This window comes from Panulirus ornatus, unplaced genomic scaffold (genome assembly GCF_036320965.1).
Source record: "Panulirus ornatus isolate Po-2019 unplaced genomic scaffold, ASM3632096v1 CTG_1146_pilon, whole genome shotgun sequence".
Taxonomy (NCBI): domain Eukaryota; kingdom Metazoa; phylum Arthropoda; class Malacostraca; order Decapoda; family Palinuridae; genus Panulirus; species Panulirus ornatus.
The window spans coordinates 1-72089 of record NW_027264075.1 but is presented as its reverse complement, the minus strand read 5'-3'; the positions used below and the strand labels follow the sequence as shown (position 1 = coordinate 72089).

General features: G+C 40.5%; 1 protein-coding gene and 7 non-coding genes across 8 annotated transcripts; 3 read left to right on the top strand and 5 right to left on the bottom strand.

Annotated features, from left to right (window-relative positions):
- Positions 1-1841: 1841 nt before the first annotated feature.
- TRNAV-AAC (transfer RNA valine (anticodon AAC)) lies at positions 1842-1914 on the bottom strand. Its single transcript has one exon. It is a non-coding gene; the product is annotated as a tRNA-Val (tRNA).
- An 8737-nt stretch (positions 1915-10651) lies between these two features.
- Positions 10652-10724, bottom strand: TRNAV-AAC (transfer RNA valine (anticodon AAC)). The gene has a single exon. It is a non-coding gene; the product is annotated as a tRNA-Val (tRNA).
- Positions 10725-14102: 3378 nt separating this feature from the next.
- TRNAV-AAC (transfer RNA valine (anticodon AAC)) lies at positions 14103-14175 on the bottom strand. The gene has a single exon. It is a non-coding gene; the product is annotated as a tRNA-Val (tRNA).
- Positions 14176-17518: 3343 nt separating this feature from the next.
- Positions 17519-17591, bottom strand: TRNAV-AAC (transfer RNA valine (anticodon AAC)). Its single transcript has one exon. It is a non-coding gene; the product is annotated as a tRNA-Val (tRNA).
- A 22182-nt stretch (positions 17592-39773) lies between these two features.
- TRNAV-AAC (transfer RNA valine (anticodon AAC)) lies at positions 39774-39846 on the bottom strand. The gene has a single exon. It is a non-coding gene; the product is annotated as a tRNA-Val (tRNA).
- A 1662-nt stretch (positions 39847-41508) lies between these two features.
- TRNAN-GUU (transfer RNA asparagine (anticodon GUU)) lies at positions 41509-41582 on the top strand. Its single transcript has one exon. It is a non-coding gene; the product is annotated as a tRNA-Asn (tRNA).
- An 11782-nt stretch (positions 41583-53364) lies between these two features.
- Positions 53365-55094, top strand: LOC139748389 (serine/threonine-protein kinase B-raf-like). The gene has a single exon (XM_071661501.1). The coding sequence runs from the start codon at positions 54326-54328 to the stop codon at positions 55091-55093; it is 768 nt and encodes a 255-aa protein (XP_071517602.1). The 5' UTR covers positions 53365-54325; the 3' UTR covers position 55094.
- Positions 55095-63117: 8023 nt separating this feature from the next.
- On the top strand, positions 63118-63191 carry TRNAN-GUU (transfer RNA asparagine (anticodon GUU)). Its single transcript has one exon. It is a non-coding gene; the product is annotated as a tRNA-Asn (tRNA).
- Positions 63192-72089: the final 8898 nt, after the last annotated feature.

Genomic DNA, 72089 nt, shown 5'->3' with positions numbered 1-72089 from the left:
ACATCTGTTTCGATTCTGACATGTGCTTCATTAATAACATTGAAACAAATGTTTCAGTAATGACACTGTAAGATCTTTTCTAGTGATGGCAGTGAAACATATGCGTCATTGAAGTTAATACAGTTTCCGTAGTAATAGTAATCATCCCGGTTGTCTATTTGGAATCCCATCCCCATATTTTGTGACTATTTCCTCAGGGTGAAACCTTCAGGGACCACTCATGCCATCGCTCAAAACTGGCTGCATCCCATCTTCTGTTCCACATCAATCTTATATGTTAACTAGCACTTCAACACCATAAGGATCTATGTGGCAAAATTAGTTAACGTGTTCGTCTTTCATCTGAAATGTACGAAACTCAACCATAGAAAATTTCTCCATAAACATTCTCCAGATTTTCACTTTAACGTTCACCATTTATGAAAGTCACACCTAAGTTACCCTCACCAGCTTTCATGAAGTCTACTGGATGCCTCAACAAAAAGCTGGATCCTCATGATCACATCATCCGACAACTGATGTTCACTATATCCAAACTGAATAATGACCACTACCAGATTTTCATTATGTACAAGCAGGTACAGGATACACAAAAGTGATGGCAGAAGTACTCCAGAGGATCATTCTAAACCTCAACATACATACGTTAAAACAGCCCCGCATACGGCCCTGATAGACCTAAATCTATAGCAGTTTCCGAAACATTTTTGATTGCGACCCTGAATACAATATTTCTCCGGCCTGGTAACGCAAGGGAAAGATATATAATACACAATGTACACTACACCATACCGGGTGATAATCACAAGAATGGGAAAACAAGCGACTTTCATGGGTTATGAGTATTATATGGACTTGAACTTGGAAAAGGCATCATATCCCCGAACAATGTCATAAATAATCCTGACAATGACCATAACTTTCCGTTCAAGGCCAGACAAGCATACATCATCTAAACAAGTACTACTCCAAATCAATAAGTCACTATCACGTCTATTACGGGTAAGATGTAGGCAAACTTATCTTGTTTCTTATGAATAAGATCTCAACCTTTCCAGTACGCCACTGAATCCTGGGACGTGGCATCATGGGTACTGAGGGACGAGCATCAGGCTTCATGTTCACGCTGGGTCACTTGGCGTACCAGTACCAGTATTACAAGTGACCGACTCAGACGTGTCTCAAGTACATATTGATGTATTATTAGCACCCATTTTACTTTTGTCAGTATTTCGGCAATTCCTCTTACTTCCCCAGTGTCATTATTTAAGTATAATGGAAATATTTTTAAATTCTATTAACGCTTCTCCAGTCAGTGATTGTATTACCTTGGGTCACAGCTCTGTTTCATATAACCAGGTAAAGCAGCAGAATGGCGCTGTTTATGTGTGCTGCACCCATAAGGCAGAGGCCCTTTGATCGGAAACACGATCTGCTGCGAGTGTTTATGATAATGGGTGGTTCAGGCTTTGACACTGTTACCTTCCTGTGATCAGAAAACGCTAGTAGCAGAGCGTGGTTTCGATCCACGGACCTCTGGGTTATGGGCCCAGCACGCTTCCACTGCGCCACTCTGCTGCAGTACTTGGCAGAATGGATCAGTGGTATAATGCATGGCAATGCAAGCAATGACTAGAGAAGTGTTGGCCCACCTCTAGTGTCTGTTAAACTTTACTGATAAGAAAGTGGACTGGTAGTGTACACCTCATAAGGCTGTTCTCTTATCTTAAATAGATTCAGTTGAATGATTCCAAAAGAAGCAAATGATCAATTGATGAAAGAACTCTTTCCATCAGCAACTTCCCACTCAAGTAAATGTGATGAAATCCCTAAAAGTTTACTGTTTCCGCCCGAGATCGAACCGGGGACCTTGTGCGTGTTAAGCACACGTGATAACCACTACATTACGGAAACTGTATTAACTTTAATGACGGAGATGTTTCACCGCCATCACTAGAAAAGATGTTACATTGTCAGTACTTAAAACATATGTTTCAATGTCATTACTGAAGCACAAGTCTGAACCGATGCAGATGTTTCAATGGCATTTCTTTCTCAAATGTTTCAGTGTCTTTAAAGAAAGAAATTTCTAAATATCTTTATAAGATCATGTTTCAGTCTCACTACTGAAGCAGATGTTATAGTGTCATTTTTGTAACTGATATCTGAGGGTCAGTAATGAAGATGTTTTCACGGTTATTACATTTGAGGATGTTTCAGTCTCATTACTGAGTCAGATGTTTCAGTTTCATTACTGAATCGGAAGTTCCAGCTTCATTAGTGAACGCATGTTTATCATTTTTTCATAGATGATTTAGTGTTATTGTTGAAGTGTAATCTTAGACTTCATTATTGATGTATTTCTGAAGCATGTGTTTTTCATTCATGACTGAAGTAAAAGTTTCAGAGTAATACCTCAGGCAGGCGCCTCACAGACATTACTGAAGTGTATATTGCAGTAACATTACAATGAAGATAATTAATTCATTTGACAAAGGTTATGTTCCTATCAACAGGAGGTCTTGTGTGTCCGGCCGAGACCAAACAAGAACCCTTGTGTATGTGTGACTTAGCGATGAAGGGAAAGATGAGGATATATCAATGGCTGATGCTCTTGTTACCAAAAGGCATTTTAGATTAATGTAATATAGTTGGTTGCTGAGCTCTGCATGGCTTACCAGTGGTAGAGCTTCGACGATAGACAGCCGCCAGGAGTAGAAATCGATTGAATGTTGATAAACGGGAGAAAGAAATATATTGGTTTAGCAAAGCAAGGAGAATCAGTTTCAGAACCAGATTGAGATTTCGTAAGCTGCATTCCTATAGACTGACTTCCTTTAGACTTCCTCAGAATGACACTTGTGATACTCTTCTTGTATAGATCCATTTGTATGTAGTGAACCTATGGCATGATCAAGAGTTAATATAGTTGCAGAACTCTTGTCCCTTTCTTTATGTCAAATGTGGTATTATGGAGTGGTCATACATCTATCTTCATTTTTAGGATTCTAACAATTTTATGAATAAATTAAGTTTGCCTCTTGTACAAGCTTGAGTTTACAGACTGCTGAGGATTGATATGATTAATCAGTTTACTTCCTTACACTAGGGCGTAGGGCAATAGGATCAAGTTTAGAAATTATACTGGGACATTTTATCGTTCGGATTACTTTCGATTCAGCTCTCTTAAGTAAGAATGCAGAGATAGAACCGCCCTGGATGTGAGAGCAATACTCCATACAAGGACGAATCCATCCCTTGTATAAACGGAAGAAATTTTCAGAAGAAAAGAAGTTGCGACATTTGAACGAATTACACAATATACATTGTTTAACCGATTATTGAGTGCTGTGGCTCGTAGTGTGACTCCCGTGTGTGGATATTATGGTTTCTGGTAAATGTTCTTACAATCATGGGTCGTCAGGTGGTGAGCTCAAATCACCAATACTTAGGTTAACAACAGAATGCGTAATACATTGTGCTATGGAGTCCTGGAAACATTCCAGCTTTAGTTGGACCTGTAGCGGGAACTGTGGATATAGAGGTAATTGTTGTCTGCATTATTGAATAAGTGCCATATATATTTAATGTATTAATAATCATCCCCGTTCTCTAGTTGGAATCCCATCCCAAGATAATGTGACTCTTCATGGTGAAACACTCAAGGACCACTTATGTCATTGTTCAAAAGTGGCTGAGAACCCAAGAACTGCATCCCCTCTTCTTACATATCAATGTTATATGTTATCTAACATTTCAACATCATAAGAATCTGTCACAAAAGAGATCTGAAGCTGATGTATTACCTGGTCTATGTGGCAAAATTGGCTAACGCGTTCGGCTTTCATCTAAAATGTACGAAAGTAAGCCATAAAATGTTTCTCCATACTCTACAGAGTTTGACTTTAACTTTCAACATTTATGGGAGTCACACCTAACTTACCCTCACCTGCTTCCCTGACGTCTACTGGAAGCCTGAACAAAAAGCTGGAGCCTCATAACAATATCAAACGACAACTGTTTCTTACTACATCCTTTAATAGGTACACACTAGTCATATATCCAAACTGAATATATTTTCATTATGTACAAGCAGGTGGAGGATGGACAAAAGTGATGGGAAAAGTATTCCAGACGTTCATTCTAAATCTCAACATATATGCGGTAAAACAGCCCCTCATACCTCCCTAAGAGACCTAAGTCTTTAGCAGTGCTTCCAAAACTTTTTTTACTGCGACCCTGAAAACAATGTTTTCCCAGCCTGGTGAATCAAAGGAAAGATATATAATACACAATGTACGCTTCACCATCCCGGGTGCTAATTACAAAAATGGGAAAACAAGAAACTTTTATGGGATATGTGTATCATATGAACTATAGCTGAGAAAGGGCATCATATCACAAACAAAGTCATATATGTTCTTGACAAGAACCATAACTTCCCGCTCAAGGCCATGCAAGCATACAGCATCTGAAGAAGTACTACTCCAAATCACTACATCATCCTCACATCTATAACGGGTAAGATGTAGGCAAATTCATTTGGTTTCTAGTAAATAAGATCACAATCTTCTCCAGTACGTCACTGAATCCTGGGACGTGGCGTCATGGGTAATGACGGGCGATCGTCAGGCTTCATGCTCACGCTCGGTCACTTGACGCACCAATACCAGTATTACACGTGACTCACTCAAACGTTTCTCAAGTACATGTGGACGTTTTATTAGCACCCATTTGACGTTCTATTAGCACTCATTCTTTTATCAGTATTTCAGTAATTCCTCTTACTTCCCGATTGTCATTATGAAATTATAATTGTAATATTTCCTAATTTTTGCTAACACTTCTCCAGTCAATGATTGTATTACCTTGGGTTATAGCTCTGTTTCATGTAACCAGAATATGCAGCAGAATAGCGCTGTGTATGTGTACCGGACCCATAAGCAAGAGGTCCGTCGATCGGAAACACGATCTGCTGCGAGTGTTTGTAATAATGGGTGGGTCAGGCTTAGACACTGGTACCTTCCAGTGATAAAATAACGCGAGTAGCAGAGCGTGGTTTCGATCCACGGACCTCTGGGTTATGGGCCCAGCACGCTTCCACTGCGCCACTCTGCTGCATTGCCTTGATAATATGGACCAATACAAGCAATGACTGGAGAAGTGTTGACCCACGTCTAGTGACTGTCTATCTTTATTGTTAATAAAGTGGACTGGTAGTGTACAGCTCATAAGACTGTTTTATTAACTTTATAGATTCAGTTGAATTATTCGAATAGTAATTATATCAATTGATGAACGACCTTTTTCCATAAGCAACTCGTACACAAGGAAATATGATGAAATCCTTAAAAGTTTCTTGTTTCCGCCTAAGGTTCCCCACAAGGTCCCCGGTTCGGTCTTAGGCGGAAACAAGAAACTTTTAAGGATTTCATCATATTTCCTTGTGTACGAGTTGCTTATGGAAAAAGGTCGTTCATCAATTGATATAATTACTATTCGAATAATTTAACTGAATCTATAAAGATAATAAAACAGTCTTATGAGCTGTACACTACCAGTCCACTTTATTAACAATAAAGATAGACAGTCACTAGAGGTGGGTCAACACTTCTCCAGTCATTGCTTGTATTGGTCCATGTTGCCAGGCACTGCAGCAGAGTGGCGCAGTGGAAGCGTGCTGGGCCCATAACCCAGAGGTCCGTGGATCGAAACCACGCTCTGCTACTCTCGTTTTTTTTTATCACTGGAAGGTACCAGTGTCTAAGCCTGACCCACTCATTATTACAAACACTCGCAGCAGATCGTGTTTCCGATCGACGGACTTTTGGCTTATGGGTCCAGCACACACACACACACACACCGCCATTCTGCTGTATTATCTGGTTACATGAAACAGAGCTATAACCCAAGGTAATACAATCATTGACTGGGGATGTGTTAGCAAAAATTAAGAAATATTCCTACACTAATTTCATAATGACAATGGGTAAGTAAGAGGAATTACGGAAATACTGGTAAAAGTGAAATGGGTGCTAACAAAACCTCCATATGTACTTGACACACGTTTGAGTGAGTCACGTGTAATACTGGTATTGGTACGTCAAGTGACCCAGCGTGAGCATGAAGCCTGACGATCGTCCCTCATTACCTATGACGCCACGTCCCAGGATTCAGTGGCGTACTGGAGAAGGTTGTGATCTTATTTACTAGAAACAAAATAAGATTTGCCTACATCTTACCCGTTATAGATGTGAGGATGACGTATTGATTAAAGTCGTACTTGTTCAGATGATGTATGCCTGTGTGGCCTTGAACGGGAAGATATGGTCATTGTCAGGAACATCTTTGACTTATTTTTCGTGGATATGATGCCCTTTCTCAGCTATAGTCCATATGATACAGAAATCCTATAAAAGTTGCTTGTTTTTCCATTTTTGTAATTAGCACCCGGGATGGTGTAGAGCACATTGAGTATTTTATATCTTTCCTTTGATTCACCAGGCTGGGAAAACATTGCATTCAGAGTCTAAGTGAAAATTGTTTTGGAAACACAGCTATAGATTTAGGACTATGAGGGAGGTATGAGTGGCTCTTTTACCGTATATATGTTGAGATTTAGAATTAACTTCTGGAATATTTTTCCCAAGACTTCTGTCTATCCTGCACCTGCTTGTACATTTTGAGAATCTGGTAGTGGTCATCATTCAGTTTCGATATATGACTAGTGTGTACCTTTTAAAGGATGTAGTGAACATCAGTAGTCGTATGATGTGGGTATGAGGCTCAAGCTTTTTGTTCAGGCTTCCAGTAGACGTCAGTGAAGCAGGTGAGAGTAAGTTAGGTGTGACCACCATAAATGCTGAACGTTAAAGTCAAACTTTGGAGAGTATGGGGAAACTTTTCATGGTTTACTTTCGTACATTTTAGATGAAAGCCGAACGCATTAACTAATTTTGCCACATAGACCAGGTAATACATCAGCTTCAGATCAAATTTGTTACAGATTCTTAGGGTGTTGAAATGTTAGATAACATACAAGATTGATGTATAAGAAGAGGGGATGCAGTGCTTGGGTTCTCAGCCACTTTTGAACAATAACATAAGTGGTCCTTGAGGGTTTCACCATGAGGAAAGAGTCACAGTATCTTGGGATGGGATTCCAACTAGACAACCGGGATGATTATCGATTCATTAAACATATGTGGCACTTATGTAATAATGCAGACAACAATTACCTCTATATCCACAGTTCCAGCTATAGGTCCAGTTGAAGCTGGAATGTTTCCAGGCCTCCATAGTGCAATATATTACGCATTCTGTTGTTAACCTAAGTATTGGTGATTTGAGCTCACCAACTGACGAACCATGATTGTAAGAACATTTACCAGAAACCCCAATATCCACACACGGGAGTCACACTATGTGCCACACCACTCAGTACTCGGTAAAACAATGTGTATTGTGTAATTTGTTTAAATGTCGCAACTTCTTTTCTTCTGAAAAGTTCCTCCGGTTATACAAGGAATGGATTCGTCCTTGTATGGATTACTGCTCTTACATCCAGCGTGGTTCTATCTCTGCACACTTAATTAACAGAGCTGAATTGAAAGTAATCCGACCGATAAAATGTACCAGTATAATTTCTAAGATTGATCCTATTGCCCTACGCCGCAGTGTTAGGAAGTAAACTGATTGATCATATCAAAAGTTCTTCAGGAATCTCAAGCTTGTACAAGAGGCAAACTAAATTTATCCATAAAGATTGGTAGAGACCTGAAAACGAAGGTAGACATATGACCACTTCATAATACCACGTTTGACCACAGACAGTTTAAAGAAAGAGACAAGAGTCATGCAACTATATTAACTCTTGATCATGCCAGAGGTTCACTACATACAAATGGATCTATAGAGGAGGAGTATCCCAAGTGTCTTTGTGAGGTTCATTGTATACCTCATCATCCAGTCTACAGAGCTTTATATCCACCTGAAGAAAGTCAGTCTATAGGAATGCAGCTTGTGAAATCTCAATCAGGTTCTAAAATTCATTCTCCTTTCCTTGCCAAACCAATACATTTCTTTCCCTGTTTATCGACGTGACATCGATTTCTACTCCTGGCAGCAGTCTATCGTCGAAGCTCCACCGCTGGTAAGCCATTCAGTACTCAGCAGCCCACTACATTATAATATTGCAATGTGCCTTTTGTGAACAAGAGAGTCAACCATTGATATGTCCTCATCTTTCCCTCCATCGTTAAGTCACACATACACAACGGTTCTTGTTTGGTCTCGGCCGGACACACAAGACCTCCTGTTGATTGGAACTTAACCTTTGTCACATGAATTAATTATCTTCATTGTAATATCACTGAATCATACATTTCAGTAATACCTGGGAGGCGACTGCCTCAGGTATAACTGCGAAACGTCTATTTCAGTCTTAAATCAAAAACACATGCTTCAGAAATACATCAGTAATGAAGTCTAAGATTACACTTCAATAATAACACTAAATCATTTCTGAAAAAATGACAAACATACGTTCACTAATGAAGCCGAAACTTCTGAATCAGTAATGAAGCTGGAACATATGACTCAGTAATGAGTCTGAAACATCTGCAAATGTAATAACCGTGAAAACATCTGCTTCATTATTAATTCTCAGACAGCAGTTACAAAAATGACATTTAAACATCTGCTTCAGTAGTGAGACTGAAACATGATCTCATAAAGATATTTAGAAATCTCTTTCCTTAAAGACACTGAAACATTTGAGAAAGCTATGTCATTGAAACATCTGTTTCGATTCTGACATGTGCTTCATTAATGATATTGAAACAAATGTTTCAGTAATGACACTGTAAGATCTTTTCTAGTGATGGCAGATATCATTCCGGAGATGTTTTCTAGTGATGGCAGTGAAACATATGCGTCACTGAAGTTAATACAGTTTCCGTAGTAATAGTAATCATCCCGGTTGTCTATTTGGAATCCCATCCCCATATTTTGTGACTATTTCCTCAGGGTGAAACCTTCAGGGACCCCTCATGCCATCGCTCAAAACTGGCTGCATCCCATCTTCTGTTCCACATCAATCTTATATGTTAACTAGCACTTCAACACCATAAGGATATATGTGGCAAAATTAGTTAACGTGTTCGCCTTTCATCTGAAATGTACGAAACTCAACCATAGAAAATTTCTCCATAAACACTCTCCAGAGTTTCACTTTAACGTTCACCATTTATGAAAGTCACACCTAAGTTACCCTCACCAGCTTTCATGAAGTCTACTGGATGCCTCAATAAAAAGCTGGATCGTCATGATCACATCATACGACAACTGATGTTCACTATATTCAAACTGAATAATGACCACTACCAGATTTTCATTACGTACAAGCAGGTACAGGATACACAAAAAGTGATGGCAGAAGTACTCCAGAGGTTCATTCTAAACCTCAAGATACATACGTTAAAACAGCCCCTCATACGGCCCTCATACACCTAAATCTATAGCAGTTTCCGAAACATTTTTGATTGCGACCCTGAATACAATATTTCCCCAGCCTGGTAACGCAAGGAAAGATATATAATACACAATGTACACTACACCATACCGAGTGATAATCACAAGAATGGGAAAACAAGCGACTTTCATGGGATATGAGTATTATATGGACTTGAACTTGGAAAAGGCATCATATCCCCGAACAATGTCATAAATAATCCTGACAATGACCATAACTTTCCGTTCAAGGCATACAAGCATACATCATCTAAACAAGTACTACTCCAAATCAATACGTCATCGTCACGTATATAACGGGTAAGATGTAGGCAAATCTTATTTTGTTTCTTATGAATAAGATTTCAACCTTCTCCAGTACGCCATTGAATCCTCGGACGTGGCATCATGGGTACTGAGGGACGAGCTGACGTCAGGCATCATGTTCACGTTGGGTCACTTGGCGTGCCAATACCAGTATTACACGTGACTGACTCGAACGTGTGTCAAGTATATATGGACGTTTTATTAGCACCGATTTTGATTTTGTCAATATTTCGGTAATTTCTCATAATTTAACAGAGTCATCATACAATCATAATAGTAATGTTTCTTAATTTTTCCTAACACTTCTCCAGTCAATACTAGTATTGCCATTGGCTACACCCATTTTTATGTAAGCAAGTATTGCAGCAGAATGGTGCAGTGGAAGAGATCAGGGCCCATCAGCCAGAGATCCGTCGATCAAAAACACGATCTGCAGCGAGTGTTTATGATAATGGGTGGATCAGGCTTAGACACTGGTACCTTCCTATGATCAGAAAACAGTATTAGTAGAGAGTGGTTTCGATAAACGGACCTCTGGGTTATGGGCCCAGCACGCTTCCACTGCGCCACTCTGCTGCAGTATCTGACTACATGGACCAGTGTTATAACTCATGGCAATACAAGCAATGACTAGAGAAGTGTTGGCCCACCTCTAGTCACGTTTAACTTTACTGATAAGAAAGAAGACTAGTACTGTACAACTCAAAAGGCTGTTGAATGATTCCAAAACAAGCAAATGATCAATTGATGAAAAAAATCTCTCCATTAGCAAATTCCCACACAAGGAAATATGATGAAATCCTTAAAAGTTTCCTGTTTCCGCCCGGGATCGAACCGGGGACCTTGTGCGTGTTAAGCACACGTGATAGCCACTACACTACGGAAACTGTATTAACATGTCAGAACCGAAGCAGATGTTTCAGTAACATAGCTTTCTCAAATGTTTCAGTGTCTTTAAGGAAAGAAATTTCTAAATAAATATCTTTATAAGATCATGTTTCAGTCGCACTACTGAAGCAGATGTCATTTTTGTAACTGATATCTGATGTTTTCATGGTTATTACATTTGCATATGTTTCATTCTCATTACTGAGTCATATGTTTCAGCTTCATTACTGAATCAGAAGTTTCATCTTCATTAGTGAACGTATGTTTATCATTTTTTCAGAAATGATTTAGTGTTGTTATTGAAATGTAATCTTAGACTTCATTCCTGATTTATTTCTGAAGCATACGATTTTGATTCACGACTGAAGTAGAAGTTTCGGAGTTATACCTGAGGTAGGCGTCTCACAGGCATTAATGAAACGTATGTTTCAGTAGCATTACAAAGAAGATAATTAATTCATGTGACAAAAGTTAAGTTCCTATCAGCAGGAGGTCTTGTGTGTCCGGCTTAGACCAAACCAGAACCCTTGTGTATGTGTGACTTAGCAATAGAGGGAAAGATGATGACATATCAATGGCCGACTCTCTTGTTAACAAAAGGCACATTGTAATAATGTAATGTAGTGGGTTGCTGAGTACTGCATGGCTTACCAGGGGTGGAGCTTCGACGATAGACAGCTGCCACGAGTAGAAATCTATATAATGTCGATAAACGGGAAAAACAGATATATTGGTTTGGCAAAGAAAGGAGTATGAATTTCAGAACCAGATTGAGATTTCGTAAGCTGCATTCCTATAGACTGACCTCCGTCAGGTGAATATATAGCATTGTAGACTGGATGATGAGGATTAGAATGAACCTCAGAAAGAACTTGACGTACTCTTCCTTTATAGATCCTGAAGTAAACCTCTGGCATAATCAAAAGTTAATATAGTTGCATGACTCTTGTCTCTTTCTTTAAAGTATCTGTGGTCAAATGTGGTCTTATGACATAGTCATACGTCTACCTTCATTTTGATGTTTCTACCAATCTTTATGGAGAAATTAACTGTACCTCTATGTACAAGCTTGAGTTTCCAGAAGACTTAGGGAAGCTGCTCAGGATTAATATGATCCATCACTTTACTTCCTAACACTGCCGCGTAGGGCAATACGATCAAGTTTGCAAATTAGACTGGGACAGTTTATCGTCGGATTACTTTCGATTCAGCTCTGTTAAGTAAGTGTGCAGAGATAGAACCACCATGGATGTGAGAGCAGTACTCCATACAAGGACGAATCCATCCTTTGTATAAACGGAGCAACATTTCAGAAAACAAGAAGTTGCGACATTTAAACAAATTACACAATACACATTGTTTTACCGAGTACTGAGTGGTGTGGCTCATAGTGTGACTCCCGTATGTGGATATTGGGGTTTCTGGTAAATGTTCTTACCATCATGGGTCGTCAGTTGGTGAGCTCAAATCACCAACACTTAGGTTAACAACAGAATGCTTAATCTATTGTGCTACACTTGCATGGAAACACTCCAGCTTCAGTTTCACCTATAGCTGGAAATGTATATACAGAGGTAAATCTTGCCTGCATTGTTACATAAGTCACACATATGCTTAATGTAATGGTAATAATCCCGGTTGTATACTTGGAATCCCATCCCGATATTTTGAGACTATTTCTAAGTGTGAAACCCTCACGGACCACTTACGTCATTCTTTAAAAGTGGCTGAGAACCCAAGCGTTGTATCCCCTCTTCTTGCATGTCAATCTTATATGTTATCTAACACTGTCAACATCATAAGGGTCTGTCACAAAGTCCATATGAAGCTGATGTATTACCTGGTCTATGTAGCAGAATTAGTTAACGCGTTCGGCTTTCATCTGAAATGTACGAAATTCAACCATAAAAAGTTTCTCCATAAAGACTCTCCAGAGTTTGACTTTAACGTTCAGCATTTATGGGAGTCACACGTAACTTACCCTCACCTGCTTCCCTGACGTCTAATGGAATCCTAAACAAAAAGCTGGAGCCTCATGACCACATCACACGACAGCTGAGGTTCACTACATCCTTCGAATGGTACGTCATATATCCAAACTGAATAATGACGACTACCAGATTTTCACTATGTACAACCAGGTACAGGTTACACAAAAGTGATGGCAAAAGTATTCCAGAGGTTCATTCTAAACCTCAACATACATACGTTAAGAACAGCCCCTCATACGGCCCTGATACACCTAAATCTATAGCAGTGTTTCCGAAACATTTTTGATTGCGACCCTGAATACAATATTTCTCCGGCCTGGTAACGCAAAGGAAAGATATATAATACACAATGTACACTTCACAGTACCGGGTGATAATTACAAGAATGGAAAAACAAGCGACTTTCATGGGATATGAGTATTAATATGGACTTGAACTTGGAAAGGGCATCATATCCCCGAACAATGTCATAAATATTCTGACAATGACCATAACTTTCCGTTCAAGGCCATACAGGCATACATCATCTTGAACAAGTAATTCTCCAAATCAATAAGTCATCTTCACTTATATAACGGGTAAGATGTAGGCAAATCTTATTTTGCTTTCTTATGAATAAGATTTCAACCTTCTCCAGTACTCCACTGAATCCTCGGACGTGGCATCATGGGTACTGAAGGGACGATCTGACAGGCTTCATGTTGATGCTGGGTTACTTGGTGTACCAATACCAGAATCACACGTGACCGACTCAGACGTGTGTCAAGTACATATTAAGGTTTTATTAGCACCCATTTTGCTTTTGTCAGTATGTCCGCAATTCGTCTTACATTCCCAGTGTCATTATGTAATTATGATAGTAATATTTCTAAATTTCTATTAACGCTTCTCCAGTCAGTGATTGTATTACCTTGGGTTACAGCTACTTCATGTAACGAGGTAAGTCAGCAGAATGGCGCTGTTCATGGATGCTGGACCATAAGTCAGAGGTACTTCGATCGCAAACACTATCTGTTGCGACTGTTTATAATAATGGATGGGTCAGGCATTAGACACTGAAACCTTTCCGTGATCAGAAAACGCTAATAGCAGAGCGTGGTTTCGATCCACGGACCTCTGGGTTATGGGCCCAGCACGCTTCCACTGCGCCACTCTGCTGCAGTATCTGTTAATATGGACCAGTGGTATAACTCATGGAAATACAAGCAATGACTAGAGAAGTGTTGGCCCACCTTTAACTTTACTGATAAGAAAGAGGACTAGTACTGTACAATTCAAAAGGCTGTTGAATGATTCTAAAACAAGCAAATGATCAATTGATGAAAAAAATCTCTCCATTAGCAAATTCCCACACAAGGAAATATGATGAAATCCTTAAAAGTTTCCTGTTTCCGCCCGGGATCGAACCGGGGACCTTGTGCGTGTTAAGCACACGTGATAACCACTACACTACGGAAACTGTATTAGCATGGCAGAACCGAAGCAGATGTTTTAGTGACATAGCTTTCTCAAATGTTTCAGTGTCTTTAAGGAAAGAAATTTCTAAATAAATATCTTTATAAGATCATGTTTCAGTCGCACTACTGAAGCAGATGTCATTTTTGTAACTGATATCTGAGGGTCAGTAATGAAGCAGATGTTTTCATGGTTATTACATTTGCATATGTTTCATTCTCATTACTGAGTCATATGTTTCAGCTTCATTACTGAATCAGAAGTTTCAGCTTCATTAGTGAACGTATGTTTATCATTTTTTCAGAAATGATTTAGTGTTGTTATTGAAATGTAATCTTAGACTTCATTACTGATGTATTTCTGAAGCATGCGTTTTTCATTCACGACTGAAGTAGAAGTTTCGGAGTTATACCTGAGGTAGGCGCCTCACAGGCATTAATGAAGCGTATGTTTCAGTAGCATTACAAAGAAGATAATTAATTCATGTGACAAAAGTTAAGTTCCTATCAAGAGGAGGTCTTGTGTGTCCGGCTTAGACCAAACCAGAACCCTTGTGTATGTGTGACTTAGCAATAGAGGGAAAGATGATGACATATCAATGGCCGACTCTCTTGTTAACAAAAGGCACATTGTAATAATGTAATGTAGTGGGTTGCTGAGTACTGCATGGCTTACCAGGGGTGGAGCTTCGACGATAGACAGCTGCCAGGAGTAGAAATCTATGTAATGTCGATAAACGGGAGGAACAAATATATTGGTTTGGCAAAGAAAGGAGTATGACTTTCAGAACCAGATTGAGATTTCGTAAGCTGCATTCCTATAGACTGACCTCCGTCAGGTGAATATATAGCACTGTAGACTGGATGATGAGGTTTAGAATGAACCTCACAAAGACACTTGGCGTACTCTTCCTTTATAGATCCTGAAGTAAACCTCTGGCATAATCAAAAGTTAATATAGTTGCATGACTCTTGTCTCTTTCTTTAAAGTGTCTGTGGTCAAATGTGGTCTTATGACGTGGTCATACGTCTACCTTCATTTTCATGTTTCTACCAATCTTTATGGAGAAATTAACTGTACCTCTATGTACAAGCTTGAGTTTCCAGAAGACTTAGGGAAGCTGCTCAGGATTAATATGATCCATCACTTTACTTCCTAACACTGCCGCGTAGGGCAATACGATCAAGTTTAGAAATTAGACTGGGACATTTTATCGGTCGGATTACTTTCGATTCAGCTCTGTTAAGTAAGTGTGCAGAGATAGAACCATCCTGGATGTCAGAGCAGTGCTCCATACAAGTACCACTCCAAATCCCTTGTATAAACGGAGGAACATTTCAGAAGAAAAGAATTTGCGACATTTAAACAAATTGCACAATACACATTGTTTTTCCGAGTACTGAGTGGTGTGGCACATAGTGTGACTCCCGTGTGTGGATATTGGAGTTTCTTGTAAATGTTCTTACAATCATGGGTCGTCAGTTGGTAAGCTTAAATCACCAATACTTAGGTTAACAACGGCATGCGTAATCTATTGTGCTATGGAGGCCTGGAAACACTCTAGCTTCAGCTGGGCCTGTAGCTGGAACTATGGAGAAAGAGGTAATTGTTGTCTGTATCATTACGTAAGTGCCACAAATGTTTAATGTATTGATAAACATCCCAGTACTTTTTAACACTTTTTTCAGTGTGAAACTCTCTTGGACCACTTACGTCATTCTTTAAAAGTGGCTGAGAACCCAAACGTTGCATCCCCTCTTCTTGCATATCAATATTATATGTTATCTAACACTGTCAACATCATAAGGGTCTGTCACAAAGTCCATATGAAGCTGATGTATTACCTGGTCTATGTAGCAGAATTAGTTAACGCGTTCGGCTTTCATCTGAAATGTACGAAATTCAACCATAAAAAGTTTCTCCATAAAGACTCTCCAGAGTTTGACTTTAACGTTCAGCATTTATGGGAGTCACACCTAACTTACCCTCACCTGCTTCCCTGACGTCTAATGGAATCCTAAACAAAAAGCTGGAGCCTCATGACCACATCACACGACAGCTGAGGTTCACTACATCCTTCGAATGGTACGTCATATATCCAAACTGAATAATGACGACTACCAGATTTTCACTATGTACAACCAGGTACAGGTTACACAAAAGTGATGGCAAAAGTATTCCAGAGGTTCATTCTAAACCTCAACATACATACGGCAGAACAGCCCCTCACACCTCCCTGATAGACCTAAATCTATAGCAGTGTTTCCTAAACATTTTTGATTGCAGCCCTGAGTACAATGTTTTCCCGGCCTGGTAACCCAAAAGGAAAGATATATAACACATTATGTACGCTTCACAGTACCAAGTGCTAATTACAAAAAAAGGAAAACAAGCGACATTTATGAGATATGTTTATGGTAATATGGACTTGAACTGGGAAAGGACATCATATCCACGAACAATGTCATGAATATTCATGACAATGACCACATCTTTCCGCTCAAGACCATACAGGCATACATCCTTTGAACAAGTACTTCTCCAAAACTAAACGTCATTTTCACATCTATAACGGGTAAGATATAGGCAAATCTTACTTTCTTTCTGATAGATAAGATCTCAACCTTCTCCAGTACGCCATTGAATCCTCGGACGTGGCATCATGGGTACTGAGGGACGAGCTGACGTCAGGCATCATGTTCACGTTGGGTCACTTGGCGTACCAATACCAGTATTACACGTGACTGACTCGAACGTGTGTCAAGTATATATGGAGGTTTTATTAGCACCGATTTTAATTTTGTCAATATTTCGGTAATTTCTCATAATTTAAGTGTCATCATATAATCATAATAGGAATGTTTCTTAATTTTTCCTAACACTTCTCCAGTCAATACTAGTATTGCCTTGGCTACACCCATTTTTATGTAAGCAAGTATTGCAGCAGAATGGTGCAGTGGAAGAGATCAGGGCCCATCAGCCAGAGATCCGTCGATCAAAAACACGATCTGCAGCGAGTGTTTATGATAATGGGTGGGTCAGGCTTAGACACTGGTAACCTCCAGTGATCAGAAAACACTATTAGTAGAGAGTGGTTTCGACCCACGGACCTCTGGGTTATGGGCCCAGCACGCTTCCACTGCGCCACTCTGCCGCAGTACCTGGCAACATGGACCAGTGGTATAACTCATGGCAATACAAGCAATGACTGGAGAAGTGTTGGCCCACCTTATCTTAAATAGATCCAGCAAAATGATTCGAATAGTAGTAATATCAAATGATTAAAGAACTCTTTCCATCAGCAACTTCCCACACAAGCAAATGTAATGAAATCCTTAAAAGTTTAATGTTTCCGCCCGGGATCGAACCGGGGACCTTGTGCGTGTTAAGCACACGTGATAACCACTACACTACGGAAACTATATCAACTTGAATGAAGCAGATGTTTCATCGCCATCACTGGAGCAGATCTTGCATATCTCACTACTGAAACATAGGTTTCAATATCAATACTGAAACACATGTCAGAACAGAAGATGTTTCACTGACATTTCCTTCTCAAGTGTTTCAGTGCCTTTAAGGAAGAAAACTTTTATATATTGTTATAAGATCATGTTTCAGTCTCACTACTGAAGCAGATATTTTATTGTCATTTTTGTAGCTGATGTTTTGGGATCAATACTGAAGGCATATGTTTTTACAGTTATTATGTTTGCTGTTATTTCAGTCTCATTACTGCATCAGATGTTTCAGCTTCATTACTGATCATATGTTTGATTATCACTTTCAGAGATGATTTAGTGTTATTGTTGAAGGGCAATTTTAGTTTTCATTACTGATGTATTTCTGAAGCAGATGTTTTGGCTTTACGACTGAAGTCGAAGTTTCTAGGTTATACCTGAGGCAGGCATCTCAAAGTCATAACTGAAGTGTCTTGTATGTCCGGCCGAAACAAACAAGAACTCTTGTGTATGTGTGACTTGGCGATTGAGGAAAAGATGAAGACATGTCAATGGCCGACTCTCTTGTTAACAACAGGCACATTGTAATAATGAAATTTAGTAGGTTCTTGAGTACTGCATAGCCTACCAGTGGCGGAGGTACGAAAATAGATAGCTTCTAGGAGGAGAAATCGATGTAGTGTCGATAAATAGGAGAAAGAAATATATCAATTTGGCAGGAAAATTAGATTGAATTTCAGAATCGGATACAGAATTTGTAATCTGTATTTTGATGGATTGACTTTTCTCTGGTAGATATAAGTTGCTGTAGACTGGATGATGAGGTTTAGAATGAACCTTTGGAATACATTTAGCATACTCATTTTGTATATATTCATTACTTCTTTACTTGTATGTATCAAACCTCTGCCATGATCAAAAATTTGTATTGTTGTTTGACTCTTGTCCCTATCTTTAATGGGTTTTGAACTTCAAATGTGGTCTTATGATGTCGTAGGTCTACCTTCATTTTCAGGTCTCTACCAGTCTTTATGGATAAATCAAGTGTGCCTCTTGTACCTGCTGGTGTTTCTAGAAGACATCAGGGAAGCTGCTGAGGATTAATATGATCAATCAGTTTACTTCCTACACTTTCATGAGGTTTCCAGTACACATGGAAGAGGTCGGTACTACTACTGTGTGAGCTTTTCCTCTCGTTGACAGTAGAGTCACATGGAAACCCCATGATATGGGGGACTGGGGGCCATAGATTTGTTGGACTCTGTTAGGAACATATCTAAAAATTACTGAGCCGACACGAGGTGACAAGATAATTTATGTGAAGGAAATACTTGAGGTTCGAGTAGATGTATCACGCTTGTAAGATTTCTTATGTGTTCAAGGCTCCAGCCACGTACAATAGTCCACAACTAGGCAGGGCCTTAATTAGAATATAGAGAAATTATGAAAGGGGAAAAGTGAAAAGAAGGGAAAGTGATTACGAATTTTGGAGGAAGTGAAAACTCTGTCTTCTAACACGTGCCAGGTCATAGTTATAGGGAAAGACATGAGAAGGTAGAGATTTCCAAACCCTTAGTGTCGTAGGTCAGAGAAGCGGTTGTCGCTCTTCATACATACCTGGCAGACCTAAGTCTATACGACTCGACTTATAAATTCTCGACCAACTTACCTGAAGTCCACTGGAAAACTCAGTAAAAAAAAGTAGAGCCTCATGATCACAACATAAGTCCAAAATTGGTGTTCACTAGAAAACTTAAAACGCATTTCCAAGAGTCATACATCTATAACTTGCAACAACTCGAGATATCATTATATACATGTATATACACACAACTGATGGAAAGGATATTCCTGAGGTCCATTGTTAATCTTATCATACAGACTACAGCTCCTCATACATACCTGGCAGACCTAAGTCTATAGGATTCGACTTATAAATTCTCTTCCTTATTCTGAAAGCCAGTTCAACAATAACACTAAAACAGTTTTTTCAGCTGTACATTCCCAGACCTCTTAATATCAGTAGAATTAAACAATCAGTAGAAGTAAGCTGATATTTTTCTAATCAGTGCTTATGTTACCATGGGTTATATCACTGGTCTATATAACCAGGTATTGTTGTAGAGTAGCACAGTGGAAGCGTGCTGGAACAATAACTCCAGGGTAATAAAAACATTAAAGACTTTCAGAGTAGGGAAGGAGAAGGAAAGAAGAGTCAGTCATTTGCTCCGTGTGTGAAACAAAGGCAAACATTGTGGCCAACTCATGTATCTACAGTGAATCTCTACAGTGCCTTTAAGTTGTAACATATAACGCCAGTCCCTTGATGTTGATGTTTCCAGTAATTTGATTAGAGATGCCAAGTTGGAAGATTTTTGTGGAATGAATCGTAAAATTGCCTCTGGCCAATTTCAAAGATTATTTCTAATGAAAGACGATATTGTATATAGAATGGACAAAGACTGACTTCTTTATATTATTTCTTATAGACAATCAGTAAATGTATCTACACAAAGTCGACATCCAAACGCTGCAGACAGAAATCATCAAGAGCTGATGATTTGATAGTAGGCTGCTGTACAGTACCATGAACATCAGGACGCAGTGGTTGGAGAAAGGTCGTGTTGTGATCCTTCTTATTTTGTCAAGATCTTGGGGGATCTACAGCTCATAAAGTCTACAGAGTCCCTAAGTGGTATATACATTATATATTCAGTTTGAGAGCGCCATATTTAGTGAGTTTGAATGGGATTTGTGAGTAAAAGCTTCCCAAGCTCAAATCGAATGAAGGAGTTTTGCCAACTTGAGTGAATTAAGATCTTTTCTTTATCTTATCTGTGTCTTTTAGAAAAAAAATGCAACACAGTGACTGGACAACATTGTAATGTGCACTGGTGCAATAAATCAGTGAGTAAAAGTGCTTCATTGCCAAAGGGAAAAAATATTTGTTTTCAGTGTAACCAAAAGACAACACCCTGGCAGTTGAATATCTAAATTCTCCTCAGGTTTTAGGATAATTTGCTCTAGTAATCTGCGATATATTCTACTGGTATCACTTTAGAGGATGATTTAAGGACTACTAGCTCTGCCTGAGCTAGAACTAGAGTTAAGTGAATTGAAGAATAACAAAAACACAGTATGATGTACTGAAGGCTGTGCAATCAGACGAAACATATGATGACAATATTGAACAAGAAATTGCAGGAACATTTCCAACAGAATTTAAAGTAGAGGAAAGAAAGAAAGTGCTCACTGTATCTACTGGATTGATATCAAAAGCTGATCAGGTAGAAAAAAGGGACAGAAATTCACGTAGAGACTGACGAAAGTAGAGGGCGGGGAAGATTAGGAGGAAATTTGGAGACAGATCAACAAAGGGTTGAGAGCGAAAGAGAGGAACATAGACCCGGGATGACACAAACAGAAGTAAACAGGAAACTGAACAAAGCGGTTGAAAAAGTAGTATGTTCAGTCAGTCAGAGATGAAGCAATCAAGGAAGTATATCGGCTAGGTGATGGAAGGTTTGAAAATGTACAGAGAATAAGGGACCAAGGCTTGCTGGCCAAGAGAGAAATTATAGAGAAGGTTGGAGACACAGAGGTTGACACTCCCACACTGGGGGATCTAACTAAAAGTGCGTGGCACCGAAATTATAAAGATTAGTAAAGCAAGATGACAGACGTAAATCACTGATTATTTTTGGATTGAGATGACATACGACAGATAAGGAAGAAAGGGAAAAGAAGGAGGAAATGTGTATTTAAAGAGTGCTGGAGGCTATGGGATTGCCAGAAGCTACTTTTGTGCTGGAGGGGTGACCAGTTACTGATAACTTTGATTTGGAGTCATCTAGCCAGGAAGTACTTGGAAAGGCTAAGAACCTAAACGGCATGGTGGAATTCAGTGGGAAATTCATCAAGTGTGATAGATCTAAGAGAGAGAGGGAGAAAAGAAAAGAGTAGAGTCATAAGACAAAAGTTCGAGGCACCATACGTGGCAAGAGGATAGAGCAGCTCCTCAAGAACTACAGATGGAACAGGAGTGTTAGATGATAATGACAAACTGAAAGGAATACATTCAAATATGGATCAGTAAATCATTTGTGGTAAAGTACGGGAATTCAAGGACAGTATAAGGGAAAGTGCACCTGATATCATTAGAGTCTTGGAAAATATGCTTACCAAAGAGATAAGTTCTCACTTGTTCTACCTAGAGGGACTCATAATAGCAAGAACGGAAAGGTAAAGGAGGGAGGATTAGCCCTCTTAATGAGAAAGGCTGATGTTTCAAGAAATTGTTGAAGCTGGCTCATTCAGACAGTATATAATGGGAAGAGTAACTGTAGGGAAGAAGGGCATTGTGGTGTTATTATGGTCTTATTAGTAAGTAATCCTGCAAGGAACTGTAATGAACAGGAGCAAATACACAGTGATAGAAATGAAGGAATAATGAAGATGGTACATGAATCACCAAAATACCCACTTCTTTGAAATGGTAAATTAATAATAATGGGGAATACCTGTTCCAAAACCATATAGACTGTCGTAATTTGGATTCATATGATAGTAAGGGACAGAGTCGTAAACTGCATACAGGAATATATCTTGCACCAGCATATCACGGAGCACACTAGGATGAGAGGTACTGATACGCTATCATTAGTAGACAGATCTTCGCTAATGTTAGCATGGATGTTTAGAACATTGTATACGATACATCAGTTGCAAGAAGTGATCATGGAACTCTCAAGTTGAACATGAGGTAAAAGAGAACATTAAACGAAGAGAGGTGAGACAATTTTTTTGAGATTTAAGCTTGGAAACTACACAAATCTCAATAATCTTTATGGTAAAGTAAATTGAGAAATGGAATTCAATAGCCAGTAGCCAGGACCTGTCGAGCGGTTCTGTGAAACTTACCGTGAGGGAGAAGAGAGTAGATACGTTAAGCCTTAGATATATAGGGAGAATGGTAAGAAAGAGGAAGACGTGGTTTACTAAAATTTTTAACTAGGAAAACGATGTTAGTGATTGAGACGGCACTGTAGCCAGCTAATCGTAGCAAGGTATAATGGAGAACAGAACTAGTAATGTAGAATAAGAAATGAGTAACAAAGAAAATTTGAAACGAATATTTCGGACAAGGCAGCTGAAAATTTAAACTATTCCACAGATTTATCAGAAGCTAGTTGTCACTTAAGGAGCACCTAATCAGGGTGAATTATTGTAATGTTTGATGTAAGGATACTTCAGGAATTGAATAGCTAGTTCAAAAGTGTTTTCACAGTGGAAGACACTATAGCCACAACACCAGTGACATTGAGAGAGGAGGAGGTTTTGGAGATCGTTGACATATATAGAAATGATATCAACAACAGTAAAATTATTTGACCCATGAAAAAGCTTGTGGCCCTAGTGAGATATCATCATATGTTAAATATACGTTTGATGGACCACTTCAATTGCTGTTCAAGGGAATGTAAAAGGTCAAACGTCAAACCTGTATATAAAAAGGAGACCAGGAACAGCCGCTGAACTTACACACCGGTCTCACTAACGTGTGTGGTGTGTAAGGTTCTGGAAAAGATCATTAGAAAGTAAGTGGATCACGTTCTGTGGAGGAGAAATTTCCTAAGCAAGAGACAGCATGGTTTTAGAGATAGGAGATCATATACAACAAACTTCTTAGAGCTTTACTATAGCAAGAGTCACCCCGCTTGAGGAAAGACATAGACAGAATGGAAAGATACAGAGACGAGGTACCAGCATGATTTCCGGACTGAGAAACAAATGCTGAGAGCTGACTAAACGAATAAATCACGTAGTTTAGAAAAGATAAGGTGTAAGGTTGGCTTGGTATAGGCAAAGACTTCGATAATCTCGATCCAACAATCTACATAATGATAGATTCAACTGATTTCACTGGTAGTAATGGATACAAACTCGTGGGCAAACGTTACCTCAAATGAGGCGAAGTAAGTTTTCTTCAAAAGCCCTACTAACATATGGAATTATTTACTAATTAGAGTAGTTGAATGATGTTACAGCTAAGGTATTACCAAGCCTAAGTGGTACGATTGGTTTACGCGTTCGGCTGTTAACCAAAAGGTTGGTTTGAGCCCATCTTGGTGCGACTTTATACGTTAAGACAACCACATAATTTAACAAGATTTTCTCCTAAAGGACTTTTCAAAGATTGACTGTAAACGTTCACCAGTTATCGGAGTTGCATCCAATTAACCCTCACCAGCTTCCCTGAAGTGTACTGTAAGCCTGAACAAGAAGCTGGAGCCTCATGACCACATCATACGACAACTGAGGTTCACTACTTCCTTTAAAATGCGCATAAAAGAGTCATATATCCAAGTAGAATTATAACTACTGCATAATTTCACTGTGTACAAGTATGTACAAAATGCAGAAAAGTGATGGTAAATAGCCTTCCGGAGGTTCATTCTAAACCTCATCATATATAATGTAAAACAGCCCCTCATACATCCCTGATAGACCTAAGCGTATAGCAGTGTTTCCCCAAATATTTTCATCGCGACCCTGAATGCAATGTCCTCCCGGCCTGGTGACCCAAAGGTAAGATATAAAGTACACTATGTACACTACATCATATTGTTCACTCACCGTTCACGCCACAGACAGAACACACATAATTGGGAGCTAACTTAAAAAAAATGGGGGAGGCTGGGGAAGAAGCGACGTTCATGGGAAATGTGTATAGTTACATGGACTTGAACGGTGAAATGGCAGCATTTCCCTGTTGAAGGTCATGCATCTTCCTGACAATGAGCAGATCATTTCGTTCAAGGCCATGAAAAAATACATCCTCTGAACAAACACTACTTCAAATCATTGCGTCATCTTCACATCTATAACGGGTAAGATGTAGGCAAAAAGTTATTATGTTTCTAATAGATAAGATCTCAACCTTCTCCAGTACGCCACTGAATCCTGGGACGTGGCATCATGGGTACTGAGAGACGAGCTGACGTCAGGCATCATGTTCACGTTGGGTCACTTGGCGTACCAATACCAGTATTACACGTGACTAACTCGAACGTGTGTCAAGTACATATGGACGTTTTATTAGCATCCATTTTACATTTGTCAGTATTTCCGTAATCCTTCTTACTTCCCTAGTGTCATTAAGTAATTATGATAGGAATATTTCATGATTTTTGCCAACACTTCTCCAGTTAATGATTAATTGCCTTGAGTTATACCTCTGTTTCATGTAACATGTGATGCAGCAGAATGGTGCACTGGAGGCTGGACCCATAAGCCAGAGATCCGTTGATCGAAAACACGATCTGCTGCGAGTGGTTTCTGAACAGAAGGAAGGGACCAGTACTGGGCTTGACCAGTTCAACTGACAAACGTTAAGTTCCTATCAACAGGAAGTCTCGTGTGTCCGGCCGAAGCCAAACCAGAACCTTAAGTATGTGTGACTTAGAGATGGAGGGAAAGATGAGGACTTATCAATGGTTGACTCTCTTGTTAACAACAGGCACATTGTGGTAATGTAATGTAGTGGGTTGTTGAGTACTGCATGGCCTACCAGTGGTGAAGTTACGAAAATAGGCAGCTCCCAGGAGTAGAAACAGAAGTAGTATCGGTAAAAAGGAGAAGGAAAAATATCAATTTGCCAAGGAAAGTAAACTGAATTTCAGAATCAAATTCAGAATTTGTAAGCTGTATTCCGATAGACTGAGTTCTGTCAGGTAGATATTAGGTGCTGTAGATTGGATGATGGGGTTTAGAATGAACATCTGGAATACACTTAGCATACTCTTGTTGTGTGTGGCCATTACTTCTTTACTTGAATGTAGTAAGCCTTTGGGTGATCAAAAGTTAATATAGATGTTTGACTCTTGTCCCTATCGATAAAGGGTCTGTTGAACTTTAGATGTGGTCTTATGATGTGGTCATATGTGTACCTTCATTTTCAGCTTCCCACCAGCCTTCATCAGTAAGTGTGCCTCTTGAACCTGCTGAAGTATCCAGACTTTATGGAAGCTAATGAGGATTAAAATGATCCATCAGTTTACTCCCTACACCTTCATGAGGTTTCCAGTACACATTAAGGAAAGGCCGTGGGAGAGTCCGGTACTACTACTGTCTGAGCTGTTTCTCTCATAGGCAGTGGTCAGGTGGAAACCCAAAGATTCTTAACTTCCCATAATTCCGAGGACTCGAGGCCAAAGATTTGTTGGACTCTATCATGAATATATCTAAGAATTACAATGCCAACAGGAGGTGACAAGATAACTTATGTGAAGGTTTGAGTAGGTGTATTATCCTTGTATCACTCTCTGTATGGTGAAGGCTCCAACCACGTACAGATGTCCACATCAAGGCCGGGCCTTAATTGTAGCATGGTGAGAAATATGAAAGAGAGAAAGAAAAAAGAGGGGAAAGTAATTACGAAATTGGAGTAAGTAAGAACTCTGTCTTTCAACATGTGCCAGGCCATATTTATTGGGAAAGACATGAGGAGGTAGAGAGTTCCAAACCCTTAGTTGTGTGGGTCAGAGAAGCGATTATCACAACGGCCCAACCTTAACTTGTCGATAGCCACATAGTAATCAAGTGACACAGCAGCGTGACGACTACTGAGTGGTCTGGCTAGTGGTGGGGGTACGAAAGCAACCAGCTCTTGGGAACAGAAACGAAAGTAATTCTCAGAGAAGAGAGAAAGGGAACCAACACTGTGGTGTAGGGCAATAGGATCAAGTTTGGAGGTTACACTGGGACTGCTTTCAACTCAGCTCTGGCAAATAAGTGTGCAGAGAGAGAGCCATCCCAGATGTGAGAGCAGTACTCCATACAAGGACGAATCAATCCCTTGTATAAATGTCGCAACTTTTCATAAGAAAAGAAGTTTTGACATTTAAACAAATTACACAATACACATTCTTCTGCCGAGTACTGAATAGTGTTACTCACAATACCGAGTACTGAATAGTGTTACTCACAATACTGAGTACTGAGTGGTGATGCTCACAATACTGAGTACTGAGTGGTGATGCTCACAATACTGAGTACTGAGTGGTGATGCTCACAATGCTGAGTACTGAATAGTGTTACTCACAATACTGAGTACTGAGTGGTGATGCTCACAATACTGAGTACTGAGTGGTGATGCTCACAATACTGAGTACTGAGTGGTGATGCTCACAATGCTGAGTACTGAGTGGTGATGCTCACAATACTGAGTACTGAGTGGTGATGCTCACAATACTGAGTACTGAGTGGTGATGCTCACAATGCTGAGTACTGAGTGGTGATGCTCACAATACCGAGTACTGAGTGGTGATGCTCACAATACTGAGTACTGAGTGGTGATGCTCACAATACTGAGTACTGAGTGGTGATGCTCACAATGCTGAGTACTGAGTGGTGATGCTCACAATACTGAGTACTGAGTGGTGATGCTCACAATACTGAGTACTGAGTGGTGATGCTCACAATGCTGAGTACTGAGTGGTGATGCTCACAATACTGAGTACTGAGTGGTGATGCTCACAATACTGAGTACTGAGTGGTGATGCTCACAATACTGAGTACTGAATAGTGTTACTCACAATACTGAGTACTGAGTGGTGATGCTCACAATACTGAGTACTGAGTGGTGATGCTCACAATACTGAGTACTGAGTGGTGATGCTCACAATACTGAGTACTGAGTGGTGATGCTCACAATACTGAGTACTGAGTGGTGATGCTCACAATGCTGAGTACTGAGTGGTGATGCTCACAATGCTGAGTACTGAGTGGTGATGCTCACAATACTGAGTACTGAGTGGTGATGCTCACAATACTGAGTACTGAGTGGTGATGCTCACAATACTGAGTACTGAGTGGTGATGCTCACAATACCGAGTACTGAGTGGTGATGCTCACAATACTGAGTACTGAGTGGTGATGCTCACAATACTGAGTACTGAGTGGTGATGCTCACAATACTGAGTACTGAGTGGTGATGCTCACAATACTGAGTACTGAGTGGTGTTGCTCACAATACTGAGTACTGAGTGGTGATGCTCACAATACTGAGTACTGAGTGGTGATGCTCACAATACTGAGTACTGAGTGGTGATGCTCACAATACCTGAGTACTGAGTGGTGATGCTCACAATACTGAGTACTGAGTGGTGATGCTCACAATACTGAGTACTGAGTGGTGATGCTCACAATACTGAGTACTGAGTGGTGATGCTCACAATACTGAGTACTGAGTGGTGATGCTCACAATACTGAGTACTGAGTGGTGATGCTCACAATACCGAGTACTGAGTGGTGATGCTCACAATACTGAGTAGTGAGTGGTGATGCTCACAATACTGAGTACTGAGTGGTGATGCTCACAATACTGAGTACTGAGTGGTGATGCTCACAATACTGAGTACTGAGTGGTGATGCTCACAATACTGAGTACTGAGTGGTGATGCTCACAATACTGAGTACTGAGTGGTGATGCTCACAATACTGAGTACTGAGTGGTGATGCTCACAATACTGAGTACTGAGTGGTGATGCTCACAATACTGAGTACTGAGTGGTGATGCTCACAATACTGAGTACTGAGTGGTGATGCTCACAATACTGAGTGGTGTGACTCATAGTGTGACTCCCATTTGTGGATGTTGAAGTTCCTGGTAAATGTTCTTACAATCAAGGGTCGTCAGTTGGTGAGCTCAGATCACCTATACTTAGGTTAACAACGGAATGTGTAATCTATTGTGCTACGGAGGCCTGGAAATACCCGAGCTTCAGTTGGACCTGTAGCTGGAACTGTGGATATAGAGGTAATGTTTAATGCTTAATGTAATAATCATCCCGCTTGTCTAGTTTGAATCCCAATATATTGTGACTATTTCCTCAAAGTGAAACCCTCGAGGACCACTTATGTCATTGTTCAAAACTGCGTGAGAACACAAGAGCTACATCGCCTCTTCTTACACATCAATCTTTTATGGTATATAACACTGTCAACAACATAAGGATCTGTCACAAAGTCCACCTCAAACTGATGTATTACCTGGTCTACGTGGCACACTTAGTTAGCACGCCCGACTTTTAACTGAAAAGTGGTGGTTCGAACCCACCTGGGGGCGACATTTTATGTGAAGAATAATCCAAAACTTAACAAGAAACTTCATGTAGCAAGTACGAAAGTTAACCACAAAAAATTTCTCCTTAAGGACTCTCCAGACTTTGACTGTAAACGTTCAGCATTTACGGGACTCACACCTAACTTACTCACACCTGCTTCCCTGAAGTCTATTGGAAGCCACAGCAAGAAGCTGGAGCCTCATGACCACATCATACGACAACTGAGGTTCACTACATCCTTTAAAATGTACACACAAGAGTCATATATCCATGCTGAATAATGACCACTATCAGGCTTTCATTATGTACAAGCAGGTACAGGATAGACAAAAGTGATGGCAAAAGCATTCCAGAGGTTAATTCTGAACCTCAACATACATAGGGTAAAACAGCCCCTCATACCTCCCTGATAGACCTAAGTCTATAGCAGTGTTTCCCATTCATTATGATCGCGACCCTGAATGCAGTGTTTTCCCGGCCAGGTGACCCAAAGGAAAGATATATGATACACTATGTACGCTACACCATATCGTTCACGCACCGTTCATGCCACAGACACAAAACACATAAGCGGACGCTAATTACAGAAGAGGGAAAACAAGCAACGTTTGTGGTAAATATGTGTGGTTATATGGACTTGAACAAGGAAAGGGCAGCATTTCTCAAAAAAATGTCATAAATATTCGTGACAATGACCACGTCTTCTCGTTCAAGGCCATACAAGCACGCATCCTCTGAACAAGCACTGCTCTACGTCAATACGTCATCTTCACATTGTTACGGATTCTGGCGAGGACGCCAATCAGTTGTTACTATCCTAGCAAGCTGGTTAATTGCTTTGTTATGCACACTGTATGACGCTACCTTAACGTTATTGGATGAAAGAAAACACTAGGGTTAGATCTACATATAATACAAGAAATGACGAGTACAAGATAACAAAAGCACATTAATCGGTTACAAACACTTTCGTTAACACTTAACATTCTATATTCCACATTCTACATTCTCATTCCTTTACGAAAATTTGACTATAGAAACATTAACCAAGAGACATTTATTCGTGGGGTAATTCTATGACAAGTTATGATATATTCATACACTCAGACCTGACGCGACACAGTATAACATCTTATGATCTAGGCCAGCGGTGGTTACGGGGTTTGGCATAAGGAACCTACATTGCCCTTTTCTGAGTTCGTAACTGCTGAAGGAATCCGCTGCTGGACTGTAGTGAAGGCCTTTCATTTGGAGGGGGCCTTGACTTGCCGCCTTTGGCTACAATAGGTAGGAATGCCACCAAATACTCTTGATTAGTCAAAAGACTGATTGTCACGCCCTCATCCCGAGGTGATTGGCTGAGGGCCTAATGTCCGGCCCTCACACTGTCTAAAGGCAAAGCCATGCATCTCTGATGACGCAACTATAATGGGTGGGCGACCTTTCCCAGGCATGACCTCGTGGCTGACCACGGGTCACTTGACAATGAGTCCAGAAGAATAATCTGTGGACGATTGCGACATGCAACGCTAATTTGACCACCTGGCTTGAGATGTGTTAGATCACAGGTAGTCGTGGGACCGGTGGAAGATTCTCTTGGGACCTCTCGGGTCACCTCGTGGCTTACCTGAGCATAAAAAATCATATGAAACAGACACAACGAACACGCAGGTTCGTAACACCCGCTCCTTAAAGGAGAACATTTCTGGAAAACGAATTTTGTTAAGAGAAGGATAAACATTCTGCTAGCACACTATGTGTGCCGACAATATGTTGAATATCTCTAAATTATACTTTTGAAGGAACAAGGCCAACCTACATAACTTCTAACTCCTATCCCGGAACTTGTTAACATTTTGTAAGGGGGATGGTAGTCAGTACACACTAAGATGATTGCCTGAAGGGCACAAATACAAAGGTGTTATAAAATACAAAAGTTTCTTCTCCATGGTGCGGCAATCTGTTTGGGCTTAACCTTCTTACCAAATCTAACATGGCGATCAACCTTCTCTCCGTCCTCCAGTCTACATCACTGGCATCTGCAGCTAGTCTGTTCGGAGCTTGCAGAATAAAACACTTAAAAAGTAGAGCTAATAACTGACGAGAGGCAGTCTCACTCTCCTCTTTCCAAATATACCTGACATCATCTTTCAGTTGATTTGTGAGAGGGGCTGCAATTGCGATAAAGTTACTAATCAACATTCTGTAATACCCAACCATACCCAGGAAACACTTCAGTTCTCTTCTAGATTGGGGGGCACATCTAGGGGCTAAACCCTGAACCTTTACTGTTGGTGGAAGGAGGATATAGGCAGTCCTTGATACCTTGCTGACCTGGTAGTAGTTGATGCAAAACCGGTAGGTCCCGTCGAGCTCGGGTATAAGGGTTACAAGCGAGCTCCTCCTGAAGAATGGTTGCTCTTTGTGGGCTTACCATGCAAAGAACCTGTTCAGTAGGCCGGGCACCTCCCACGTGTACGCCAGAGTTCGTCACAGGTGGGCTTTGCCGGACCTATGGATGTGTCGACATTATGGTAGACCTCTCCTCCCGTCGCTTCTCAGTCAGGTGCGAAAGCTTCTCCTCCTCCGTCCTGTCCACGCCTCCGTCAGGACCCCAGGTCCTTAGGGGACCCGTAGCTAGATCGTTCTCCTCTTCACACACAGCTCCCGCTGGGAGGTGGATCTTACAAGCCAGAACATTCTTCTTCAAAGGAGTAGAATCATGATTAACACGTGGTTTAATCACCAGTTGGCGTAATAAAGGCAACACCTCGTCGCCCGTCTCAAAGCTCCTCAACTGAGACCGTTCGTCATACCAGCTCGTCATCCGTTCCTGGGTCCCTCTTGAATGGGCCCGAGAAAAATCATCAGCCTCACCCACTGATTCTTGTACGGACTCGAAACTTACACAGGAGGTATCACACAGCTTCTCACTAGTTTCATTCTCAGAGGGTGTCTTCAATCTCTATATCTCAACAGAGTCTACACCAGCAAAGTGGGCATCACACAGCCCCAAGTCACCGTCTTCACTCTCAAAAAGTGTACTCAGTCCCTCCGTCTCAACGGAGTCCAGACCTGCACAGAGGGTATCACACAGCTTCTCGCTTGTCTCATTTTCAGGGAGCGTACTCAGTCTCTGCGTTTCAACGGCTCTGTCCTCAGGCACACGGGCTGCCGTGCCAGCTGCCATGGACAAAGCGTCTTCGTACTCGGGGACAGTCTCTGGTACCTCTTCCTCAAGCTGCGCTGCCTCCTGGACTCCACCGGTCCCTTAGGCAACACCGCTAGGTCGTTGCCTAACACAAAATCCACTCCTGAGACAGGCAACCTATTCACAATCTCCACAAGAGCATGGCCCGTGAGGGGATCTGTTTCTACACGCATATCGACTAGTGGAGCTTCCTTGAACCTCCACAGCCAGTTTAACAAGACTCGGTCTCCAGACTCTCCTATCGGCACCAAGCCATCCAACATCAGGGACTGCAGAGCACCAGAATCCCGCAATACGTTGACCTTTCTTCTTACTCCACACCTACTAACATAGTCCTTAGAGAGGAACGCGTTGTGGTTCCAGCGAAACAGTCCTTTACTACAGACTGATTATCACTCTTGCAGCACCCCATTTTCCTAAGAGCAGGGTTAGCCTCTCTTACATTACTGGTGGCCCTAAAGTTGAGAGGAGACTCACTGGCCTACCCTTGGTAGAGTCTCTGGATTCCTTCATCCGAGCCCAGCACTCCCTCACCTGGTGCCCAACCTTACTACAATCAAAACATGCCTTAAGCCTCTGACTCCAGAGAGCCTCCGGCAAGGGAGCAGATTCAGGTGGGGTTATATTATTATTGGATTTTCCATTGCCTTCGAAACCCTTTCAACGTCTCTCCGTAACAAGTTTGCGAGTCAGCGTGTACTAATCCGCAGGTATCTCAGCCTTGTCAACAGACTTCACTTCTCGATCAGCCAAATGATTAAGCACTTCAGGGGGTACACTATTCTTACATTCTTCAAGTATTATTAATTCTCTAAGTTCCGCAAACTCACAGACTCGTTCGAGCGTATCACTGCGTGCATATATCGCCCTTTTCACGAAAATACTTTGCATAGGGCTGATCAGCACTCTTACCCTGAGCTTTAAATTTACTTCTGTAAGCTTATGGAGATAACTCATAAGCTTTCAGCACAACATCCTTCAAAACCTCATAATCAACACACTGGTCACTAGACAACGCGGCGTATGCGGTCTGAGCCTTACCTACGAGGACAGACTGCAGTAAAATCGACTAAGATGACTTTGACCAAGAGAGCTAATTTGCAACATTTTCGAAGGTATGGAAAAATTTAGCGACGTTGTTTTCACAAAATTTTGCCATAAGGCTTGAGTGTCTCGTGAAATCAAATACTGGTACTGACTGTGACGTGCCCTGTCGTATTTTATCTTGTTCCAAGGACAATCTCATCTGTTCAGTCTGTTCCCTCTGTGCCAGTCCATTAATCCTTGCTGATTCAGTCTGTTCCCTCTGTGCCAGTCCATTAATCCTAGCTAATTCAGACTATTCCTTCTGTGCCTGTGCATTAATCCTAGCTAGTTCAGTTTCTTCCTTCTGTATCTGTAGTTGTAGACGGAAGCATTCGGGATTGACATTGACATTACTATAAAGCTGGGGAGGGACTAAAGCTTCGGCTAACCTCGAGGGTGGGACGGTATCGTCAACACTAATTCTAACATCAGGCGCAGCACCTACGATCTGCTCGCCAACTAACTGATATAATAATAAAGTCTCCAACTCTATGACAATTCCGGTAGTACGCCATTCTTAACATATCTGCAACAAACCTTAACTCGTAAGCTGTTAAAGATCCAATGTCACTGGGAGAAGGCTCAGATCGACAGAAACGTTCAACGTCAGTGTCACTGGTCAACGGCATGATTAACGAATCGAGGAAAGAGACTCCGTTAAGGCAAGAAAACTCCTGGGTCAAGGTCGCCAGTTATATGTTACTATCCTCCAGGCAAGGACACCAATGATTTGAAACTATCCTAGCAGGTTCGTCAATTACTTTGTTACTCACACTGGATAACGCTACCTTAATGTTATGGCATAAAAGCAAACACCAGGGTTAAATTTACATATAATACAAGAAATAACGAGTACAAGATAACAAAAGCACATTCATCGGCTACAAACATTTTCGTCAGCAATTAGCATTCATTATTCCACATTCTACATACCAGGTAGGATTTCAGCCCAGGAGATCTCGTTCTTTCATGAAAATTTGACTATAGAAACATGATACAGGACACATTTATTCGTGGGGTAATTGTATGACAAGTCGTAATATATTGTTACACTTAGACCTGACACGACATAGTATATGACACCATACTTTTCAATCTAGGCCAACGGTGGCTACGGAGTTTGATACAAGGAACCTACATTACCTTTTTCTGGGCTCGTGACTGATGAAGGAACCTGCTGCTGGACTGTCGTCAAGGCCTTTTTTTTTTGGAAGGGGCACCCGGCCGGGAGCGACCAGCCCGGCCTTGACTTGCCGCCTTCGGCTGCGATAGGTTAATCTTAATTGGTCAAAAGACTGATTGTCACGCCCTCATCTCGACGTAATTGGCTGGGGGCCTAAGGTCCGGCCCTCATACTGTCTAAAGGTCCAGCCCTGCATCTCTGATGATGCAACTAGGATGGGTAGGCGACCTTTCCTTGCCATGACCTCGTGGCTGACCACCGGTCACTTGACAATGGGCCGTGAAGAATGATTAGTGGGCGATTGCTACATACATCGCTAATCTGACCACCTGGCTTGAGGTGTGTGAGATCCCAGGTAGTTGTGGGACTGGCTGAGGAATCTCTTGGGACCTCCCAGGTCACTAGTACGTGGCTTACCTAAACATAAAAATTCATATAACACAGACACAACGAAAGAGCGGGTTCATAACAACATCTGTAACGGGTAAAATGCAGACAAAAACTTAATTTGTTTCTAAGAGATAAGATCACAACCTTCTCCAATACGCCAGTGAATCCTGGGACGTGGCATCATGGGTACTGAGAGACGATCGTCAGGCTTCATGTTCATGTTGGGTCACTTGACGTTCCAATACCAGTATTACACATGACTGACTCGAACGTGTGTCAATTAAGTATAGAGGTTTTATTTGCACCTATTTTGATTTTGTCCGTATTTTCGCAATCTCTCTTACTTCCCCTGTGTCATTATGTATTTATAATGGGGATAGTTCTTAATTCTTGCTAACATTTCTCAGGTCAATGCTTGTATTGCCTAAGGTTGTACCCATGTTTCATGTAACCAGGTAATGCAGCACAATGGCAGTGCTGGGCCCATAAGCCACAGGTCCTTCGATCGAAAACAAGAGCTTCTGCGAGTGTTTTTTTTTTTTTTATCACAGGAAGGGAGCGGTACTGGGCTTGACCAGTTCAACTCTCCCTTCATTTCACTTCCCTACTCTGACCTGAATGGGTCGGCCATAGACGTTGGTCCCTTCCTGTGATCAAAACACACTTGTAGCAGAGCGTGGTTTCGATCCACGGACCTTTGTGTTATAGGCCAAGCACGTTTCCACTGCGCCACTCTTCTGAATTACCAGATTATATGAACCAGTGGTATAACCGATAGCAACACAAGCAATGACTGGAGAAGTGTTGGCCCACCTCTAGTGACTGTTTAACTTTACTGATAAGAAAGTGGACTGGTAGCGTACAGCTCAGAAGGCTGTTCTCTTATCTTAAATAGATTCGGTTAACTGATTCCTATAGCAGTAATATCAATCGATGAAAGAGCTGTTTGCATCAGCAACTTCCCACACAAAGAAATATGTTGAAATCCTTAAAAGTTACCTGTTTGCGCGGGGGATCGAATCGGGAACTTGTACGTGTTAAGAGCACGTTATAACCGCTACACTAAAAGGAACTATATTTACTTTTATGAAGCAGATCTTTCATTGCCATCACTGAAGCAGATGCTCCAGTGTCATTACTGAAACATGTTTTAATGACATTAAGAAAGCACATGTCATAGCCGAAGCAGATGTTTCACTGTCATTTCTTTCTCAAATGTTTCAATACCATTACAAAATCATGTTCCAGTGTCACTGTCAAATCATATGTTTTAGTGTCATTTTTGAAGCTGATGTTTGAGGATCAAAGTGAAGCAGATATTTTCAGGTATTTTACATCTGCAGATGTTTTAATCTCATTAGTGAATCAGATATTTCAGCTTCAGTGCTGAAAAGACGTTTGGTTATTATTTTTTAGAGACATGATTTAGTGTTATTATTGAAGCGTATTTTCGGCTTTATTACTGATGTATTTCTGAGGCATAAGTTTTGCTTTCACGACTGAAGTAGATGTTTCAGGATTATAGCTGAAGCAGATGTCTCAGAGTAATTATTGAAGTATATATTTCAATAGCGTTACAAGGAAGATGATTAATCCAATTGAAGAATGATAAGTGCCTATTAATAGGAAGTCTCGTGTGTTCGGCCGAAACCAAACCAGAACCCTTGTGTATGTGTGACCCAGCGATGGAGGGGAAGATGAGAACATATTAATGGCCGACTCTTGTTAACAACAGACACATTGTAATAATGCATTGTAGTAGGTTGTTGAGTACTGCATGGCTTAACAGTACTGGAAATACAATAGAGACAGTTCCCCGAATTAGAAACCGAAGTAATGTCAATAAAAGAAAAAGAAAAACATTAGTTTGACAAGGAAAATAGAATAACTTTTAGAATCAGATTGAAAATTTGTAAGCTGTAGTCCTATAGACTGACTTCTGTCAGGTGGATATAAGGCGCTGTAGTCTGGATGATGAGGTTTAGAATGAATCTCTGGAATGAACTTAGGATACTTTTGTTGTGTGTATCCATTACTTATTTACTTGTAAACAGTACACCTCTGGTGCAGCCAAAAGTTAGCATAGTTGTATGACTCTTTTGCCGATCTTTAAAGGTTCTGGTGTACTTCATATATGGTCTTATAATGTGGTCATAGTTCTATCTTCATCTTGAGGATTCTAGCAATCTTCATGAATAAATCAAGTGTGCCTCTTGTACTTGTGGGAGTTTCCAGAAGATCTCGGGAAAGGCCGTGGGAGGGACGACAATACTACTGTTTGAGGCCTTCCTCTCATTGACAGTAGAATCAGACGGAAACCTAAAGATTCTTAGCATCCCATGATACCAGGGACTGACGACCATAGATTTGTTGGATTTTAGCAAGATTATGAAAATGTATGATTGTGCTGTACAAAATACTTGAGGTTTGAGTAAGCATATGATGCTTATACAATTTTTGTTATGTTGAAGGCTCCAGTCAAGGACAAAAGCCCACATCAAGGCTGAGCATTAATTAGAATATAGAGAGAATTTTGAAAGGGAAAAAGAAAGACCAAAGGAAAATAAATACGAATTTTGGAAGAAGAGAAAACCTATCTCTTCAAATGTTCCATGTCATAGATACGGGGAAAGACATGAGGAGGTAGAGAGTTTCAAAGCCTTCCAGGTGTAGGGAAGGAAGCAGTTATCAAAACGCCCCAACCTTGACCTGTCGATGGTCACACAGTAATCATGTGACCCAACGGCTTGACGAGTATTGCGTGGTGTAGCTAGTGGTGGAGATACACAAAAAGTGAGCTCTCGAGGGCAAACACCAAATTGATACTCACAGAAGAGGGAAAGTGAACCAACATTGCGGCGTAAAGCAAAAAGGTCAATTATGGAGGTTAGCCTGGGACAGGTTTTTAGGTCAGAGTGCTTTCGATTCAGGACTGTCAAGTAAATGTGCAGAGATAAAACCACCCTAGATGTGAGAGCAGTACTCCAGACATGGACGAATCAATCCCTTGTATAAAGGGAGAAACTTTTCACAAGAAAAGACGTGTCGACATCTAAACAAGACATTAACAATACACATAGTTTTACCGAGTACTGAGCGGTGTGGCTCATAGTGTCTGGATGTTGAAGTTCCTGGTAAATGTTCTTACAATCAAGGGTCGTCAGTTGGTGAGCTCAAATTACCAATACTTAGGTTAACAACGGAATGTGTAATCTATTGTGCTATTGAAACCTGGAAATACTCCAGCTTCAGTTGGACCTGTAGCTGGAATTGTGGATATAGAAGTAATTGGTGTCGGCATTATTACATAAGTGCCACATATGTTTAATGTAATGATAATCATCGCGGTTGTCTGGTTGGAATCCCAATATTTTGTGACTATTTCCGCAAGGTGAAACCTTCAAGGACCACTTATGTCATTGTCACAAAGTGGCTGAGAACACAAGTGATGCATCCTCTCTTCTTGCACATCAATCCTATATGTTATCTAACACTGTCAACACCATAAGGATCTGTCACAAAGTCCACTTAAAGCTGATGTATTGGCTTGTCTACGTGGTACAACTGGTTAGTGCGTCCGGCTTTTTAACTGAAAAGTTGGTGGTTCAAACACACTCGAGCGACTTTTTATGTTAAGACTAATCTACAACTTAACAAGAAACTTCATCTAGCAAGTACACAGGTCAACGGAAACAAGAATTAATCTTTAAGGACTCTCCAGAGTTTGACTATAAACGTTCAACAGTTATCTGATTCACACATATTTTACCCTCACAGTCTTCCCTGAAGTCACCTGGAAGCCGGAACACGAAGCTGGAGCCTTATGCCCACATCATACGACAACGAAGGTTCACTACATCCTTTAAAAGGTACATACCAGAGTCATATTTGCAAGCTGAATAATGACCACTACCTGATGACAAAAGCAATGCAGATGTTCATTCTAAACCTCAACATAAAGAGAGTAACAGAGCTCCTCATACCTCCCTGATAGACCTTAGTTTATAGCAGTATTTCCCAAACATATTTCATCGCGATCCTAAATAAAATCATTTCTCGGCCGAGTGACCCAAAGGCAAGATATATAATGCGCTATGTACATTGGACCGTATTGTTCACGCAACACAAAGAACACATGTAAGCAGGTGCTAATTACGAGACCGGGAAAACAAGCGACGTTTATGGGAAATATGCATGGTTATACATATTAGTGACAATGACATCTTCCCCTTCAAGGCCATACACGCATACATCATCTGAACGAGCACTGCTTCAAATCAATATATCACCTTCACATCTATAATGGGTAAGATGCAGGCAAAATCTTATTTTGTTTCTGATAAATAAGATCTCAACCTTCTCCAGTACGCCACTGAATCCTGGGACGTGGCATCATGGGTACTGAGGGACGAGCATCAGGCTTCATGTTCACGTTGGGTCATTTGACGTACCAATACCAGTATTACACGTGACTGACTCGAATGTGTGTCAAGTACACATGGAGGTTTTATTATCACCCATTTTACTTTTGTCAGTATTTCCGTAATTCCTCTTACTTCCCCAGTGTCATTATGTAATTATAATAGGCAATATTTCTTAATTTTTGCTAACACTTCTCCAGTCAATGATTGCATTGCCTTGGGTTATACCCCTGTTTCATATAACCAGGTAATGCAGCAGAATGGCGCAATGGAAGTGTGCTGGGCTCATAAGCCAGAGGTCTGTCTATCGAAAATACGATCTACTGGGAGAAGTTATTGCAATTATTTTATTAACCATTCCTGGTTCCTTCCTGTGGTCAGAAAACACTAGTAGCAAAGCGTGGTTTCGATCCACCAACCTCTTGGTTATGGGCCCAGCACGCTTCCACTGCGCCACTCTGATGCAGTACCTGGTTATATGGACCAATGGTATAACCAATGGTAATACAAGTACTGACTGGAGAAGTGTTGGCCCAACTCTAGTGACTGTTTATCTTTACTGATAAGAAAGTGAACTGGTAGTATACAACTCATAATGCTGTTCTCTTATCTAAAATAGATTCAGTTAACTGATTCCAATAGCAGTAATATCAATTGATGAAACAACTCTTTCCATCACCAACTTCCCACACAAGGAAATGTGATGAAACCCTTAAAAGTTTTCTGTTTCCGCCCGGGATCGAACCGGGGACCTTGTGCGTGTTAAGCACACGTGATAACCACTACACTACGGAAACTGTATTAACTTTAACGAAACAGAAGTTTCATTGCCATCACTGAAGCAGATGTCATAGTGTCATTACTGAGACATATGTTTCAATGTCATCATCAAAGCACATGTCATAGCCGAAGCAGATTTTTCACTGTCAGTTCGCTATCAAATGTCTCATCTTCATTAAGGAAAGAAAAGTTTCAGTATCATTACAAAATCATGTTTCAGTGTCATTACTGAAGCAAATGCTTTAATGTCACTTTTGAAGCTCATTTCTGTGGATCAAAACTGAAGCAGCTTTCTTCAGGTCTCATTACTGAACCATATGTTTCAGTTTCATTACTGAACAGATGTTTGATTGTTATTTTTCAGAGAGACGTTTTAGTGTTGTTACTGAAGTGTATTACTCGGCTTTATTACTGATGTATATCTGAAGCATATGTTATACTTGGACGACTAAAGTAGATGTTTCAGGGTTATAGCTAAAGCATGTATCTCAGAGTCATTACTGAAGTATATGTCTCCGTATCATTAAGGTGAAGAAATCAATCCATATGACTAACGTTAAGTTCCTATTAACATGAAGTCTGGTGTGTCGGGACGAAACTAGACCAGAACCCTTGTGTATGTGTGACTTAACGATGGAGGGAAAGATGAGGACATATCAATGGCCGACTTTCTTCTTAGCAATAGGCACATTGTAATAATGTAATGTGGTGGCTTGTTGAGTACTGCATGGCATACAAGTGGAGGAGATACGAAAATAGACAGCTCCCAGGAGTAGAAACCGAAGTGATGTCGATAAAAGGTAGAAAGAATAGCATAAGTTTGGCTAGAAAATTAGCTTGGTATTCAAAATAGCATTTAGAATCTATAAGCTGTATTCCTATAGACTGACTTCTGTTAGGTAGGTATAAGGCGCTGTAGTCTGGATGATGAGGTTTAGAATGAATCTCTGGAATGGACTTAGCATACTCTTATACCATGTATCCATTACTTCTTTACATGTATGTAGTAAACCTCTAGCGTAACCAAAAGTTGATATAGTTGTATGACGCTTGTCTCTGCTTTTAAACGGTCTGGTAAACTACAGATGTGGTCTTCTGATGTGATCATAACCGTACCTTCATTTTGAGGTTTCAAGCAATCTTGAGGGAAAGTGTTGGTGCTTGTTCCTCTTGTACCTGCTGGCGTTTCCAGTGTACCTCAAGGAAGCCGCTGAGAATGAAGGGTTTATGGAGTGATTTCCATGTGTGGATGTAGAGGTTCCTGGCAGATGTTCTTATAATCAAGGTCTTTCCTGGATGAGCTCGATTCACTAACCCTTTGGTGAACAGCCTAACGCGCTAACCTGTTGTGCCAAGGTAACCTGGAAACACCCCAGCCTCAGACGGAACATTAGCATGAACTATGGATAGGAAGATAAGAGATGGTCTGCCTCAATACATGACTTCCACACAGGAATAATGTAATGATAATCATCCTGGTTTTTCAGTTGAAATTCCAATATTTTGTGTGTATTTGCACAGGAGTAATACTCAAGAGCTACATATGCCTTTGTCTGAATTCGGTTCTGAACACAATCACTATATCCTCTCCTGCTACACATGACTCCTATATGTTATTTAAAACAGTCAGTGCCACAAGCACTCGTCATCAATTCTGCCTTAAGATGAGTTATATCCAAGCCTCCGTGGCACAATAGGTTAGCGCGTTCGGCTGTTAACCGAAAGGTTGGTGGTTCGAGCCCACCCGGGGGCGACACTTTATGTAAGACAACTCCAGAACTTACAAGAAACTTCAGATTCATACAGGCACGGGAGTTAATCACAGATTGTATGTAATCTCAAGAAAAAGAATAATAGATAACTAAACCTCTGAAAGGCATCTGTGTTAAATGTAATTCATCCTTATTAGCTTCCCTGAAGTTCACTGGAAACCTCAACAAAGGTAGAGCCTCACACTACATCATAAGACAACACCAGAGGTTAAGGAGAACCCTAGAAATGCAAACACAGGAGTCACACATTCAAGTTACCTTATGACCACTCCAGATGTTCACTATGCACATGCAAATGGGTACATGATGCACACATTATGTGATGTTAAGAACATTCCAGAGGATCATTCTAAACCTCATCAGGCAGACTACAGCTCTTTATACCTACTTGACACCTAAGTCCATAGGAATCAAACCTACAAATTTTTATTCTGATTCTGAAAGCATGTCCACTTGTCTTTCTCTTAACTACGGGTATTGTTTTTTTCACTCTCATTTGGACATTTTTTCAGTTTCTACTCCCGGGAGTTGCTGGTTTCGTACCTCCGCTACTGGTAGGTCACACAATACTCAACAACTCACTACATTTTATCATTACAGTGTGGCATTGGTACGAAAAGATTCAGCCATTGTAATGTTCACTTCTCTCCCTCTACCGCTGGGCCATAAATAAACAAGAGTTCCAGCTGTACATTGGCCGGACACACAAGACTTACTGTTTAAATGAGGATATCATTAATTACATAGATGATCTTTCCTTCAGTAAAATGACATCAATGGCGCAGTGGAAGCGTGATGGGCCCATAAATCAGACGTCAATGGACAAAGACTATGCTCTGTTATGAGTATTTCTTTTTATTATGGGAAGGGACCAATCTCTAGACTAGACCCATCCTGGGTAATAACATAAACAGGTCAGAGTGGAGAAGTGGATTAAAGGAAGAGTCAGTTATTTGCCTCGGTGTCTGAGAGAAAGACAGAACGTTTTCCCTGACTCCTGTGTCTGCTGGTGGAGGCTCCTTTTAATCTCTACATTGATCATAAAGTTTATTAAACTACTGCAGCTTTTGACGACATCGATGCATCCAGGGATCTGATATGAGACAGGAAGTTGGAAGATCCTGAAAGACTTGTGATTTTAGTGGAATGAATCGTGCACCCGCCACCACCAAATACAATGGTTGTTTACAGAATAAGTGAAAACTTACAGAATGAGTGGGATAAGGTCTAATTTTCTTATTGTATCTTGTAGTTGATATGTAGGTATTTACACATAAGTAGAAATGAATAAACAACAGGTAGAAATCATCAAGAAATAAGTGTGTGATAACTTGCTGCAGTACAATACCATGAACGGCAGAACACTATCTCAGGCCACCTAAATAGCCCACATACATTAACTGCAACTCAGATTTGTAAATGTTGTTAGATTCATCCTTAGAATTAACTAGAAATGTTGCTAAGAATAAGAAATTGTACATACTGAATTAAACACTAAAATTCGTTCACGTTAAGTAATTTGTCGTTATATGCATTACGAACACATGGAAGGATACTAATGAATCTTTTAGAAAATGTATTGACGCCAAATGTGTAGGAGTTCGCTTTGTAATTGCTGAAAGATTTACGTCAATCGGCGGGATAGGTACGTCCCTTGGAGGGACGGTGGAAGAACTTAGCTGACTGCGTGACTTTTCCGCCCATTGTTGGAGACTTGGTATGTCTGACTGATGGAAACCTCTTATGATGAAGTTTGTTCCATTACTTCCACATCTACTTCTTGGGACTTCCACGGGGCCTTTGGGATGTTCTCTATATTAGTAATGTAATTCCAGTCTTTGTTGCTAAGGTGAACCTCTGGATGGTTTTGGTGCGACATCTGTTCCTGCTACTGAAACCTCTGGATTACCTCACTTGTCGAGACCTACTGGAACCATCCAGTGAACCTCCAGAATGGTCTACAATAAGGTCATTCTAAGCAACACCTTTCTGCCTGGCGATCTTTCATGAACCTCTTGTAATGTCCGTTGCTTTCCCTTAACCGCTAAGCAAAAATATAAAAAATCTGCCTCAGTTATGAAACTGAAATATTTGCTTGTTTTGAAAAATTTAAATTGTGATTCAGTATTAACACTGAAAGACCTGCTTCAGTAATGACGTTCAAATATCGGCTTCCCTTCCTCAGAAAGACATTACAATATCTGCTTCAGTAATGACCCTCGATATTAATACTGAGACTCAATCGCCTACGTCGATAATCATTCTAAAACATCAACTTTAGCAATGATTCTAAAACTTCTACTTCAATGATGATAATGAAACATCTGCATCATTAAAGACACTGAAAGATCTGTTTCAGAAATGAAAGTGAAACATATGCTTCAGCAATATATTCAAGCATTTCTTCAGTAACCATATAAAAACAAGTACGTCATTAATGGCACTGAAAGATATGTTTCACTTAACAAACCCAAGCATCTGCTTCAGTTATGACACTGAAGCATATTCTTCAGTAATGAAAGTGAAACACCTTCTTCGGTAAAGGTAACATAGTTTCCATAGTGTAGAGGTTATCACGTGACCTTCACAAGTATAAGGTTTGATCCCGGGCGGAATCAGGCAACTTTTAAGGTTTTCCTCGCGTTACTTGTGGGTTGGAAGTTGCTTATGAAAATATTGGTTATTCAAACAATGTCTATAACTGCTAATAAAATCTAAGAATGGAGACAACTTTATGTGCTCTACTCTCCCACGCCTCTTTCGGACTCATTCTTGTGGACACCACCGTGCTGGTCAGACGTTACACACGTTTCAATCTGCAGCAAGAGTTTCGATTTTCACCGGCTGTCTAAGCTTTGCTCCATGTCTAAGGCAAGAGGGGGAGTGGGATAAACACGAGAAGATTTTGGCTAAGGAAGAAAAAGCTGCACTAATAGATTGCACAGACGACTCCCTGCAGCTTTCAAGTAACGACTCAGAAGCAGATGATCTGCCACCGACAACAATGGAGGTGACAGTTTTCAAGAGGAGATTACTAAGAAGTAAAGAAAAAGAATGCATACGGAGAAGAAAAAAGAAAAAGAAATCAACTAGGAACCGAACCCAGTAGGGTGGTCGAATTAATCCTGGTGACATCCAATATGGCGAGCAACCCCGGTGTAGGAAACAGCTCAGGTAGGAGGAGGCTGAAATTTCTGAGTTACGCATGACATTCTATAAGCTGTTGCTGTGGGAAGCTAAGCTTGGAAGGCAGCATAAAAAGTTTCAACCTTTACTTAAGGAAGGTCGTAATGATTCCTATCTGACTGTGGCTGGGGATGAAGCAGTAAAGTTTGTGACGACGAAAGGATTTGAGGAGGTGATATTAACGATACCCCATGACACAGAACAACGCACCAAGGTGATTGTATTCATGTATCCGGTTATACTGGATCCTGATTTTCTTCTTGATGATACACGATTCGTATGAGCAAACTGACAAGAAATCTGGGGTAAAAAGAAGAACCAAGTGGTAGCCATGATGAAGGGAGACGTTCCGGAGATGATACTCATCCCTAGAACAGGATATAGGAGAATTGCAAAGTTTTTTGAACATCCTGTTTTCTCTTCCAAATGCAGTTGGTAGGACCATATGGCCTGGATATGCCAAATTGAATGTCGTTGTCGTATTCTGAAAAAAATCATAATTAGATGGAATGTAAAAATAAGATAAAGTCTGGGAAACGTGTTCAGGTTCAAATTCAGGTTCAATAATTTGCAATAGGAGACCACAGGTGCACGCTACCGTTGGCAGACCATGGAGGGAGTGCAGCAGCGGAAAAGGGAGGATAAACAAGGAGTTACAAAAAAGGCAACGCTACCTTCAACTGAGAACGTGTGAGAGAAGAGAATGGAACAGAATGACACGTTGACGATGGCAAGAAATGTCACAAGGGCTGCACCAAAAACTACTCCAGAAGGTAAGGTAAATGACAAACTCAGTGATGTGTATGGTGTAGTAGTTCAACTCCGGCAAGAAATCCAAGCGCTTAGGAAAAAAGTAGAGGACAATCAGAATGTAATTGCTGATCTTTATAAACATAGAAAGGTGGATGGAGAGAGAGAGAGAGAGAGAGAGAGAGAGAGAGAGAGAGAGAGAGAGAGAGAGAGAGAGAGAGAGAGAGAGAGAGAGAGAGAGAGAGAGAGAGAGAGAGAGAGAGCTGAAAACAATACAGGATGAGTACTGACAAACCAAATCCTCGCTCTGGGGAAGCGGAAATGTGGACATTATGAATGAGATAACCCGTCAGGTGTGCTGACATCCCTGTTGTTCCATATGATAAAGTATCAACTCGAGGGAAAGATGTGATGGAACAATTTGTTAATGAGAGAGTAAGGTTACTTTCAGTTGTAAATAAGGAAAATGGAAGACAGTGAATTGAATATCATTTTGTGGAATGTAAATACCTTACGTACTAGGACCACAGATGTGTATGCTTATACGCTGTTGTTTAAGGTGGATGTTATAGCTCTACAAAAAACGGGCACAGAGGATGATAGTTTAATGAATTTTGTGATTATCAATGTTCCTGTTCACCAGCTGATAAAAGAAATAATACAAGAGAACTGTTCACTTATGTTCGGAAAAGTGTGCCGTTGAATTAGAGTTGGCTAACAAGATGAATGGGGTTGAAAGTTTGTGGGCTAAAGTTTACCTTCAAAGGAGATCTATATGTATATTTCATATTCATGTCCATCCTCAAAATGTGGATAATGGTCATATACAAGAGTGTATATTTACTAATGCCTGTGTCTTGGTTACGCGTACTTATGCAAGACATGAAATTTTAGGTACTGCAGGACCCAGCAATATTAATGGCAGAAGATGGTCACACCATTGAGGGGAATTTGATGGTGTTAAGTTATTGGGTAATGATGATCCTACCCATATACGTGGAGGAAAATTGGATTATACAGTGATAGTCAATACAGGTGGAACGAGGACGAGTGCCGAGATAGTTGGGGATTTGCTCAGTGATCACTTTACATTACGAGTCATTGAACATGTCAATAAGATACAGAAAATCTTTGAGCGTAAAAGATATTGTTTGTTGGATGACAAAAGGAGGAACTGATCGCTACTGTACAGGATTGGTATACAGGTTATGAACCAAGAAATGTAGATAGATTTTTTGATGATTTATTATATATCATTGATTCTGTGCTGACGACCAAAATTGTGGGTATAAAGGAGAAATGAATAATAGGAAACATAATTTGTACAGATTAGTGCAGAATTAGATTGAATTACTTAGAAAGGCGCATAAAAATTGGATTGTAAATCCTAATGATGATGAATTTAAGGATGCAATGAAAGAGACTACTATAAAGTACACTAAGGTAAAGTAAAAGGCAAGGAATAAGTATTGGATGGACTTTTATGGAGAATTAGTAAACATAAGAACTTCAGTGACATCTGGAGGGAATTAGATAAGATATGAGGTGTTGGAAGCAAGGACAACACCCATGGTGATCAATAAGCCAGGGCCAATCAAATTATTCATAAATGGGCTGTAGCAGGCAGCTTTGCAGAGTTACCACCTGTAGTTCACGGCTCATTACAGAGCAAACTTAGATTTAGGAGGGAACTTGTACTAAGTCAGTGTACGCTGGAAGATGATCAATGTGTGAAAATAACGAGAGACGAATCATTGTATGTGATCAAAAGGGGAAATCTACTGCACCAGGGAAGATGGAGTATCATATGACATTATTAATTGTTTAGCTTGCACTAGGGAGGGGCGCCTTCTTGAATTATTCAATATGTCATACAATGAAGGTCGTATTCCACTCAAGTGGAAAAAAGCAGTAATCGTACCAATACTTAGATGTAATGATGGAGAGAATGATAGTGAACAGGTTCTTGTATAAATTTGAAGATTTTTTTTTTCTTCCTATCTACATGGGCTTATGAGAGGAAAAAAGCATTGGTGATTGTGCCATGAAGAGTCTGAGTAATTGTGAGGCCAAAGGAAGTTTTACTTGAAGAACTTGTTAACTTGGGTGTTTCCGGGAAGGTGCTGAAATGGATTGACTATTATTTACGTAACAGAAAGGCTGGAGTTTACTTTCAAAGATGATATTCAGAATAGAGAGACATAGCGTTGAGAACTCCACATGGTGGTGTTTTTAATATATTAATGAATTTCCAAGATACTCAGGTCATAGTATATACTGACTATATCCTGTTACAACCAACAGGAATGAGTAACATGCAATAGACTTCAGACACTTTGGGCATACTTCACTGTAGAATGGATATTGTAATTAATGATGAGAAAGCTTAGTATCAAGTTAAGAATTTGTAAGAGTGGGATTTGTTTTTGAATGAAATAAGGTTAAAAAAGCTGACGTGCATAAATATCTTGGTATGAACATTAGGCACTGAGGCAGCAGTAGAGTACGGGAGATAGAGTATCTAGAGAATGCATGCAAAGGGCGTTTAAGACCACTGAGAGCTTCAGCGTGGGGTGGAAATGGCGTTGGCATCCCAGTTTCAAGGATGGTGTACATCAGTACAGTACGATCAGTTACTGATTATGCAGCACCTATTCTCATTATGTACAGTAAGAAGGATATTCACAAACTTGAAGTCATACAAGATGAAGCCCTGAGAATAGTGTTAGGTTGTCAACTAAACATTAGAGTGCAAATCATGAGAACGGAATTAACTTTACCAAGTATTGAATGTAGGACTAAGGAACTTGCTGTAGCTGCTGCTCTCAAATGCATTACGAGAAATGCAGATAAAAGACTGTCTGGTGCAGTGATGTATTTGAGTGAAGGAAGAAATCTGAGTACGGTGTCCAAGTATGCAAGGACTTTGTATGATGTTATGAGAGGGTATGGCGTTTATAAACATTGCGCTTTCTTCCCAAAAAGTTTAGACTATTGCAAGAAGGATGCATCGAAATAGACCTCTCACAGCTTAAGTAGAGAAAAGCTAATACCCATCCCACTATTTTTTGGTGATTTCTACCTGCTGCCTGTTCATTTCCGCTCATGTGTAAGTATATCTAGAGATCTATACAACACAATAAATGTAGAGTAGTTAACTGACCACTGATTGTGGAAATTTGTCTTGTATTGGAAACAAACATTGAATTTGGCGGAATGCGGTGGCACGATCTTCAACTAAAATCTTCAGCTTTCAGGATCTCCAATTTGCCACCTCTCATCAGTTTCAATACAAAAATCAATATCATGAACTGGACTTGAATGTTAAGCTTTAATATCCCTGCAGAGGTTGACTCATAAGAGCCTTCGCCAGTAGACACAGGAATCACACGAAACATTCTGAAAATTCTCTCAGACACTGAGACAAACAACTCCAGTGGTTAATAACAGGCTACTGCAAGCAGGTATGTCAGTCTACCAAAAACCATCCCAGAGGTTCACCTGAAACCTTCAGAAATTATCAGAGTTCACATCAAATTTATCCACAAAAACTTTCAAGTGCTGCTGGAAGCTTTTATCAGGCATAAGAGTCTCATCTGATGTACCCTCAAGAGCGTTTTTGAGTTCCACTGGAAACCTTTATTCAGTTTTAGGAGTAACACAAACATATCACCAAAACCTCTTCCGAGTGATATTGACAACCTTCAGTAGGCATAGGAATCACGCCTACTTTATCTGTAGCAGCTTCCCTGAAGATTAATGGAAACCTCCAGCAGGTATATCACATATAATTCACCTCAGTATCTTCGTTTAGGTTTATCAGAAACCTCCAGTGAGAAAAAGATTCACAACTTATTCAACCTGAACAGCTTCCATAAGGCTCAGTGGAAACCTCCAGCAGGGATAGCAGCTTCACCGAGGTCTATTGGAAACCTCTAATTACACTTAATTCACTATCATCAGTTTTCGTTGTAAACTTCCAGCAGGTAGAGTAGTGAAAACTAATTTGTACTCAAAAGCTTCCCTCAGGTGTACTAGAAACCTCGTACAGGTGTAGGAGGTACATGTGATTGATCCTATTTACTCTCATCAGCTTCCTTGAGGTCTACTGGAAACACCAGCAGGTACAAGAGGCACAACTATCAACACTTTCCCTGAAGATTGCTAGAAACTTCAAAATGAAAGTAGACTTATGACCACATCGTAGGACCACATCTGTAATTCACCACATCCTTTAATAGCAGAGACAAGAGTCATACATCTATATTAACTTTTGGTCACGCCAGAGGATTACTACATACAAGTAAAGAGGTAATGGCTACACACAAGTGTATGCTAAGTGCATTCCAGAGGTTCATTCTAAACCTCATCATGTAGTCTACATCACTTTATATCTACTTGATAGAAGTCTATAGGAATACAGCTTACTAATTCTCAGTTTGAATTTGAAAGACAATCTACTTATTTTGCTATTCTAAAGTTTTTTTTCTCACTTTTATTGACATTTCTTCAGCTTCTACTTCTAGGAGCTGTCTACTCTCCTACCTTAACCACTCTTGGGCTAAGTAGTACTCCAAAACCCACTACATTACATATCACAATGTGCCTGTAGTTAAGAAGAGAGTCGGCAATTGATATGTCCTCATCTTTCCCTCCATCGGCAAGTCACACATACACAAGGGCTCTAGCTCGGCTTCGGCCAGACACACGAGACTTCCTGTTGATAGGAACTTACTGTTTGTCAGGCGGATTTTTACTACGGTAACGTTACAGAAACATCTACTTCAGTCGTGAAACCAAAACATATGCTTCAGAAATACATCGGTAATAAAGCCGAAAAATACACTTCAGTAATAACACTAAGGCATCTCTCTGAAAAATAATGCTCATACATCTGATTCAGTAATGAAACTGAAACATCCACAAATGTAATATACTTGAAAAAACCTGCATCTGTATTGATCCTCAGACATCAGCTTCAGTAGGGACATTAAAATTTCATTTTCTCATGATAATGAATGTTTCTTCCTTAAAGACGCTGAAATAGTTGAGAAAGAAATGGCAGTGAAACATCAGCTTGGGCTCTGACATGTGTTCTATTAATGATATTGAACATATATATCAGTAATAACACTATCATCTTTTCCAGTGATGGTAATTGAACATTAGTTTCGTTGAATTTAATATAGTTTCCGTAGTGTAGTGGTTATCACGTGCGCTTCACACGCGCAAGGTCCCCGGTTCGATCCCGGGCGGAAACATGAAACTTTTAAGGATTTCATCATATTTCCCTGTGTGAGAAGTCGCTGATAGAAAGACTTCCTTCATAGATTGATATTACTACTATTCGAATCAGTTAACTGAATCTATTTAAGATAAAAGAACAACCTTGTGAGCTGTACACTACCAGTCCGCTTTCTTATCAGTCACTAGAGGTGGGCCAACACTTCTACAGTCATTGCTTGTGTTGCTATCGGTTATACCACTGGTCCATGTAGCCAGGTACTGCAGCAGAGTGGCGCAGTGGAAGCGTGCTGGGCCCATAACCCAGAGGTCCGTGGATCGAAACCACGCTCTGCTACTAGTGTTTTCTGATCACAGGAAGGGACCAGTGTCTAGACCTGAGCCATCTAGGTTCATAAAATCATTACAATAAACACTCGCAGTAGATCGTGATTTTGATCGACAGACCTCTGGCTTATGGGCCCACACACTTCAACTGCGCCATTCTGTTGCATTACCTGGTTACATGAAACAGGGGTGTAACCCAAGGCAATAAACGCATTGACTAGAGAAGTGTTAGCAAAAATTAAGAAATTTTCTTATCATAATTACATTATGACACTGGGGTAGTAAGAAGAATTACGGAAATACTGACTAAAGTAAAATGGGTGCTAATAAAACGTCCATATGTACTTGACACACGTTCGAGTCAGTCACGTGTAATACGGGTATTGGAACGCCAAGTGACCCAGTGTAAACATGATGCCTTTCGTTCGTCTCTCAGTACCCATGATGCCACGTCCCAGGATTCAGTGGCGTACTGGAGAAGGCTGAGATCTTATTTATTAGAAAGAAATAGATTTGCCTGCATCTTACGCAATATAGACGTGAAGATGACATATTGATTTGGAGCAGTGCTTGGTCAGAGGATGTATGCTTATATAGCCTTGAACGGGAAGATGTGGTCATTGTCACGATTATTCATGACATTCTTCGGGGAAATGTTGCCCTTTCCCCGTTCACATCCATATAACCACACATATTTTCCACAAACGTCGCTTGTTTTCCCATCTTCTATCATTAGCGCCTGCTTACGTGTCATGTCTGTGGCGTGAACGTTGCGTCAACATTATGGTGTACTGTACACTGTGTATCATATACCTTTCCTTTGGGTCACAAGGCCGGGATAAGAGTGTATTTAGGGTCGCAATCAAAATATTTGGGAAACCCTGCTATAAGATTAGATCTATCAGAGAGGTATGAAGGGCTGTTTTACTGTATATATGTTGAGGTTTAGAATGAACCCCTTGAATGCTTCTCCCATCACTATTCAGTATCCTGTTCCGGCTTTTACATACTGAAAATCTAGTAATGGTCATTATTTAGTTTTGATATATGACTCTTGTATGTACACTTTAAAGAGTATAGTAAACCTGAGTTGTTGTACGATATGTCATGAGGCTCCAGCTACTTGTCCAAGCTTCCAGTAGACTTCAGGGAAGCAGGTGAGGGTAAGTTAGGTGTGACTTCCATAACTGTTGAACTTTTACAGTCAATCTTTGAAAAGTCCTTATGGAAAAATATTTTCATGGTTGACGTTCGTACTTGCTAGATGAAGTTTCTTGTTAAGTTGTGGATTATTCTTAACTCAAAAACTCGCCCCCAGGTGGATTTGAACCGCTAACTTTTCAGTTAAAAGCCGAACGCGTTAACTAAATGTGCCATGTAGTACAGGTAATGCATCAGCTTCAGGTAGACTTTGTGACAGATCCTTATGGTGTTGACAGTGTTAGATAACATATAAGATTGATGTGCAAGAAGAGAGGATGCAGTGCTTGTGTTCTTAGCCAGTACTGAACAAGGACATAAGTAGTCCTTGAAGGTTTTACCCTGAAAAGATTGTCAAAAAAAATAATGGGATTCCAACGAGACATTTGGGAGGATTATTAATACCATTACCAGACAAACAGACAGACAGTCAAGACACGAGAGAGAGAGAGAGAGAGAGAGAGAGAGAGAGAGAGAGAGAGAGAGAGAGAGAGAGAGAGAGAGAGAGAGAGAGAGAGTACTCAATTTCTTACGACGAGATTTTGCCAAAATCCCACGATAAGGATAGCGCTTAGCGCTTACCGCTAGAGGTTACAAAGTTACGAAGAACGAGTTATGTGAGATATATGATGTCAAATATTATGTGTGAGAGACTGAGAGATAGTATGTTTGTGTACTTAACGCCCAAAGCCCATGTGAGGGTAAGACAGAGAGGCGACATCCATCGTTGCCGAAGAAGTAACGTATGACAACTGCTGAAGTGCTGGATCACTGTACACTTATCACGAACCTTTCCGATATCTGCACACAAAAACACTCAAAACCTGTCAACAACGCTGGGCCAAAGGACTTCAAAAATCATTTGGAAGTTGCAAACAGCACTGATATTGAGCCCCCCAGGGAAAACCAGTTACTCTATGCTTGAGACAGAATACATGTAAAGAAAACTGTTGCCAAGTAAAAATTGGTAGAACCAAACCAGAAAGGACATAATATATGAGAATAAAAGCATATCTAACTTTGTGCTATCACCCACCAGTAATTTCAACGCATATAAAGATATCACCAAACTCATACTCACCCTTGACAAACACATCCTCACTTTACCCACGACAAACATATCTTTGATAAGTGTATCTCTACTATACCCTCAACAAAGCTATCTTTACTACACCCTTAGCAAATGCATCTTCAGTAAACACTACACAAGTGTACCCTCACTTCATCCTACGGTAACCTGCATCTCTACTCGACCCTTAATCACCTGTCTCAACACTTCACACTCGAGAAACACCTTCATTCAAATATAACATCTTCACCACACTACACCCTCATCAAACGAATCTTCCTTATACGTTCTACAAGCAATAAACCTTCAACAAACTCATCTTCACCCTCAATGAACTCATCTTCACTACACCATTAGTGAACTTAACTTCATCATACCATCAACGAACTCATCTTCACTACACTATCTATGTACTCATCTTCACTACACCAACGATCTTATCTTCATCAAACCATCAACGAATTTATCTTCACTACACCTTTCAGGAACTTATCTTCACTACACCTGGAAAAGTCAGTTCCTTTCTACACTCTGAACAAACTCATCTTCACTACACCCTCAGTGACTTCATCTTCTCTACATCGTCGACAAAACTCATCTACACCACTTTCCTGATGAACTAATCTTCACGTCACAATAAACAAAGTCATCTTTACTATAATCTCAACTAATCTTCACAATCAACAAACTCTTCTTTACTACACCTAATGTATGGCTAATGTATGTTCAATTCATCCTCAAAATCTTCAAATACATCCTAATAAACTCACATTTACCATAACCTTCACAAATCCAACTCCACTAAAACCATGCCAATGACGCAACTTATATACTTTCTCCATTAAAGGTATCTTTACAACAGCATGTTTCACACCTTGATTATATTTGTCGAGTGTTTTCAATACACACACTTGACTGTATTTATGAACGTCTGGGATACCAAAGTTGATGTGGTCGGGTATTACACAGATTTTCAATATATATCACCTCAAGATGACCTATCTCAAGAGACCACAGATCAAGGCTCTCATCTCTCACAAGGAGAAGGTTCTTGGCAAAGGGAGGTACGGTATAGCGTACCTCGTGCCATGTCAAGGTACCACCGCCGTACTGAAGGTCTCTAGAGACTGGAATGATCACCTTCAGGTCTTCATGGATGAGGCCGACATCCTAAGAAGACTAGATGGGGCTGGAGGTACGCCCACACTTCTTGGATATGCCCGATATCCTCCTGCCCTCCTGATGACCCAAGTGGGCAGCCGCTCGCTCTACCAACTGTTGTACAAAGTCAACACTGGCTTCGACCTCCGGGAGCTGGGGATCAAGGCAGGATATCGGCTGCTGGAGATCCACGAGAAGCAGATTATTCACAACGATTTCAAGTCCGACAATATCATCATTAGCGGTACCATGGAGGCTCCCGAGGTGAACATTATCGATTTCGGCCTTGCCTGTAGTCAGGGTAAGGAGGTCGGTTTGGAGTGTGACCAGTCTGACTTCCCCTGGATTGCTCCAGAGGTCACCATTGGAGGGCCAAGCACAACAGCATCCGACGTGTATTCATTTGGCTATTTGATGAGCGAGATTTTGAAACATATTCCGGGTGACACCTCCCGCTCCATGGATATGGTGGATATGGCCCTGAGGAAGGAGCCCCGTGATCGACCAAGTTTGAAGGAACTGCTCGAACATCTTAAAGCAGATTCAGTCAAATAGATGGCGACTCTTATGATATGATTTATTGTGTAATATATATCATTTCTCTCTTGTGTAGATACAATTGTATTATGGACACCACTTTTTCTAATCATTTGTCTTTAAAAAAAACAATATCAAGATAAGAAAAATGAATAACGATAAACAGTAAAAGAAATCTCTCACTTCCTTATACCTTAACTATTACTTCTGTTGTGAAGGTAAAATTTCTCATAGGCATCAACTTTTTTTTATCTAACCATATTCAAGGTTTTATTTCAAAAGATATGGAAATTATAGATAAATAAGATAAGAAAAGATAATAAAGCTGAGATGGATAGTAAAAAAAAATTCACTTCGTTATATGTAAGATGTATAAGAAATAAATGATAAGTAAAGATGAAAATCTAGAAAATCCCATCACTACCTTATCCTTGCAACTATCATGGGAGACAACAAAATATACATTATAAATTATTGACTTTGTTCTCCTGTCCTTTCTATTGCCTCCATCCATTAACCTTGCTAGTAATGGCTGATTACCTCTCTCTCTCTCTCTCTCTCTCTCTCTCTCTCTCTCTCTCTCTCTCTCTCTCTCTCTCTCTCTCTCTCCCCTGACGCTTGCTTACCTTTCCCCATCTGGAGAGATTTTGTTCAACATACACTGGGAAGCTCTTCCTCTCCTTTCCAATACGTGATTTCGGTTAAAAAGCGACCATATAAACTCCTCCGTCTGTATCAAGAACACTATTGCTCAAAATATACATATACAGACAGAGATTCTTAGAAATCCCACGGTTGCGTGGGCCTTGCCGAGGTAAGCACAAGAGAGGCATGGGGTAGTCAGTAGAGTGGAAATGGTAAACAGTTTGTGGAGTTATGTGCTGAAAAAAGGACTGGTGATTGGGAATACCTAGTTTAAGAAGAGGCACATACAATTATACATTTATAATCATGATAGATGGACAGCAGGCATTATTGGATTACATACTAATTCATCATCATGTCAGAGAGAGACTAATGGATGTGAATGTGCTGAGAGGGGCTACAGGGTGAGGGTTGTAATGTCTGATCATTACCTTGTGGAGCCGAATGTGAAGAGATGTAGAAGAAACAGTGTGGGTGACAAAGGTATATTGAGAGTATGTGAGCTAGGGAAAGAGAATTGTGTGAAGGAATACCGGGAGAGACTGAATGTAGAATGGCAAAGGGTAAGATTAAATGAAGTTAAGGAAGTGGGTCAGGAATGGGAGATATTTAGGGACACAGTCCTGGCATATGAATAGAATATAATACGTTTATTTGCTCAAACTTTTGCAAGAAAAAAAATATATGGAGCTCAGCTCCTTAATAACATCAGTAACTATCTTGAATACGTGATTTAGGATTTACATTTGAGGAACTAAACAGTCTGACATTTCAGCAGGAATTACAGGTACTTGTCAGTACATTAATGCATCTAAATATATGAAACACTGCTCTCAAAACGAAAAATAGTTTGTTACGAAGTTACATTAGCAGTTTACATTAGCAAAATGTACTTGAATTGACTTGGCCTAGATTTATTATAGTTTAGAATATACTTATTTCGTACTTTTTTATTGGTGGCTCCAGTCCCAGACAAAAGCCCACATTAAGGCCGGGTCTTAAGATATTAAGAGCATTGTAAAAGGGAAATAGATGGGACAAGGGAAAAGTATTTACGAACTTTAGAGGAAATGAAAAACCTGTCTTTTGAAATGTGCTAGGCCGTAGTTATTGGGAAAGACATGAAAGGGTTGAACGTTCCAAAGCTTCGAAGTGTAAAGAGAGAAACAATTATCGCATTGGCCCATCCTTGAGTTGCCAATGGCCAGACAGTAATGATGTGAAGCACCATCTTGCTAAGTGTAGGGGCAAATAGGCGGCCAGATCTCTAAAGCAAAAGCAAAAGTAATACCTATTGTAGCATAGGGCAAGTGGGTCAAAATTTGAAGTTAGCCTAAGACAGTTTATAGGTCGCACGGCTTTTAACTTAGCTCTGTCAAGTAAAGATATTGAGCTAGAACCATTCCAGATATGAAAGCAATTCTCCACACAGACGGATCATCAGGGAAGCTACTGCTTATAAAGTAGGCGTGATTCCTATGCCTACTGAAGGTTGTCAATAAAAGTATGAAAAGCTTTTAAGGATATATTTGTGTTACTCCTCTAACTATGCCTATGCCTACTGAAGGTTGTCAATAAAAGTATGAAAAGCTTTTAAGGATATATTTGTGTTACTCCTCTAACTATGCCTATGCCTACTGAAGGTTGTCAATAAGATAAGGAAAAGCTTTTAAGGATGTGATTGTGTTACTCCTATAACTGAATAAAGGTTTCCAGTAGAATTCAAAAACGCTCTTGAGGGTAAGTTAGATGATGAAAGTTTCCAGCAGCACTTGAAAGTTTTTGTGGATAGATTTCATGTGACTCCCATAACTGTTGAAAGTTTCCATACAATCTCTGGGATCGTTCGTGGTAGACTGATGTACCTGCTTGTAGTAGCCTCTTATTAACCTCTGGAGTTGTCTGTCTCAGTGTCTGAGAAAAATTTCAGAATGTTTTGATTGCTTCCTACAAGTAAACCACTGCAATGATCTTCAAGCTTAATATTCAACTTCAGTTCTTCATATTGATGGTTGTAGTAAACTGATTACAGATGACAAGTTGACGATCCTGAAAGTGGGAGATTTTACATGAAGATCGTGCGAACGCCTTCAGTCAAATTCAGTGGTTGTTTCCAATACAAGGAAAATTTTCAGGAACAGTGGACCATGATCTACGCTATATCTATTGCGTTGTATAGAACATCTGTAGATATACTTACCCATCAGCGGAAATAAACAGGCAACAGGTAGAAATCACTAAAAAATAAGAGTGATAACAGCCGTACTATACCACGAACACCAAGCCAACTGGATGATGACCCACGTGCATTTTTATCTTATATATTCGTTTCTTATACTTTCTCGCTGCCTCCCACGTTAGCGAGGTAGCGCAAGGAAACAGACGAAAGAATGGCCCAACACACCCACATACACATGTATATACATACACGTCCACACACGCACATATACTTACCTATACATTTCAACATATAAGTATACATACACACGCAGACATATACATATATACACATGTACATAATTCATACTTGCTGCCTTTATTCAATCCCGTCGCCATCTCAGCACACATGAAATGACAACCCCCTCCCCCTGCATGCGCGCGAGGTAGCGCTAGGAAAAGACAACAAAGGCCACATTCGTTCACACTCAGTCTCTAGCTGTCATGTATAATGCACCAAAACCACAGCTCCCTTTCACATCCAGGCCCCACAAAACTTTCCATGGTTTCCCCAGACGCTTCACATGCCCTGGTTCAATCCAGTGACAGCACGTCGATCCCGGTATACCACATCGTTCCAATTCACTCTATTCCTTGCACGCCTTTCAATCTCCTGCATGTTCAGGCCCCGATCACTCAAAATCTTTTTCACTCCATCTTCCCACCTCCAATTTGGTCTCCCACTTCCCCTCGTTCCCTCCACCTCTAACACATATATCCTCTTTGTCAATCTTTCCTCACTCATTCTCTCCATGTGACCAAACCATTTCAAAACACCCTCTTCTGATCTCTCAACCAATCTCTTTTTATTACCACACATCTCTCTTACCCTTTCATTACTTACTCGATCAAACCACCTCACACCACATATTGACCTCAAACATCTCATTTCCAGCACATCCACCCTCCTCTGCACAACTCTATCTATAGCCCACGCCTCGCAACCATATAACATTGTTGGAACCACTATTCCTTCAAACATACCCATTTTTGCTTTCAGAGATAATGTTCTCGCCTTCCACACATTTTTCAACGCTCCCAGAACTTTCGCCCCCTCCCCACCGTGTGACTCACTTTCGCCTCCATGGTTCCATCCGCTGCCAAATCCACTCCCAGATATCTAAGGCACTTCACTTCCTCCAGTTTTTCTCCATTCAAACTTACCTCCCAAATGACTTGTCCCTCAACCCTACTGTACCTAATAACCTTCCTCTTACTCACATTTACTCTCAGCTTTCTTCTTTCACGCACTTTACCATACTCAGTGACCAGCTTCTGCAGTTTCTCACATGAATCAGCCACCAGCGATGTATCATCAGTGAACAACAACTGACTCACTTCCCAAGCTCTGTCATCCCCAACAGACTTCATACTTGCCCCTCTCTCCAAAACTCTTTCATTCACCTCCCTAACAATCCCATCCATAAACAATTTAAACAACCATGGAGACATCACACACCCCTGCCGCAAACCGACAGTCACTGAGAACCAATCACTTTCCTCTCTTCCTACTCGTACATATGCCTTACATCCTCGATAAAAAGATTTTCACTGCTTCTAACAACTTGCCTCCCACATCATACATTCTTAATGCCTTCCCCAGAACATCTCTATCAACTCAATCATATGCCTTCTCCAGATCCATAAATGCTACATACAAATCCATTTGCTTTTCTAAGTATTTCTCACATACATTCTTCAAAGCAAACACCTGATCCACACATCCTCTACCACTTCTGAAACCACATTGCTCTTCCCAGATCTGTTGCTCTTTACATTGCCTTTACTCTCTCAATCAATACTCTCCCATATAATTTCCCAGGAATACTCAACAAACTTATACCTCTGTAATTCGAGCACTCACCTTTATCCCCTTTCCCACTATGCACGCATTCCGCCAATCCTCAGGCACCTCACCATGAGTCATACATACATTATATATCCTTACCAACCAGTCAGCAAAACAGCCACCTCCTTTTCTAATAAATTCCGCTGCAATACCATCCAAACCCGCTGCCTTGCCAGCTTTCATCCTCCGCAAAGCTTTTACTAACTCTCCTCTGTTTACCAAATCATTCTCCCAAACCCTCTCACTTCGCACACCACCTCGATCAAAATACCCTATATCTGCCACTCTATCATCTAACGCATTCAACAAACCTTCAAAATACTCACTCCATGTCCTTCTCACATCACCATTACTTGTTATCACCTCACCATTAGCTCCCTTCACCGATGCTCCCATTTGTTCTCTTGTCTTACGCACTTTATTTACCTCCTTCCAAAACATCTTTTTATTCTCCCTAAAATCTAATGATACTCTTTCACCCCAACTCTCATTTGCCCTCTTTTTCACCTCCTACACCTTTCTCTTGACCTCCTGCCTCTTTCTTTTATACATCTCCCAGTCATTTGCATTATGTCCCTGCAAAACTCGTCCAAATGCCTCTCTCTTCTCTTTCACTAATAATCTTACTTCTTCATCCCACCACTCACTACCGTTTCTAATCTGCCCACCTCCCACGCTTCTCATGCCACAAGCATCTTTTGCGTAAGCCATCACTGCTTCCCTAAATACATCCCGTTCCTCCCCCACTCCCCTTACGTCCTTTGCTCTCACCTTTTTCCATTCTGCACTCAGTCTCTCCTGGTACTTCCTCACACAAGTCTCCTTCCCAAGCTCACTTACTCTCACCACTCTTCACCCCAACATTCTCTCTTCTTTTCTGAAAACCTCTACAAATCTTCACCTTCGCCTCCACATGATAATGATCGGACATCCCTCCAGTTGCACCTCTCAGCACATTAACATCCAAAAGTCTCTCTTTCGCGCGCCTGTCAATTAAAACATAATCCATTAACGCTCTCTGGCCATCTCTCCTACTTACATACGTATATTTATGTATATCTCTCGTTTTAAACCAGGTATTCCCAATCACCAGTCCTTTTTCAGCTCACAAGTCTACAAGCTCTTCACCATTTCCATTTACAACACTGAACATCCCATGTACACCAATTATTCCCTCAACTGCCACGTTACTCACCTTTGCATTCAAATCACCCATCACTATAACCCGGTCTCGTGCATCAAAACTACTAACACACTCACTCAGCTTCTCCCAAAACACTTGCCTCTCATGATCTATCTTCTCATGCCCAGGTGCATAGGCACCAATAATCACCCATCTCTCTCTACCCACTTTCAGTTTTACCTATTTCCTACACTCTATCACATATTCCCACCACTCCTGTTTCTGGAGCAGTGTTACTCCTTCCCTTGCTCTTGTCTTCTCACCAACCCCTGACTTTACTCCCCAAACATTCCCAGACCACTCTTCCCCTTTACCCTTGAGCTTCGTTTCACTCAGAGCCAAAACATCCAGGTTCCGTTCCTCAAACATACTACCTATCTCTCATTTTTTCTCTTCTTGGATACATCCACACACATTTAGACACCTCAGTCTGAGCCTTCGAGGAGGATGAGCACTCCCCGCGTGACTCCTTCTGTTTTCCGTTTGAGAAAGTTAAAATACAAGGAAGGGAGGGTTTCTAGTCCCCGCTCCCGTTCCCTTTAGTCGCCTTCTACGACATGTGAGGAATGCGTGGGAAGTATTCTTTCTCCCTTATCCCACATGCATTTATACCAATTAATATTTGTAACTGTTGCTAAATTCACCATCAGAATTTACTAAAAGTTTTGTTCGGAATTTGAAATTACATAAATGCTGAACAAAAGCTAAATTATATTCATATTCAAACAATATCAATATATGCACATGTGCAACAATGGATCTTAACTAATATTTCTAAAAGCAATCATACCGCCGAAAGCGACGATGTTCGCGTTTTTAGCCCTGAGAGGTCACAATGAGGGAGATTTACGTCACCTCGTTGTGAGAGCGGAAAACCTTAGCTGACTGAGTGCATTTTCCACACATTGTAGGAGACTTGGTATGTCTGGCTGATAGAAACCTTGTATGATGAAGTTTGTTCCATGACTCCTATATCTACTTCTCAGGATTTCCAGATGGCCTGCGGGAGGTTCATTATGTTTGTAATGTAATTCCAGGATCTGTTGTTGACGTTCATAGTGAATCTCTAGACTGATTCTACTTTTTGTATTGGCTTTATTTTTTACTGGTGAAACCTCTGGATTACCTAATGTGTCAAGTGTTTCATCTGTTAGAATTCCTTGATGCTTCCAGTGAACCTTTAGAATGGCTCAGAAGAAGGTCGTTGCACACAGGTTTTTTCTGCCTGGTAAACTATGATGGACCTCTGGAGAGTTCTTGATGTGAAGAGAGGGATGTGATTTGTTTTATAATTTTCTATCTATCATTTACATAATCAATTTTTTCAAAACGAAGGTAACAGTCGTGAGCAAAAGACTTCATCGATGGCAGCTCATAGACCATAAAAGGGTCTTCAAGGACATATAACAAGCCTTACAGAGAAGAGGAAGAATAAGTATTTTAGATGAAGTAGATAACTCACCACCTAGTATAGGTACAGGTCACAGTCGTTAGGAAATATGTGAGAAGGTAAAGAGTTTCACATAATACCATTGTAAAGAAGGGCTCAGATCGTAGCTCTTAGGAAAGAAATAAGAGGCAAAGGATTTCAAATTCTAGCCGTGTTTGAGGTGTCAATAGCCACGTAGTTATTATGTGACGTATTGGATGACCGAGTGACGCATTGCATTACCAAGCATTGCGTGGTCCGGTTTACCATGTGAGTCCCATATGTAGATATTGAGGTTCCTGGCAAACGTTCTTATAATCAAAGTTAGTCCCTGGATGAGCTGGAATCACCAACTCTCCGATGAACAGCCTAACGCGCTAACCTGTTGTGCCAAGGAAGTGTGGAAACATCCCAGCTTCAGACGGAACATTAGCGGTAACTGTGGATGGGAAGGTTACTGATGGTGTACATCAATACTTGACTACCACACTGGAATAATGTGATGATAATCAGCCTGGTTGTTCAGTTGAAATCCCAATATTTTGTGCGTATTTCCACAAGGTGTAACTCTCATGAGGCATTTATGTCCTCGTCCAAACTCGGCTGTGAACACGAGCTCTGCATCCTCTCCTATTGCACATCACTCCTACATGTTATCTAAAACGGTCTGTGCCACAAGGACTCGTCGCCAAGCCCGCCTGAAGCTGAGTTTTATCCAAGCCTCCGTGGCACAATAGGTTAGCGCGTTCGGCTGTTAACCGAAAGGTTGGTGGTTCGAGCCCACCCGGGGGCGACACTTTATGGAAGACAACTCCAGAACTTACAAGAAACTTCACATTCATACAAGCACAGGAGTTAAGCAACCTGTATGTACTCGCCAGAAAAATAACTATAAACCTCCAAAAGGTATCTGTGTCGCATGTAACTCATCCTTACTAGCTTCCCTGAAGTCCGCTGGAAACTTCAACAAAGGTAGATTCTCATGCCACATCACAAGACCACACCGGAGGTTAAGAAGAACCCAAGAAATGCAAACACAGGAGTCACACATTCAAGTTACCTTATGACCACTCCAGATGTTCACTATGTACATGCAAATGGGTACGTGATGCACACATTATGTGATGTTAAGAACATTCCAGAGGATCATTCTAAACCTCATCAGGCAGACTACAGCTCTTTATACCTACTTGACACCTAAGTCCATAGGAATCAAACCTACAAATTTTTATTCTGATTCTGAAATCATGTCCACTTGTCTCTCTAAACTACGGGAATTGTTTCTTCACTCTTATATGGACATTTTTTCAGTTTCAACTCCCGGGAGTTGCTGGTTTCGTACCTCCACCACTGGTAGGTCATACGATACTCAACAACACAATACATTTTATCATTGCAGTGTGGCATTTGGTAAGATGAGTCGGCCATCGTAATGTTCACTTCTCTCCCTATCCCGCTGGGTCACACATACACAAGGGTTCCAGTTATGTATTGGCCGGACATAAAAACTTACTGTTTAAAGGAACATATCGTTAATAATATGAATTATTTTTCTTCTGTAATTTGACTGCAAAACATATGCTTCAGTAATGACTTTGAAACATCTACTTCAGTTATGACACTGAAACATCTGCTTCAGAAACAACACCAAACTATTTGCCTCTTTATTGGCATTGAAACATCTACGTAAGTGATGATACTCAAATATCTGGTTCATGAATGATGCTAAAACATCTGCTTCTTTAATTACCCATAAGTATGTACTTCAGGAATGACATACATATAACTGCTTCATAAATGACACTAAAACATCGCGGTTATCGTACTGAAACCATTCAAACATCTGCCTTAATAATGGCTGTGAAACATCTGCTTCAGAACTGACACTAAACCATCTGCTTCAGGAATGACAGTGAAACATTCCCTTCAGTAATGACACCGCATTATCCGCTACAATTGTGACAATTACACATTAACTATAGTGAAGGTAACACACTTTCTGTATTGCAGTGGTTATCACGTGCGCTTCATACGAACAGTCCAAAATTCGGCCTTGGGCAGAAACAAGCACCTTTTACGGTTTCTTTACATTTCGTTTATAGGAAAGTTGCTAATGGTAATATTAGTCTTTTATCTAGAACTATGTTTGCTATTTGAATATGTTTAGTTCAATATAAAAGAAGATAAAAGGCAATCTTATGAACTATACACTACCAGGACTCTTTCACATCAGTAAACAGTCACTAAAAGGTAAACCAACACCTCTACAGTTGGTGCTTGTATTGACGTGGGCTGTACCACCCACTGGTCCAGAGTGGCGCAGTGGAAGCGTGCTAGGCCCTTAACCCAGAGGTCGTGGACGGATACCAGGTTCTGCAATGAGTATTTTCTTATTACAGGAGGAGACCAATCCTTGGACCTGATCCATCTTGAGTAGTAACATTACAGTAAACAGGATCAGAAGAGAGAAGTGGAATATAGGAAGAGTCAGTCATTTCCCGCACGTCGTGGATGACTACTGTACCTACTGGTCGAGGCTCCTCTCAACTTGTACAATGACCTTAATTTAACTTACAATTCCATTTCTTGACGTCGATGTTTCAAGTGATCTGACGGGAAATAACAGATTGGAAATTCCTGATGGACTTAATTCTTTATTGGAATGAATCTTGGGACCGCCCTTCGCCAAATTCAGGGATTGTTTCCAGTATAAGACAAACTTACAGAAAATATACCATGAAACAAGAGGATGCGTTGATCACACGTTCATTACACTAGTATAATGTTCCAGATATGCAAGCACTATACTACTCATTGATGTTCATTGTGGTTGGGATGAGGCTGTTGCTGTAGCGGTCTGTATAAGCTTGAGTGAAGCTCGATGTGGTCGGCTGTCATACCACACCACAAACCGGGAGCGTTGGATCACAGGAGGTAAGAGGCTTGTGTGTGTACCTCATAATGTAGCAGGTGGTAAGAGGTGACGGTGGCGATGATGGTGCACGTCATGTGTTCAACTTGAAGTGGAGTATTCGTCACCAGGTCGGTTTCCCCACACGAGCAACACAGAATTGCTGGAGAAGATGAAGCTCTATATGACAAGACTGGAGCCAAATATCATATAGTGGGTTATGAGGAAAAGAAAGAAGCCCTCGAGTTGTCTATACCAGAGGAGAGGAGATTAAAGCGGGAAGTGATATCCATCTGTAGATTCTTCATACAGTAATGGATGACGACTAGTTCCCAGAAATGACGGACGATGCCGCGAATACAGTTAACACCAGAAAGTTCAGGAAAGATTAGGAAAAAATTAAGAAGACATCTGTTTAGGAATAACTTTGCGCGTATATGGGAGAAAGTGATGAAATGAATACTGATAGGTTTGGGGATTTCAAAAGGCGGCATAATAGCAGCACTGGGTTACCAGATGAACAGTGTCAGAAAAATGTTCTCTTCTTATATACAAGTAGATGACATACGCACATAGGTAGGCGCTATGCGTTGTTAGCCCTGACAAAGTTTCGTTATATGTAAAGACGGTTCATGAGATATGGGTTTCACGAGTGTGGAATTCTCCCCATACTTTACACGCAAATGAATAGTACTGAAGAGCATTAAATACAAATTTCTTATTTCGGATGAAGCTTAAGCTATAGGGGTTATTAGATGGAAACAAGGTAGTTTGCTCTGAAGGGAGTGAGGGGTCTAATGTTGGTGGATATAGAAGTGAAAAGTAAAGGAGGAAGCAACAAGCAAGATAAGATAGACCTCGGTATGTTTATTCATCTCTTGTCAACTGTCTGGAGTGGTAGTAAAAAGAGAAATGCAGTATTGCCATAGTTCTAAGATCCACGTATCACTACCCTAAACACTTTATTGAGGATGCACTGTATAGTCATAACTTTAATGGAAATTCACACTCGCTCTACATTACGAGCCTCCGTAGTGCAGTGGATAGCGAGAGCAACCCACCAGTTTCACGGGCCTGCGTTCAGATACCGAGTTACACAACCGGATCACAGCCAACCCAGCTGTTCAACATTACCCTCGGGAGATTATGGTGAATAACACCAAAATCATTACCAGTTGCAGTGATCGGAAGAGACTACAGATATTAGAAGCCATTCACATTAGAGAGAAAGCACTAGTCATCAACATCCAGACAAACATGACCCAATACGTGATCGAATACCCTGGATGTGGAAAGGGAGCTGTGGTTTCGGTGCATTATACATGCCAGCTAGAGACTGAGTATGAATGAATGTGGCCTTTGTTGTCTTTTCCTAGCGTTACCTCGCGTGCGCGCGGGGGGAGGGGGTTGCCATTTCATGTGTGCCGGAGTGACGGTGTAAATAGATGAAGGCAGCAAATATGAATATGTACATGTGTATATGTGTGTATGTATATGTATGTATACGTTGAAATTTATAGGTATGAATATGTACGTGTGTGGGCGTTTATGTATGTATACGCATGTGTATATGGGTGGGTTAGGCCATTCTTTCATCTGTTTCCTTGCGCTACCTCGCTAATGTGGGAGACAGTAACTAAGTAAAATAATATATATATATATATATATATATATATATATATATATATATATATATATATATATATATATATATATATATATATATATATATATATATATATATATATATATATATATTATCCCTGGGGATAGGGGAGAAAGAATACTTCCCACGTATTCCCTGCGTGTCGTAGAAGGCGACTAAAAGGGGAGGGAGCGGGGGGCTGGAAATCCTCCCGTCTCGTTTTTTTAATTTTCCAAAAGAAGGAACAGAGAAGGGGGCCAGGTGAGGATGTTCCCTCAAAGGCCCCAGTCCTCTGTTCTTAACGCTACCTCGCTAACGCGGGAAATGGCGAATAGTTTGAGAAAAAAAAAAAAAAAATATATATATATATATATATATATATATATGTAATATATATATGTAATATATATATATATATATATATATATATATATATATATATATATATATATATATATATATATATATATATATATATATATGTAATATATATATGTAATATATATATATATATATATATATATATATATATATATATATATATATATATATATATATATCTTTTTTCTTTTTCTTTCAAACTATTCGCCATTTCCCGCGTTAGCGAGGTAGCGTTAAGAACAGAGGACTGGGCCTTGGAGGGAATATCCTCACCTGGCCCCCTTCTCTGTTCCTTGTTTTGGAAAATTAAAAAACGAGAGGGGAAGATTTCCAGCCCCCCGCTCCCTCCCCTTTTAGTCGCCTTCTACGACACGCAGGGAATACGTGGGAAGTATTCTTTCTCCCCTATCCCCAGGGACAATATATATTTATATATATTTTTTCACACTTCGCCATTTCCCGCGTTAGCGAGGTAGCGTTAAGAACAGAGGACCGGGCCTTTTTTGGAATATCCTCACCTGGCCCCCTATGTTCCTTCTTTTGGAAAATAAAAAGAAAGAAAAAAAAAAAAAAGCGAGAGGGGAGGATTTCCAGCCCCCCCGCTCCCTCCCCTTTTAGTCGCCTTCTACGACACGCAGGGAATACGTGGGAAGTATTCTTACTCCCCTATCCCCAGGGATATATATATATATATATATATATATATATATATATATATATATATATATATATATATATATATATAAATCCTCCCCTCTCGTTTTTTTTTCTAATTTTCCAAAAGAAGGAACAGAGAAGGGGGCCAGGTGAAGATATCCCCTCAAAGGCCCAGTCCTCTGTTCTTAACGTTACCTCGCCAACGCGGGAAATGGCGAATAGTATGAATATATATATATATATATATATATATATATATATATATATATATATATATATATATATATATATATATATATATATTATCATTTTTTTTTAGTATACTTTGTCGCTGTTTCCGCGTTAGCGAGGCAGCGCAAGGAAACAGTCGAAAGAATGGCCCAACCCACCCACATACACATGTATGTACATACACGTCCACACACGCACATATACATACCTATACATCTCAACGTATACATATATATATACACACACAGACATATACATATATATACATGTACATATTCATATTTGCTGCCTTTCACTTGTACTAAGTAATCTTTGTATGGAATTTTTTGAAACAAAATTACTAAAGGATATCTTACCTTCTAATGCAATTTGCTTTAGGTATGTAGATGATGTTCTTTGTGTTTGGCCAACAAATGAAAATTTACAAATATTTCTCCCCTTACTTAACAATTTAGTACCTTCCATCAAATCTACTGTAGAAAATGAAAGTAATGGTATGTTACCATTTTTAGATTGCATGATCCATAGACAAGGAAACAAGTTTAAGTTTAGCATATACAGAAAACCCACCAATGTATGCTCATATATCCATTATTACTCATCTCAACATGACAGTTAAATTATCATTATTTCAATCTATGTTCCTAAGGGCATTACGTATTTGCAGTCCAGAGTTTATTGATGATGAGTTCGAGAGATATATTCTATTGAACCTAAGTTAAAGTACCCTAGATCTTTCATTGATAAACCCTTAAGTTAGCAAAGAAATCAGTTTATAGAATTGAGCCCAAACCTCCAATTGAGACCAATAATCTTTTAGTTCTCCCTTTTGATAATAATTTCACTTTGCTTCCCATGTTGCTTAAATCCTTTAATGTGAATGTTGCCTTTAGCAACAATAATACTATAAAGAATATCTTAATCAGGAATTCACCAGAAAATTCTCTTGGTTGCATCTATAAAGTTCCTTATGGAAACTGTGATAAATTTTATGTTGGTCAGACTGGTAAGAATCTTTCTGTTAGACTTAAGCAACATAAATATAGTATAAGAACGGGACAAGAATCAAATGCCTTGTTTAATCATGTTAAAAACTATGATCATTGTATTGACTGGAGTAACGCTATCTCAGTTGTTAACTCTAACTCTATTACCAAGAGAAATATCACTGAATCTTCTATTATTAAATACACAAAGAATTATAATCTTAATATTAGTGATGGTCTGTACAAATTAGATAACTTTATTGTTGATAAGATTTGTAAAATGATAAGTTTATGAACGCTCGTTGTATGTTTTGGACAATCACATGTTTACCAAATGGCGTCCTAGCTTCGTCTCTTCGATGTATATCAACTGACTGTTATATTCCTCTCTTGTGTCTCCCCTGATGATGTGATTATTACACGAAAGTGCACTTGGGAACTTTTCGTGTTTCATTTTCCCTGTGGACTCACAGGAATATCTTGATCACGCGCAAAATTGTGCTCCTTTCCAATATATACATGTACATAATTCATACTGTCTGTCCTTATTCATTTCCGTCGCCACCGCGCCACACGTGAAATGAGCCCCCCCCCCCCCCCCCCCCCCCCCCCCCCGCATGTGCGCGAGGTAGCGCTAGGAAAAGATAACAAAGGCCACATTCGTTCACACCCAGTCTCTAGCTGTCATGTATAATGCACCGAAACCACAGCTCCGTTTACACATCCAGGCCACATAAAACTTTTCATGGTTTACCCCAGACGCTTCACATACCCTGGTTCAATCCATTGACAGCACGTCGACCCCGGTATAACACACCGTTCCAATTCACTCCATTCCTTGGACGCTTTTCACCCACCTGCATGCTCAGGCCCCGATCATTCAAAATCTATTTCACGCCATCTTTCCACCTTCAATTGGGTCTCCCAATTCTCCTCGTTCCCTCCACCTCTGACACATATATCCTCTTTGTCAATCTTTCCTCACTCATTCTCTCCATGTGACCAAACCATTTCAAAACAACCTCTTCTCCTCTCTCAACCACACTCTTTTTATTACACACATATCTCTTACACTTTCATAACTTACTCGATCGAACCATCTCACACCACACATTGTCCTCAAACATCTCATTTCCAACACATCCACCCTCCTCCGCACAACTCTATCTATAGCCCACGCCTCGCAACCATATAACATTGTTGGAACCACTATTTCTTCAAACGTACCCATTTTTGCTTTCCAAGATATTCTCGACACAGTTTTCAACGCCTCGGAACTTTCGCCACCTCCCCCACCCTATGATTTACTTTCGCTTGCATGGTTCCATCCGTTGCCAAATCCACTCCCAGACATCTAAGACACTTCACTTCCTCCATTTTTTCTCCATTTAAACATACCTACTAATTGACTTGTCCCTCAACCCTACTGTACCTAATAACCTTGCTCTTATTCACATCTACTCTCAGCTTTCTTCTTTCACACTTTACCAAACTCAGTCACCTCCAGTTTGAATGGAGAAAAACTGGAGGAAGTAAAGTGTTTTAGATATCTGGGAGTGGATCTGGCAGCGGATGGAACCATGGAAGCGGAAGTGAATCATAGGGTGGGGGAGGGGGCGAAAATCCTGAGAGCCTTGAAGAATGTGTGGAAGTCGAGAACATTATCTCGGAAAGCAAAAATGGGTATGTTTGAAGGAATAGTGGTTCCAACAATGTTGTATGGTTGCGAGGCGTGGGCTATGGATAGAGCTGGGCGCAGGAGGGTGGATGTGCTGGAAATGAGATGTTTGAGGACAATGTGTGGTGTGAGGTGGTTTGATCGAGTAAGTAATGTAAGGGTAAGAGAGATGTGTGGAAATAAAAAGAGTGTGGTTGAGAGAGCAGAAGAGGGTGTTTTGAAATGGTTTGGGCACATGGAGAGAATGAGTGAGGAAAGATTGACCAAGAGGATATATGTGTCGGAGGTGGAGGGAACGAGGAGAAGTGGGAGACCAAATTGGAGGTGGAAAGATGGAGTGAAAAAGATTTTGTGTGATCGGGGCCTGAACATGCAGGAGGGTGAAAGGAGGGCAAGGAATAGAGTGAATTGGATCGATGTGGTATACCGGGGTTGACGTGCTGTCAGTGGAGTGAATCAGGGCATGTGAAGCGTCTGGGGTAAACCATGGAAAGTTGTGTGAGGCCTGGATGTGGAAAGGGAGCTGTGGTTTCTGGCATTATTGCGTGACAGCTGGAGACTGAGTGTGAACGAATGGGGCCTTTGTTGTCTTTTCCTAGTGCTACCTCGCACACATGAGGGGGGAGGGGGATGGTATTCCATGCGTGGCGAGGTGGCGATGGGAATGAATAGGGGCAGGCAGTGTGAATTGTGTGCATGGGTATATATGTATGTGTCTGTGTGTGTATATATATGTGTACATTGAGATGTATAGGTATGTATATTTGCGTGTGTGGACGTGTATGTGTGTACATTGTGTATGGGGGTGGGTTGTGCCATTTCTTTCGTCTGTTTCCTTGCGCTACCTCGCAAACGCGGGAGACAGCGACAAAGCAAAATGAATAAATATAATATATATATATATATATATATACACGAATAAAGTGTATATGATCGCGCACCTCCATAGAACATACAAAGGTCCAACAGCCAGGATCGAACCTGGGACCCCTTGTGCAAGAGGCAGGCATGGCAACCGCTAGACTAAGGGACTGTATAATCTGAAACAACTATTCGAAGTACTAAGTACTCGAATACCCTTCGTCTCACTATGGTGAGCAACGGGGTCTATCGGTTGTTTCCGAACAGAACACATAGCCAGCTGATAGCGTTTTACCGGACCTGACTGTACAACGCGGAGTTATATGAATACGAATAAAGTG

Bases quoted from the DNA above. Each gene is read 5' to 3' on its own strand.
- LOC139748389 (XM_071661501.1), top strand. From the start codon at position 54,326: ATGTGGTCGGGTATTACACAGATTTTCAATATATATCACCTCAAGATG.